At 45.6% G+C, this 72,089-nt stretch overlaps 2 long non-coding RNA genes across 3 annotated transcripts; one reads left to right on the top strand and one right to left on the bottom strand.

The window, feature by feature from the left end:
* Positions 1–44,560: 44,560 nt before the first annotated feature.
* LOC122203880 lies at positions 44,561–63,233 on the bottom strand. 2 transcript variants are annotated; one of them, XR_006195379.1, is made up of 4 exons: positions 63,146–63,233; positions 46,269–46,374; positions 45,922–46,153; positions 44,561–44,983 (listed from the first exon to the last, which is right to left on the bottom strand). It is a non-coding gene; the product is annotated as an uncharacterized LOC122203880 (long non-coding RNA). The 2 variants fall into 2 exon arrangements; XR_006195378.1 differs by lacking the exon at positions 44,561–44,983 and adding an exon at positions 45,232–45,583.
* A 119-nt stretch (positions 63,234–63,352) lies between these two features.
* Positions 63,353–67,790, top strand: LOC122203879. The gene is made up of 3 exons (XR_006195376.1): positions 63,353–63,508; positions 66,762–66,848; positions 66,926–67,790. It is a non-coding gene; the product is annotated as an uncharacterized LOC122203879 (long non-coding RNA).
* The last annotated feature ends 4,299 nt before the right edge of the window (positions 67,791–72,089 follow it).

Below are 72,089 nucleotides of genomic sequence, written 5' to 3'. Positions count from 1 at the left end.
ATTGTGTGAGCTCTCAGCAGTGGGCAGGTGGCAAAAGGGAAGATGCCCATAGGAGAGCTAAGGACATTTTGAGAACTATAGGGTCAGCCTCAAACCACTGATGAAAAGACCCAAAGAGTTGTGATAAAGTCGGCCTTAGCTCCTCTGGGCCCTGATATCCCCAGGACTACAGTTCAGAGGATGGGGAAGGCAAGCAGAATGAGCCAGATGGCAGGTGTTATCAAATTCAGGTGAGGGCAGCATCCTGGCATGAGAATGTGGTTCACATAGTGCCAGAAACTGGCTCTCACTATCTTGGGAATCAAGGAACAGGGTCAGGCTCACAGAGTCTAGGAAGAAGGTTGCCAGAGAGTCAAAGACAAACACAAGTGGGTCTGGGCTTCAGGATAGCATTGTGTTCCTTCCCAAGAACTGGACGACAAGGTAGAAAACAGCAGCAGAAAACCCATCTTGAGGATTGTATCATTAGGACTTAAAGGAATGAGTTTCAGAATCAAGTGGATATCAGCTGGGGTCCAGCCTGTTCATTTGAAGGGTGGGGACAGTGCCTCCCTACAGAAAGGCTGTGACATCTAAAAGAAGTAATGAATGGGAAATGGTGAATACAGAGCCTGGAGCATATTTCTAGTATGATGATGGCTCTGACTGGCAGAGCTGGGCCTGCTGTTATTGAAGAAAAAATTTTAACAGTGACATCTAGGGGCACAACCACACTATCAATTTCAGATTCAACTGGCTCATGGGGCCAAGTGCCTAAAAGCTAACCTGCTGAGTTGGGATTGGTCCAAAAATTGAACAGCTATAGGCTAAACACTGTACCAGCTCCTGCTGTCCATAGCTGGAACCAGCAGAAGCTACACCCAGGAAGACAAGCAGCTTATCTCTCCTCTCACAGTTACTACCTCTGGCTCCGATTATAGAGTTAAAAGACACATTGCCAATCAGCTTGCCACAAAAGGCAAGTTCACCCAGCACAAGATCACCCAGCAAGTTTTTAACAGAACAAGAACCAGAACTGAGGCCTCCTAACCCAGAGCCCAATGTTCCTTCCATTCTGCTGGAGTTCCTTCATCATTATGATGATCAGAATGTAAGAAAGCATCCATACCTAACTCCCTCCTTTCCTCACTTCCCCCACTATCAGCACACAGATCTATCCTTCTAGACTTGGGCAACTATTCCCATGGGAAACAGGCTTGTGCTAATGAAAAGGCCAGGCATGGAGAAGCTACACACAGCAGGAGTCTTTCCTCCCTGGGTATAGAAGCCACCTCCGCGTTGAGCACAGGGAATGGATGTGGGTGACACAGTGCGCACGCCATGGAGAAGAGCCAGCTTTCCCCAAGAATTCCCCAAGAATTCTGATACCAGTCCTGCCCTCTTTTCCTCCATATCTTTCTTTTTGTTATGAGACACCAACTACACTATTCCAAACACGAAGTATGAATCAGAACTAAAACTGTTTCTTAAATTCACAGCATTTATATTAGTTATTTTTGTCTAGAATACAAGGGCAGTCTATGAATAAAATACACACAGTTGGAGAGGAGGAGAATATTCATCCCACAGCTCCCTGCAAACCCAAAGGCCAACTGAACCATCTTCGTGATTTTCCAGAGTTAAGAACACAGTACCAGCCAACTAGAGTGGTTTAATCAATGTTTGGGGTATTGAATTCAGTTCTCACCTGAGATTATTTGAGTTGTTGATTTACAGTAGTTAAATTGAAATGAATTACTTTAACTGCATGAATTAATGGGTTCGATGAAGTTATTTGAAGTAAAGTAAAATGAGATGAATTTAAGTTAGTTCATTTTGAGAGCAAAGTAACCACCATTTTAAACACTGGGTTGGTGACCAATGGATATGAGTGTTGACCTTGAGTTACTGAGAGCTCTGGAAAATGGATACCAAGGCATGGTCCTATGCAAAGCTATTGCTGGACCTGCAGTTTAGGCCCATTTGGGACAAGGGACTCTAGATCTTGCACCAGGGAGTTCATTATCCATCATCCTGGAAGCCCACACACCAAGGGGAGACAGAAGACTAGTGACCCTTCATGACTTAGGCATAGCCTATAAAATGCAGGCTGTGGTGATACCTTGACCTCTTAATCTAATTCAATCTTCTTTGTTACTATAGAATTCAACTGTTGGTCTCAATATTAAGAACTGTATGTGTGTGGAACTGCTTAAAAGAAAACCCACATGGGTGAACCACACAAACCCAGAGACTATTTTAAGCATTCTCTCTGTGTTTTCCACTCTCCTTTCATGCAAAACTGAATGTGTTCTACATAGTGAATGTTCACATCTTCCCCCTTTCCCACCAAGAACATGATTTCTACTTTTATCAATTCTTTCTTCCAATTCCCATTGTTACATAAGCTGAAATAGGCATATGTCTTAAAAATAGGCCTATGTATATAATTTAGCTGTGAATGTGGTATTCAGCAGTCTCCAACTTAAGAGCAGGATCCGTTCCAAAAGTTTGAGTGTATGTCAGTTTTCTGGTACTCAAAATGCATTTTTCCATAGAAACCATGTTGTGCGTGGTGGTTAGAGTCCCAGGCAGCCCACGGAAGCCTGTTGAAGCCCTATGTAACTGGAGTGCAATCCTGTCCTAATAGGACCCTAGACCCCAACATGTTTCTGTGGGAGAGCACATCTGGAGTTCTAACTAGGGGATCCTTCTCCCCTCCAAATTCCATGGTTGTGGGGGTGGTCACAGGATCTCCCCAAGTTCTCATAGAGATGGATCCTGCATCTGAAGTTCCAGACATCCTCTCCAGAATAATTTACAAGTTTTCTCCTTTTTTTCCATATCTTGCCCATTAACAGTCAAATGATATTTTTTTCTCACAACACGTCAGTGCAATGCAGGGAACGAGACTCTCCCCCAGGTTATCCTGCCTTCAGGGAGGGAGAGCAATGGGGAAAGGGCTTCCTGGGAGGAAGGTAGGTGGCTACCCTTGTACACTCTATCAGGCTTTGGTGGCTCATGGAGAGAGCTAGAAAGGCCACAAAAAAGTAGGCAGGAGGGTGCTTAGGACTCACTTCATTGTCTTGAAGAGCACCCTCAGTGCCCAGAACTGCATCAAACACATCCACAAAACAACAAATTATACATGGGGGTTCAACGTCAACACAGAAGAAAAACTGATATATGCTTCTTTAAAATTACCATCACCCTTAGGTACATTATTAAGTGAAAAACAGAACAAAAAAGCAAAACAAGGTGGGATAAGAGAAGGCAAAGGAGTATCATGCCAGAGTGAATGGGAGTGCCCTCTCAGGGGCACCAGACAGTGCCTAGCTGCCCCACTCCCACAGCAGCTTGGACACCACACAACAGAACCAAGCATAAGCCCCCTTGGGATCTCTAGCAAGGTGATTACTCAGTTGTTCTCAGCTATGGTTCTTTTTAATTTCAGGTTTTGTTTTTTGGTTTTAGCATTTAGCCTGAAGTCACCTATTCAATGAAGAATTGATATAAATAATGTTTAGCGACATAGAGTCTATTTTTTTCATTATTCATGAACCATAAAGTAGATAACTCACCCTCGTAGCTTTCAATAAATTCTTTCTATCTCCAGCTTCCACTATAGTGCTGGAGAAAGAAAAGTAACTTCATATCCAAAATTTGGGGGCTTCCTCTAATTGTCCAGAAATGCCTCTCCCTTAGTGAGCAATCACCACAAATCCATAGGAGAAAAAACTCAATGGCTCTTACTCATCAGGATGAACACAAGGGGTGACGAGGCCCACCCGCCATCTTTGGGCATCATCTCTGAAAAAACAGAGGCTTCCACCATCAATAGATGAATGGATAAACAAAATGTGATATATGAGCACAATGGAATATCATTCAACTTTAAAAAGGAAGGAAATTATTTTTTTAAGTTTATTTATTTATTTCTTTTGAGAGGGAGAGAAGGAAAGAGAACAAGCAGAGAGAGAGAGAGAGAGAGAGAGAGAGAGAGAGAATCCCAAGCAGGCTCTGGGCTGACAGCGTGAGATCATGACCTGAACCAAAATCAAGAGTCTACTAATTAACTGACTGAGCCACCCAGGCATCCCAAAGGAGAGAAATTCTGACACATGCCACAACATGGATTAACCTTAAAAACACCATGCTAAGTGAAAGATGCCAGATGCAAAAGGACAAATATTATATGATTCCATTTACATGAGGTAGCTAGAGTAGTCAAATTCAGAGACAGAAAGTGGAACTGTGGTTTCCAGGAGCTAAGGGGAGGGAGTAAATAAAGAGCAATTGTTTCTTCCTTTGCTTTTTTTTTTAATTGAAGTAAAGTTGACACACAATATTATATTAGTTTCAGGTGTACAACATAGTGCTTTGACAGTTGTATACATTATGCAGTGCTCACTATGATTAAGTGTTGTTACCATCCATCACCATACAAAGTTACTACAATATTGGTAACAGTATTTTTATGCTATGCTTTTCATCCCCATGACTTAATCCCCTTTATGTATTTCACCCATCCTCTTACCCCTTTCCTTCTGGCAACACCAGTTTGTTCTCTATTTTTGAGTCTGTTTCTTTTCTTATTTGTGCATTTGTTTTTTTTAGATTTCACATGTAAGTGAAGTCATATGGTATTTGTCTTTCTCTGACTTATTTCACTTAGTATAATACCCTCCATGACCATCCATGTTATTGCAAATGGCAAGATCTCATTCTTTTTGATGGCTGAGTATTATTCCATTGTGTGTATATACCACATCTTCTTTATCCATTCATCTATTGATAAATACTTAGTTTGCTTCCATATCTTAGCCATTGTAAAATATTACTGCACTAAATACAGGGGTGAATATATCTTTTTAAATTAGTGTTTTGTTTTCTTTGGGTAAATACCCAACAGTATAATTACTAGAAATATATGGTATTCCTATTTTTAAGTTTTTGAGGAACCTCCATACTGTTTTCCATAGGGGCTGCACCAGTTTACATTCCTACCAACCGTGCACAAGGGTTTCCTTTTCTCCGTATGCTCACCAACACTTGTTATTTCTTATCTTTGATATTAGCCATTCCAAGTGGTGTGAAGTGACATTTCATTGTGGTTTTGATTTGCATTTCTCTGATGATTAGTGATGTTGAGCATCTTTACATGTATCTGTTGGCTATCTATATGTCTTCTTTGGAACAATGTCTATTCAGGTCCTCTGCCCATTTTTTTAATTGGATTATTTGGCTTTTTGGTGTTGAGTTGTATGAGTTCTTTATATATTTTAGGTATTAGCCTCTTATCAGATACACCATTGCAAATATCTTCAGGGAGCTATTGCTTAATGGGCCCAGAATTTCAGTTTGTGATGATAGACAAAGTTCCAGAAATGGAGCAGTGATGGTTGCATAACATTCTGAATGTACTTAATGCCACTGAACTATATATTTAAAAATTGTTTAAATGGAAAACTTTATGATATATGTAGATACAGATATAGATATTGATATAGATGATATACTTATAACCACACACACACACACACAAATATATGAGTTTCCAGCTTTTGCTCAAACACTCCACTTCATTCTAAAAACATGTACTGAGGGATGATTACACATCAAGTGTTGTTCAAGGTTGTGGGAAGAGGAGGGCTGCAATTTTAAATACTATGACAAAAGAGGGACTCATTATGAAGGTGAAATCTGAGCGAAGACTTAAAGTGGAAGAGTGAGTAGGCCATTTCTGGCACAGAGAGAAAGCATTCCTAGCAGAGAGAACAGCAGTGCAAAGGCCCTGATACACTTTATGCTTGGATGTCTGGGGACCAAAGGTTGCTGGGGAATGTGTGTGGGTTTCATGGTTGTGAATGCAGAAATACTGGAACTTCTGAGTGGAGATGTTCTGCAGGCAGTTACTGCTGAATATAGAAGAGGTCAGGGATTCAGGTAACTAGTTCAAGTCTCATCCCATGGAAGCAATGAAGCTATGATGTAGACTATGTATGTTCTTCATTTAACCACTGTTTTCCCCAAGGCACCACACCCCCACCCTCTGTTGTGGCCAGTGATGCAGTCTGGGCCTCTAGGGTTCAGTTTATACAGAGACTACCATTCCCATTTCCTGTCATGGTGTGAAGCTGGGTACTGGAGCGGATCTAGGGGACTAACAACTTCTCAAATAGACTTCCAACAAATTCTCTTTTTATCCCATACTTTCTAAAGCCCAGCACTCACTCTCCCCTACTGTTTCCTTTTTGTCAAATGAAGGAATGAATGAGTGAACAAAAAATATTTATGAAGCAAAAGAGAACCTGGGTGCTGGAATATGTGGTTCAGTTTCCAGGGGCTCTTGGAGATCAGGTGAGAGGGAGAAATCACAGAAAACACTGGAAGGATTATGAATAGTGCTAAAGACAAGGTTTGCTGCAGATAGAGCACGTCATGGGGCCAGAGCCAAGTGTCTACAAAGGTGATACTGAAGGGGTTCACAGTTGAAAGTATGTCCTAGGACTCGGGCTTAAGACACAAGTACATCATATACACACTTGAGGATTGTACCCAAGGGTCTTATCAAATTCTAAGCCTTCTGACCTACTTAAATTCATTTCTTCTGGTTGGTACACTCAGTGAGAAAGGAAGAACAGGAAATCCCTAGAGATTTCCAAGAATCCTTGCTACTTTGGTGGGCAATTTTATTCTGTGAGGTTGTATTGGGCACCTGGCGTCCTCAAATCATTTTGAGGATATTTCAGAACATTTAATATAACTGTGTTTCACTCTGTCTCCAAACTGTATATCACTTCCTCACAAGGACCATGACCTCATTGAAGGAAACAGGGATATCACATTCATTTCTGTAGCCTACATTCGCAGCACGGTATCTGACCATAATTGGTGCTCAGTAGGTATTTATGGAATAAATCAATGGCTGACTACTACTGATGCAACCAGAATGAGGTTTCACTATTGAAATGTGTCTTCAGGGGCGCCTGGGTGGCTCAGTCGGTTAAGCGTCCGACTTCAGCTCAGGTCATGATCTCGCGGTCCGTGAGTTCAAGCCCCGTGTCGGGCCCTGGGCTGATGGTTCGGAGCTTGGAGCCTGCTTCTGATTCTGTGTCTCCCTCTCTCTCTGCCCCTCCCCCATTCATGCTCTGTCTCTCTCTGTCCCAAAAATAAAATAAATGTTAAAAAAAATTTTTTTTAAAGAAAGAAATAAATAAATAAAAATGAAATGTGTCTTCAAACCTTATTCTTCCTGCTATACTTAGGTGTACTAGCAGGAAAGTTTCCATTTTACAGATCAGTGACATAAAAAGCATGTTAGTTATCTATTGGTGTGTAACAAATTACCCCAAAACTTGGTGGTTTCAAACAACACACATTTATTATTTATTATTATTTCTATTATTTTCCATTTTCTATGGATATAGAACCTGGGCCCAGCGTAGCTGGGTCAGCTTCAGGATCTCTCACGGTTTGCAGTCCGGGTGGAAGCTGAAGCCACAGTCTTCCCATGAAGCAGGACCTGTTTCCAAGCTCATACACCAGTGTTGGCAGGATTCAGTTCTTCAAGGGCCATCAGACTGAGGATCTCAGCTCCTCACTGGCTGTTAACCAGATGCTACACTCAGGTCCTTGCTATGTGGGTCTCTCCACCACGGCAGCTCGCTTCATCAAAGCCAGCAAGCCGAAAAGGCAAGAAAAGGAGTGCCAGCAAGATGAACGTCAGAGCCTTTTATAACTTAACCTCGAGAGTGACGTTTCTATCACTTTCATGGTATTCTAGTCATTAGATTCAAGTCACTAGGTCCAGCCCCACAGAAGGCATGAATGCCAGGGGGCAGGGATCATTGAGAGCCACTTGAGGAGCAGCCTATAACCAGGGGCACGAAGTGTACCTAAGTCCTTCAAGATCATGCAGTGGAGTCAATGCTTGAAGGTTTGAGCTCTCCCCTCTGAATGGAGCTGTGAGCAGGCCTTGGGGAGTGGGACAAGTGGATTGGGAGGGAGAAGAACAGAATAGTGAAGGAAGGAGGGCACCAATACACTTACCCAAATTTACAGTGGAACAGAATTTACATCTTTCAAGTTATCAAAGAGTTAGACAGCAATGAGAAGTGACTGCAGGTATGGATTTATTACCACTAATACAAAAGCTGTTCCTAATAATGTTTTAAAGCATTTCCATATAATACATCTGTTCAGTTCAAATTTATAATTGCAGTCTGGAAAGAAGTATAGTGGCAATCAGGAAGCACTGAAGAGCTGAGTTTGGCCCTTTGTGTGTAGGTCTTTCTGGTATAGAGAGGAGTGGTTTGGGCTGATTTGGTCTAGAAACCATTGCTGGTTCAGCCAGTGACACATCCCTCTCCCCACCCTCCCACCCTATGATGCTGTTCACCATCCCCCATGGAAGAAGAGAAAGTTTGGGGAACAGCAGTGCTAGGCCTGGGGAATGGCTTCTCAAATCGAAAACTGTAGATGATTAATTTAGATGATTCTAGATCCTCTTCCACCCACAGATCCCTCTGTCTGAGCCTTCCCCACTGTGTCCTTTCTTCCTGTGGGGTTAGCTTCCCTCCAATGTGAGGCAGGCTTGATGCAGAAAAGTCTGAGACATTCCATACCATATCCACATCTCTATCCAGTGTGTGTATCCATGAGTGGGCACATGCACATGCATGTCAGGGATGGGGGAAGGGGGCCTCAAACTAACACATGTCATTCCTAGGCCCTTTAGAAATAAATGAGGCATGATCAGAACAATGAGAGGTAGTGTGGATAACTGAGGTAGAAGGGGAGCAAATAGTGGAAGAAAGGAACAGAGAATACACCTGGTACTTTTTGGCTCACTCTTCAAATTAAGCCTTCCCATTTGAGGAAAAAGAAAACTAAAGCCCAAAGAGATGAAGTAACTTGCCCAAGGTGACGCAGTGGTGGATCTGCACCACGGTCCTAGAGCTGCCTAACTGTACCGGATGGTAATGGCAGCATGATCGTGTCTGAGGGAGCAGCTGGCCTTCCTTACAATAGGAACTTGGCAAAATTATCCTTCTCTTTCCAGCTTAGAAATTATATACGGACAGTCCCTGGCTTATGATGGTTTGACTTATGAGTTTTCAATGTTATGATAATGGGAAAGCAATATGCATTCAGTAGAAACCATACTTTGAATTGTGATCTTTTCTTGGCCCAGTGATATGCCCTGCAATCCTCTCTTGTGATGCCAGGCACCAGTCAGCCACGTGATCATGAGGGCAAACAACCAATACACTTACAAACATTCTGTACCATACAGTCATTCTGTTTTTCACATTCAGTATAGTATTCAATACATACATGAGATATTCAACACTATTATAAAATAGGCTTTGTGTTGGATGATTTTGCCCAAGTGTAGGCTAATATAAATATTATGGGCACATTTGAGGTAGGCTAGGCTATGATGTTCAGTTGGTTAGATGTATTAAATGCATTTGCAACTTACAATATTTTCTGTTTATGACGGGTTGTCAGGACATAACCCCATCATAAGACGAGGAAGATCTGTATACACATTTCTTGTTTCTGATTGTTCAAACTATCTTATCTGACAATTGATCATTCTTGGTCATTATTGATCATTCAAGTATAGAATACTGGAGTGTACTATTATAAAATCCCTGCAGGTGACTACAGTGGCAGCAGGACTTTTGTGGTGCTCAGGGCACATGGCCTCTTACACTCCCTCAGACCAGATGTGTGAATTGAGAGTGAAGCCTAATAGGGACAGAGGGTCTTTGAAGCCCTTAAAGAGGCTTCTGGTTGCTGGCAATGGAGTCTCCTGGAAAGCTGGCACCTGCCTACCACCGGGGCCTCATGAGAAACTAGAGTGAGTCTGTCCATCTGAGGATCCCAGGTAACAAGACAAGCTTGACCTGAGAGTGGAAGCAGTGTTTGTAGCTCATCTTATGTCAAGAATAAGGGGAGTATTTCAAGGAGAAGTTAGTTGTAGATATTTGTGATAGGGATGATGCCAACCCCCTCCCCAAAGATGTCCATGTCCTAATCCCTAGAACCTATAAATATGTTCCCTTACGTGACAAGAGAGAATTAAGGTTTCTGATGAAATAGGTTTGCTAAACAGCTGGCCTTAAGTAGGGAGACAAGGGGTGCCTGGGTGGCTCAGTCAGTTGAGCATCCAACATCGGCTCAGGTCATGATCTTGTGGTTTGTAGGTTCAAACTCCACATCAGGCTCTGTGCTGACAACTCGGAACCTGGAGCCTGGAGCCTGCTTTGGATTCTGTGTCTCCCTCTCTCTTTGCCTCTCCCCTGCTCATGCTCTTTCTCTCTCTCTCTCTCTCAAAAATTAGTAAAAACTTTTTTTAAACTATATATATATATACATATATGTATATATATATATATATACGTATATATATATACATATACATATATGTATATACACATATACGTATATATATATACACATATACATATGTATATATATATATATACACATATACATATGTATATATATATATATACACATATACATATGTATATATATATAAGAAAGAGAGAGAGAGAGAGGGGGAGAGGGAGAGGGAGAGGGAGAGGGAGAGGGAGAGGGAGAGGGAGAGGGAGACAAACTATCCAGGATTATTCAAGTGGGCCCAGTGACATCACAAGGGCCCTGAAAAGATGGAAGAGGCAGGAGTGTCAGCATCAGAGTGGGGACATGAGGACCCAGAGAGGGGACATGAGGACCCATGTGGACCCATTGTTGGCTTTGAAGATGAAAAGGGGCCATGAACCAAGGAATGTGGGTGGGCTCAAGAAATTGGAAAAGGCAAAAAAAGATGACAGATTCACCTCAAGAGGTTCCAGAATGAATGCAGTCCTGCCAGCACCATGATTTTAGCCCATTGAGACCTGACCTCTGACCTCCAGAATTGTAAGATAATACATTTTTGTCATTTGAAGCCACTAATCTTGTGGTTATTTGTGACAGAAGCCATAGGAAATGCAAAGGAAACAACAGAAACACTTCAGGGTCCAGAGAAGCAGCCCAACTCCTCACCTGACGAGGGGCTTGGAGGAGGAAGGTGGTCTCCAGCCCCTGTGGGGTGCAGCCAGCCACAGTTATAGGTGAGAGTCTGAGTAGGCTGGCTTCACTCAAGTCATCAAGGGCTGTCAGCGAGACCCTAGACATAGCTAGAGAAGCTCTCAGTCCCCTTTTGGGAAACTTTGGAGTCATTGTTTAAAACAGAATTCAGGAGCTACTAGCCAGTGACAACCACCAAGGCTCTCTTTGACCTCTTCACCATCTATGCTGTTTTGTTTATTCTCCCCACAGTGATTGACAGTAAACCACTTTAAGGAAATGGCCTTGTAATGTGTTTCATGGACAACAATGATAAAGAAAACAAAACAAAATAGCTCCCATTTCTCGGTCAGCCAGCAAGGCTGTCAGAAACCAGGGATAGAGAAACAAGTGTTGGCAGCAAAGGAGAAGCAGAATCCTGATGGAGCTGAGACAGGAAGACAGAAAGGGCTTTCAAAGGCCTTGAGAAGGCTGCCTACACAGGCATGGAGCCAGGAGCTGGTGGGTACATTCCCAGGAGGAACCACTCCAGCCTGGCATGAAGATAGCACTCAGGAAACATGACATGCTTATTATTATTGCATAGGAAGGAAAGTCCTTTTGAGGATGATTACCAGATTACCCATACATTAAAAGGAAGGCTTGGGGTGCCTGGGTGGCTCAAACAGTTGAGCGTCTCACTCTTGATTTCAGCTCAGGTCATGATCCTAGGGTCATGAGATCAAGCCTGGAGTCTGGCTCCCTGCTGGGTGTGGAGCCTGCTTGGGATTCTCTCTCTCTCTCTGCCCCTCCCATGCAGGCTTAACATTCTTGTGTTCTTTTGTATGGCTATTTTATCTGATTCTTCCACAACCACACTGACATGATAGGACAGGTGACATTCTCCCCACCATTTGATAAATTGTAAAATGTCAAAGTGAAACACATGTTTGTTTTGAGTGAACTGCAGGGGTAAGCAGTCCAATGGGCAACACTGCTAAGAGGGTCCACAGCAGAGGAAGAGGAAACGTCAGCAGGGACATAAGGGCCCTGGTCTCCAAGAACTTGGGAGACACCCTCTGTGACCTCCAGGACTAGCTGGGGAGATAAAAAGCCCAGAAATACTGACCCACTGTCTCCAGACCTAACAGCTGCCCACCAGTTGAACCCAGGCTCCGAGCTCTGTGCTCAGCCCCGCATCACACTTCTGTAACTGCCTTATCTCAAGCGGGTTGGTAGAGGGGATGTAGAAGAAGGCCAGCCCTGGCAGAGCTCCCACCCTCCTGAGGCTCAGAGCCGCACCCTGGCAGGGCTTCCAGCCATTTCTGCCTTCTTCTAGTTACCAAAGGAAAAAATACTGATTGTAAACATCACTTTAAAAGCATGCCATCCGACAGCCGGCTCAGCTGCAATACATCAGCCTGAATTGTACTCATTTATGGTGAAGCATTTTATATTAATGTTTTCATTGCTTATCACAGACACTGGCTTTAAAGTGCTTAAGCCAGCTGTACTGAGTTATTTATTAGGCTTTTTTTTCCAAGTTGCCTTTTCCTTAAATAAAGTGTTTGTTTTACTTTCATACATTTAAGAATCCCTCTCATCTCCTGTCAATCACTTCTGATGGCTGATGTGCATACATCCCCTATTTCCCCAGAATATACTCAGAACCTATGGAAGGAACATGAACTGGAGCCAGCAATGGCTGCAGAAGGACAACAGTCCAGTCAGACAGAGAGTTCAGTCTCTATAGGGCCATGTAGCTTCCCTTCCTCCATTTCCTTCAAGCTGGATTTTTTCCCACAAGCTGGATTTCACCTCCACAGCAGCAATGAAGACTTCCAATTGCTGCCTGAAGTCAACTGATTTGACATCTGGGCTACAGTCAATGCTATTTACCTACTCCCCCTTCCTTGGTTCTCTTCCTGACATGGTGACGAGTCCTATGTCCCTCTCATTGACTTCACCTTCCTCCTCTTCTCTAAATGTGGGTGTCTAAGGGTCAGGCCTCAGGCCTGTCTCCTTTATAACTAGCACCTACATAAAGTGGAGTCTAAAGACCGAATGGTAAAACACTCTCCTTCCTTAACCTGCTAAGCTCCCAGAAGACTGACAACAAGATGGAAACCTAGAGGGTTTGTCTTTAAATAATCTGACATTTGGCTAACAAAACTTCCAGGATCCAATCACCCCACACTGAAGTCCATTAGTCAACAAAGCCCACTCATAATCACAGAATTCCAGTTAGCAATATGGTTCCTCACTCTGAAGTATGAACAGATAGCCAAAGATCAGCAGACACTTATGAAAGACTCTAACAAAAATCAAAACAAAACAAAAAATTGGACATAAGGGACTCACAGGAAACAAAAGTAAAGCAGGAAACTAAAGAATTATCTTTAAAAAAATTACTGCTAATAGCTTCAGGAAAAAAAAAAAAGGTAGCCATGCAACAAGAACAGAAGGTTATTGTAAAAGAAAAGTCAGAAAATAAAAAAGAGTAAATGGATATTAAATATGGAATAACTATAATAAATTAAAGAGACTTCTAGAAAATAAATATAAGAAATCTCTTAGGAAGTAGACAAAGCACAGTGAGGTGAAATGAAAAGAAATAATAGGAAAATTAAAGCATTCATCAAAGAGGTCTAATAGTCTCATAGAAATTTCAATAAGAGAGCTCAGAGAGAACAAGGGAGATAATTACAGATAATAAACCCCAAGAGGATTTTCAGAACAAGAGTGTGAAACTCTAAGAATAATGGAATTATCAAAAGTTCAAACATAATGAATGAAAAAAAGATACACGCCTGGATGTATCATCCTGAAATTTCAAAACACTGAGATAAAGAATGGGGATAAACACTTTCAAAGAAGGGTAAAAAAAAAGGGTCACACACACAGGCAGAAATCAGTAAAACATCAGACTTCTCAATAGTGACACTAGCACCTAGAATACATTGGAGCAATGTATTTCCATCATAGAATTCTATATCCGGCTAAATGGTTAAGTCAAATGTGAAGAGAGAAAAAAGACATATTCAGATATGCAAGTGTTCTAAAATTTTAATCCATGTGGGTTTTCATGAGAAGCTTCTAGATAAGCATCTTCACCAAAGTAATAGAGTAAAACAAAGAAGACAAAAGATTAAAGAAAGAGGGGATCACCAGAGGAGACCAGTACAGAGGGAAGTGAGACAGGAAGGGTGCAGCCAGCCAGGAGGGGGAGCCAGTCCAAATCATACAGAGCTAGGGGTTGGGGACCCCAAAGGGAGAAGTTTCAAGAAAAAAGCGACACTGTTCAGTCACCCAGAGGGTTTGACTGTGTCTAGGACATCTTGGTAGCTCCATCAGAGAGTTTGGGGAAGAATCAATGGTAGGTACACAGAAAACTAGGTAAACTATTAAATTTGACAATTTTTAGCACTTGTGAAAACAAAAAGTTGTGTATAAAAGGGAATTATCCTATCTGTATCCCTTTATGAATATTTTCATAGATAAAAATATGAAAATCCTAAAAATAAACTTAACGGAAAATTGCATCATAGCTATGTTGGTAGGATGAAAGAAAGAGAAGGGCCAATGTGTTAGCTCAAAGAGAAGTCTACCCTTCTATAGACAGAAGTTAAAAAATACTGTCCTGAAGAGACAGCAGTATAAAAATATTATTTAGAAATAGGAAGGTAAAATGCCAGCAACAAGAGCTCAAAGAGTTGAAAAGGTGTTTCCAGGGAGGAAGACTTAGAAGTGAGGAAAGGTAGGACAAGGGACTACTAGGTTTTTTGTAAGTCTTGTCATAAATTTGAATTCTTTAATCATGTACATGTTCTAGTTTGACAGTAAAACTTTAATGCAGGTGTATAAACTTAACAATGTATGCATAGCTGTATATTCTAGAGAGGACAAGAGTTCACTATGAACAGATGTACAATGGGAGCAAAAGCAGATGCAGTCCCTGCCCTCCTGGAGCCTCTCTTCAAACATGGCATGCTCTCTCTTACCTCAGGACCTCAGCACATGGCTCACCTGGACCACTCGTCTGTGTGGAATATGCTGACTCAGTCATCAAGGCTTCTGTCACACCTTCCTTGACTCCCCCAGGCAGCAAGCCTGTCCTGAGTCCTACTGTCTTTGTGCAAAATGCCACTGAAGCGACTGTCTCACTGTACTAGCTGTGTGTATTTGCAGGCCAATCTCTCAGCTAGTCATGCGTTTCCCCCTAGGCATGTCCCTAGTGCCCAGCACAGTGTCTGACTCTAGGTCAAAGCCCAGTAAATGTTTATCAAATAACTGCATGCATGCACGGATTTGTGTATAGAGGGCAGAGCTGTGTTCTCTTGTCACCAACCTAAAAGAAAGAGGAGCACTTATTGGTTAAACAAAGACTGAGAGAGCAGAAAATATCCAGGAAATTGATTGTACCACCCTCCCTGGGCTAGACATACTGGTGGCATAGAGGGAGCCCCTAGCACCTGAGTGGGAGCTAAAATCCTACATTACATTATTGCTTCCACAATACTTAGGACCCAAGAAGGTCCAAAATAATATGCACACAGAAAGGAGGGAAGTGATATGAAAAAGGGAGGCAGGGACTCTGAAGACACACCTTGCTGGCAGTGGCACCTGTCTCTACTTGTGACTTCCAGCAAGAAGCTCAGATGCCTCTTGTGTGTCACTGGATGTTTCTCTGTTATCTGTGACCACTAAGGAAGAAGCCAGGCGCTTGAGTAATGACACATGGCCAATGCTAGGGGTGAGATGGACGTGCGGAACTCTTCTCGGGCCCAGTTATGCTTACACTAACAGTTTTCATTCTTTCCACAGAGATCTCCAAGCGAGTGGGCAACAAGATGCAGGGCTTATCTGCAGCCCCCATCCTGGCCCTGCCCCATCCAGCACAGCCACTTCCTAAAATCGGGGACCTGCACTTCATAATCTGAGTCTAAAGGGCAAGGGGCATTTACCAAAGACTCTGAGAAAACTTCTAAAGTCCTACTAGCGCCACTTGGTTCCCACCAAAAGGATCTTCAGCAATTGCAAGTTAAATGAATTTCTCATACATTCATCCAACCCAGGATGGTAGCTGGTCAGCTTTGTGGCATGATTTAAAGGCTCTGAAAAAACCACACTGCCCCAAAATATCTCCCTACTGGCCTGAAATTCTTCATTTCACTTTATAATCATGCCTGAAATTCCACCAATTAGAAACTCATTTACAAGCCCCTCTTGTAAAATGTGCAAGAGTGATTAGCTTTATCTGATGCTGCTCCAGAATCTAAAATTAGGACCAATGGTTGGGCCTAATAAAGAAAAATTGATGGGCTTTAGTTTGACTGAAAAAGCTTCTTCTGTCAGTTCTTGCTCTTCAGCAATGGGACTGGCAACTCCCATGAATGACAGATAAGCTATCACTTAAGACAAAATCTTCTCCTTCTGGACAGCTCTAAAGGGGTAGAAAGTTCTTCCTGGTGGTGGATTAAAATTTGCTTCTGACAGTCTCTGTGGTTTGCCCTAGTTCTGCTCTCAACGACACAAGGAGAGTCTAATCATCATCCCCTTGTCAAACAGTCTACTCCAGGCCTCCTCTCCCTTAGAGCTCCCATGGTCCTGCCACCATGTCTAACAGCTGGGCAGTGTGTATACACTGATTTGGTTAAATAAGGTATGGCTTCGGGATTCTTTGCCTGCCCACCAGAGAATGCAGGCTAGAAGTGGTAGAGTGTCAATGACATGTACTAACAGCCTTTCTTCTCTACTCCCCACTGACAAAGCCCTCTGGCACACAGACCGCCATGTGGAACTGGAAGCATCACATGGGTGTTGTAGTCAGGCACCAGGCCATGTGCAGGGAAGAGCTCAGGAAAGTATTGACGCCTGGGCTAGTTGGTTTGGGCAAAACCTGTACCAGGGTGCAAGAGGCCCTGAGGGTGTGGTCTAATGCCAAGCCACATCAGACCATGAAGCTGTTTGCTCTGTATTTCTCCATGAAAGTTCTGCTCTTAAAGGCCCGAGACATAGCCTTCTATACTGGATCAAGACTTCACTAATTTGAGGCTTTGAGCAAGTTTTTTTTGTTTTTTTGTTTTTTAACATTTATTCATTTTAGAGAGACAGAGTGCGAGTAGGGGAGGGGCAGAGAGAGAGAGAGAGAGGGAGACACAGACTATGAAGCAGGCTCCAGACTCTGGGCTGTCAGCACTGTTTGAACTTTGAACTGCTTGAGCCTGACATGGGGCTCAAACTCATGAACCACAAGATCATGACTTGAGCCGAAGTCGGACGCTTAACAGACTGAGCCACCCAGGCGCCCCTGAGCAAGTTTCTTAACTCCTCTGAGCCTCTACTTGTTTATCCACTAAATGAGAGGGCTTTTCTATCTGCCTCTCTGGTAGAGTTTTATGAGAATTCCATGAGATGATAAACTTGAGAATACTTTGAAGGCTATAAAGCAAAATACTGTGCAATGGCCAGCAGTGGAGTTCATGGTTGAGTCCAGTTGGGAACAGCCCGGGTTCTCAGCTAGGAATAATGGCCAGAAGTAGAACTGATACTCTGCAGCAAAATGCACTTCTAATTAAGACAGGGTCCAAGGGTCAAGTGTTCCAGAAGTATAACAATCAAGTTATAGCCTCTTGTACGTTTTTGCAACAAAACAATACCCGATGAAACTACACAGTTTTATCTTCTGACACGTTACACGCAGCATGGATGTTGGAGTTGGTTTCTCAGCATGGCCCACTGCATGGAGATGCCTCATTGACCACACAGGTCTACAAGGCCAGACAGCCATCCCTGAGCAGAGACATTTGTCTGGATTACTCACCAGCCAATCCTAGAGCAGACCTTACTTTTAAGTATTGGGATATGGGAGCCAGGGGTGAAGGGGGTTTGGAGCTCCTCATAAAGGAGGTACAATCAGAGCCCTGAAGACAAAATATGATTAAGCCTGTGAGTAGACTTTAAATGAAAAAGGTGGCCTTAACTGAGATGCATCTATTTGGGGATGTAATTCTGAGTACAAATCAAGACAGGGAAGTTGGGGGGCTTGGATTCCTGCTCTTCCACTAAATGTAGGTACTACTGGGAAAGTGTCCAGGTTTCATTGTTCTCATTTATAGCTAAGGGAGCAGGATCAGGTGGCCTTTTGCTGTAATTTCCATTTTATCCTTCCATTCTACTCCCCTTTGCCCCCAAACATGGCTATCTCCTGACATAATTTAAGATTCAGCCTTAACTTGATTTTCTCAAAGAGGTCTTCCTATTTCCCTAAACCACCCTAAAGGCCCTGCCAGGCACCAATAAAGCACAGGCACTTCTAGCCTGTGTTCCTCTTCCCCCTAAATATTCTGTGACCACGATTATCTTCTTGTAGTCCATTGTGCCTGGCACAGAGGGAGTAAGCAATAAATCAAAGTTTAAAAGAGAAAGAGAAACATCCTAGCAAAGGTGAAATCACATTCCTCTTATAATGCAAATGGAAACTAAGAGCCCACTGCCCTAAGCAAAGGGTTTACTTCTGTGATTAACAGCAAATAATCACAAATCCTTAGCAACAACCCATTTCCATCAAGAGGTGGATTTGACGAATGGAATGTGTCTTCCAACCCCAGGCCTCAAAAAGGTCTTGTAGTTTCTTTTCTTGCGATCTTTGGAACCCTGAGACAGCCCTGTGAATAAGCCAAAGCTAGCCTGCTGGAACCTGAGAGCCCCCATGGAGAAGAACCAAGGCACCCCAGCCAACAGTCAGCCAATACCTGGCCAACAACCTGCCAACTTCTAGACATGCGAATGAAACCATCTCATCTCATCAAGCCACCAGCCAACCTACCAGGCAACCAGAGATACCTGAGAAAGTCCAGCAGAGATAAGCTGAACCAGCCCAGAAAAGACAAACTATGAACTAAATAAATGGTTGTCATTTTAAACCATGGCATTTTTGTGGTCATTTGCTATGCAGTGAAAGCTAACTGACACAACTCCCCTTCTTCCTCTTTTTGTTGAACTCGGCAGGCCTAACTCTTGGCAAGGGTCATGGAGGCAAAGGGCATGGACTAAGTTTAATTGTTGTCTTAGGAGTCCAGGAGACTTTTGAGAGAGACACAGCCTATATCTTATTCCTACAATAAAAGCTTCAGATTAGGGAAACTGGTATCTATGAATCACTGTGACCATGATCAGTCATAACAGACAACAGCTAATAATACTTCTATAGTGCTTACTCTCGGCCAGTCATTTCTAAGAGCTTTACATCTCTTATCTCATTTAATTTTCAAAACAAGCCTATGAGATTTTATTGTCCATTTTATTTCCATTTTACATGAGAAAACTGAGGTACAGAGATGCTAGGTAATCCTTCCAAAGTCACACTGCTAGGAAGTGGTGAAGCCAGAATTTGATCTGAGGCAGGTTGACCTCCAGAGTCCTTGCTCTTATTCAGGATGCTATCTGCCAAGTCCTCTGGTAAGAAAGAATGCCTAAGATCTCCAATAAGGGAAGGGGGTATGCGAACTAGTGACCTAAGATCAGTCCTAGGGTCTGTGGGGTAATATGGGGATGGGGATTCTGGCACAGGCCACAATGGAAACAGGAACCAGTCACTCTGCAGAAACACTCTGGGAAAACTGCAGCTCAGCCTGTGGAGTGAGGACCCAAGTATGGGAAACCCCAGAAATGGATGTGGGTGCAGGTCTGGACCCACAAGGGCACCAGTAGGCTACCGGGCAGGGTCCCATAGACAACACAGGCCCTGTGGGCCAGAATGCAGTAAGATACCACCCCTCCCCTCAAGTAGCAGCGCCATGGACAGATGGAGCTTTCAACTGTCTTCTTCCCTGCTTATGGGAGAAATGTGCATGGTGGGGGATAAGAAATAAGGAACCAGACTTCCTGATAAGAGCAGTTGAGGTCTTAAGTGATTGAGTAGGAAAATAAAAAGGAAGTGACCATATTTACAGCCAAAGCAAGTGAAACGGTCTTAGCGGTTTCATAAATATTTCTTGAATAGGATTTCACAGTTTATAAAGTGTTTTCAAATATTTTATTTGCTTGTTTGCTCTCCACAAAAACCTTGCAAAATAGGTAAGACAAGTGTCACTGTCCCTGCTTTTCAGGTGATGGAACTGTGGCTCAAGGGAAGTGCCTTTCCCAATGTCACGGAACCAGTGGGAGGCAAAGCTAAGAAGACAACATAAGGCTTTGCCCTCCAGATCTAGGATTCCCTTCTACTGAGCCATGTCTCCTCTTTATACACATGGAAAGTTGTGTAACTATTAAATAGAACTCATAACTCAGGTTAGGAATCCAAGGGAATGCACATTAGTAACTCCTTATCAAGAGAGTGAGTTGAGTGGCCCAAGACCCTAAAGGGGCCAAGAGAAGGTCAAAGTACCCCCAGGTAGTCAGCAATGGCATCAAGGAAGAGGTGGGGGCCTTGAGTTTGATTTAATTCATTTAAGCAACTTTGCTTCACAAATGGTTATTCAGAAAGTTGCTGATGAATTCCACCTAGTTATTTTGTAGCAACAAGTTGCTTGGGGATGATCTACAAAATATTCCGCTACTTGATTTAATCCACTTTAACCCGAACAATTCTTTGTGATGAAAAGTCATGGCTATTTTTTTCACATTTGCTTATTTGTTAGCTTAGAAGCAGAGGCTGCTCTAGGGTAACAGCCCTGGCAGCCAGCCCCCAACACCCATTTACTCTGGGCCCAGTTCCACTGCGGGTATGCCTTCAATGGCAAACATATCCTTCCACTGCTCACTGTAGAGCAACTGGAAGGGGACATGAGCAAGAAGAGGACCCTAGCATCAGAAGTCAGCTCTCTGGATACGGGTTTTTTTTTTTTTTTTTTTTTTATCAGGAAGTAGAAGAGAGAAATCGCTGGAATGAGAAGAATTATCATTTCTAGAGTCGTCTTTGGATAACAAATTGCTGAGGCCTAAATATCCACAGATTATTCTATCGGAGTTTATCTTGTTGCGACAGATCCGCATGCTGTAATCAATCACACTGCGTATCCATAAAACAGCTTGATAGTACACATGTATTCTCCTCAAAATAAAGTTGTAACATTTACACATAATAACTTATTGGGCTGCAGGCTTTGCCTGACGTATGCTCAATATCATCTGATGTTTTATTGGATCCCACACAAACTTTCGCCTAATATGGTCGTTCTACAGAGAAAAGTTAACTGAAGCCTTGACTCTAACCAAGAAAAACACAAAGAAAGAGTGGAAACTGAGGCAATCTGCTCCAGAGGCCGAAGCGTGGCCAGGGTAGGTAGAGCCTTAGGGGAGAAGGACAAGGCGGGGTTCAGAGTCCCACTACCCCCAGTCGCTGGCCGTGCACTACAGAACAGGTCAGTTCAAGTCTTCAGACTTTGTCTGCCTCATCTGTAAAATATCTGGCATCACCAAATGTTAACGTGGAAATTATACAGAGAAAGTGAGAGAGAGGAAGAAGATGGAGGGCTCGTGGCAGGAGCTCCTGTGCAGGAACAAGACATAACTGGCTAGTGTGTCTGGAACACAGAAGGTCACTTCCACTGATTCAGTATAAGGGGTGGATGGGGTCAAAACAGTGTAAAAAAGTAGTTTGAGGCTTTCTCTATTGACTGTCAATCTTACTATGTCTACACGAATGTTATCTATTTGTTGATTTGTCTATCACCTCTATCTCTTCATCCTACCCCACTCTGGACTATCAGTTCCATGAGGCAAAGACCCGGCTGTCCCACACACTATGGTGTCTGCAGTGCCTAACACAAAATAGGCATTCAGTACGTAACCGATGAAGGAAACATACATGAGTTAATGAAAACATTAGTTCTGGTACAGTGTATCTGACACTTTCAGAGAACGGCCACACGCACCTTGTTCTGGGCAGCCCCTCTGGCCAAAGCCCTATGCTCTTCCTTTCCTGCCACCTCCATCAGAACATGCCCATACTGTACCCATGCTTTCAGTAATACAACTAACCTAAAAACAGCAAAAGCCAACGGTCATGCTGCTCTTTGTGGATGACATAAGGGCCCCACTGTTCTCTACCCTGGTCAGAGGGCATGTGGGACATGGAAACCACTCTGGGGGCACACATTAAGAAATCCCAGAAACTAAGAAGTGTCATATGAATAAGTAATGCTTTTTATGTTGCAGAAGTACTCAGTGGGTTGGGGGAAATGTGGGACTATGCTAGTTGCTCTCAGGGCATCACATCACCCACGCAGCTTTAACAACTTACACCCCTGAAGTCCTGATGGAGCCCAGACAGCTACAGTTCCTAAAGCTCCACAGATGATTCCCGTGTGTTCTGAAGACTGAGAACAGCAAGGCCAACCAAACAAGGGCTTGCTTACACCCTTTCCCAGTTCAATTCTAAATGCAGGTTTTAAAGGTCCTTTGGGGGCTGGGGGAAGGAGATGGTAATGAATAAATGTAGTTTTCTAAAAACTCAGAAAGCCTTAGACAAAACAAGTGACTCAAATAATGCGTGTTTAGCATCTGGCCCTTCTAGTTTTCGCTGTCCACTGAGTGTGGCATGCCCACTCCCTGCCTGTCCTCAGCTTATGGAATTCTTTGTCCACTTAAGTTACCCTTGCAGCCTCAACAGCCTCTCAAAATCACACCCATTTGTTTGGGGGAAGTGATGGGATATGGTCACTTGTGTGAAAATCAACTGACATTTGGGCAAAGAACCTGCCTCCACACTGTCTTGCTGGGACCTCTGAAATTTGTCTTCTGATGGTCCAGCCATATTCATACATTTATTCACTCAGTGAACAATCGCATTTGATCCCCTCCTATCAAGAACTGTGCTAGGTGCTAGGTATGGAGCACTGAAGCAGTATATATTTATTTGTAAATATGTGTTTATATGTATGGAGACACAATGCTTGTGTGACATGCTTAAGCTTCGTTGAGTAAGAACAACCCGCAGCTTCCAGCTTAGCACTTCAGGAAGTCGATGGTGTAGACAGCTCCCTCGAATTTAAGGAGATACAACTCATGAAGAATCACAAACATTATCCTGATGATTATCCATGCAATCTTCCAAGGTTTCATTCTCACACCCTTAGTGGGATGTAAGAGGCTGAGATTTCATGTGACTCTCTCCAGGGGGAGCTACTCTGCCCCTGGCAACATATTCACATAAGTAAGTTGAGTTTAAACATAAACTCAGGGAAATCTGCCTTGAAAATGGATCTGGTACCTTTGATTCTCTGTCTAACCTGGCTGGATCTTGCTGTAGCAGAGCTGCAGATCTTCACAAGTTCATGTGTTTGGCTGGAGGAGGCCAGGAACATGCTGGGCACAGGTGGAAGCCAGCCAGCCTGGTGAACCCATGTGCTTAGATAATCAAGGGTATTGGGGGTCAGAATTCTTCCTTCTTCCAGGTCAGTCTTTGTCCCTTGCACAAAGCAGCTGGAAGTGGTTTGCACTCGCCTGGGCCAGCCTGTGTAACTGAGTGGCAAACACAAACTTGGGGATTAGGGACATTTCCCATGACACTCCACACTTATTCACAGCCCTAGCTTTGACCCTCACTCTTCTCAGCACAGACCATTCTGTCTTCCTAGAATGATTTGCACAGCTCTAAAATGGCCCTGGGCTTGGGAAATAGTCCAGGTCTGGAGGGGTTAATTACCATGCAATGTTCAGCCTTTTCCTTCCTACATTCCTCTTGTCAGCCAGTCCCTCTTTCCTAGCCAGGACCTCTGCTATGCTCAGGGTACACAGGCGCCCTACCTACTACACCACACACGTCTTTCCCTTTACTTAAACTAAAGCCAGGCTAGGATTTTTGAAAAGGAACTCTTATTAGGAAACCCTGGGAGCACAAAGAAGAGAAATAGATGAGAGCAATAATGCTTCACATTTGTAAAGCACTTTGCAGTTTGCAAAGCACTTGCACATTCATTACCTCATTTACCCAGCATGAATGCCTTCCCCTGACTTAAGTAAAGCCTAGCCAGAGACTGGCACAGGCTCCACTAGGGAGTTTCCTCCAGCCCTCCCTGACCACGATTCCCCAAATCCAACCCTACCATCTGGTACCACTGGAAGCCTGCATGGCTCCTGACAGTCCCCTGAAGTCTGATTCCTGGTCCTAAGTCTGCGTCTGACTTTCTCCTGGAGGTGGCTTTCTAGAAGCATTCTCACTACCTAATTGCTAGTGGTGGTTCTACCCACTAAGGAAAGTGACGTTTCTTGTCTCCAGGACAGTACTGGGTTTAATCTCTCCCATCTTACTCAAAGAGACCAGTAATAACTAACATTCACTGAGTACTTACTGAGCGCCAGCATTGCTTTTTGTGTGAATTAACTTGTTTTTTCCTCACCAAAATCAACAAGTAGAGAGTATTATCCCCACTTTACAGATCAGTGAGGCTTAGTAAATACAAATCTTGTTTTATGTTGTGGAGCTAATCAGTGGATTGGGTGAAATGCAGGACAACGTGACTGAAGTCATTTGCTTCACTTAGTCACAACTTTATGTATGCACACATTCTAGATGCATTTGCCAGGCTCTCCTGTACAGCTGGTTGGCCACAGGGACAAACAGTGAACCAGGCGTGGCTCTGCCCCCAAGGAGCCCGCTGGCTGGCTGGCTGGCTGGTCCCAATTAGCTTCTCCTGCTGCAGATAATATAATGTAATAAGTGTTATCACAGAGGCTCGAATCTAGTCCAGGGCCCAAAGAAAAATGGCCTGGAGGACATGGCATCCATGGGGAGGAGGATTGGGTGCCCCAAGTGGACAGAGCAGCAGAAATAAAGGTTTGGAAGTCAAAGACAGCATGGTACATTCAGGAAATCCAGCATTAGTGGTCAAGTAGGGTGAAGTGAGTTGTAGACTGAGTTAAGGGTTTGAGCTTTATCCTCAAATCGCTAAAGCATTATCGATGGGTTTTCAGCAGAGAAGTGACATAAGAAGAACTTTCCCCCTAAAGTTTTGGGTTTTTTTTTAATTGAGTCTTTGATTATCATCTTGTTGTCCTATAGTTGCCTCTCTCCAATAAAAGTGAGTTCACATTGGGTGTGGAGTTAAGGGGGGTACTCATCAAACAAGGCTCTCTAGCCACCAGCTGCTAATTAGCAAAAGTCTTGCCACGCAAGTCTGGCCACATTTCCCATCCTCCTCCACCCAGGCTCTCTTTCCCCCACTATCAGACACTTCAGGGAGCTGAAGCTGTTTTGCTCCAACAGTTAACAGCAAATTCTAGGCCCATGTCTCTGAGTACTGGTAGCTTCCATCTCTTCTGGATTTACCATTATTTTTGGTGTCCATCTATGGTAGTTGCCTACTGTCCACATATACCGTCAGAGTTCACAGATCACCCGCCGCTGACTAATGCCCCTTTGTCAGGTGTTAAAGAGCCTGTGCAGGCTTCTAGCTGGTTGGCTCTGTGCTCTTCTCACTGTGATAAGCAACTCCTGGAGGCCAGGCCAGAGCCAGGTTTGGAGGAACCCAGATGCAGGCACCTCAATACCTTCGGGGAGCACTCCTCATTTGGCTTAGCGTGTGATTTCAGCAGGCACGGACATAGAGAAGTGAGGGAGGAAGGGGCCATGGCTTCCCAAGTAGGCCCACCAAACCAATTGTGGTGACTGATGGGGCTAAAGGAGCGTGGCCAGCTCCTCTTCATGGCTGGGGCTGTGTTTTATGCCAGTCTTCAATGCCCACAGTTCCCAGCTCTGAGCACATACATGAGCTCGTCTTTGGCAATCTCTCTCTTCAGAACCGAAGTCCTGTTTTGTTTCCACAGTTGAGAAAGGCCTCAGAAATTGAGCTTTGACCAATCTGTGCTGTGATCTGGCATGAGACAGAAAGACAAGGGACGCTGCCTTCTTTAAGGCAGGGAGCCTTCACACCTGGACCACGGCAGGCTAAAAACGCAGAGTCTGCTGAGATCCATACAAAAGGGTATGAGGTAGGCATGCTTTTATGAGACCCCAAAAGGGGTCCACAGTCCCCACAAAAGGTTAACAAGCCCTGATTTTGAGGGTGCTTGGTGGTATGCACATGCTGACCTTTCAGCCCAAGGCCCTCGGAGCCCTTGGAGCCCTCGGAGCCCAAAGGCCAGCCCTCCCCACTGCAGGTCTTCCCAAATACATCCAGTTGACCCAACTAATGCAAACATGGCAATAATTTATTTCAGTTCAAAGAAATGCAAATTGGGTTAATATCCCTTTCTCTGAACCATCACATATTCAATATAAACTAATTCGTTTCCACAGCAGTGAATTTTTCTAGAAACAAATGATACTCTGTTCTGCACAATTCAAACTAGCACATTTTTTAATGCAACAAACATTTATAAACCACTCATCCCTCCCCCCCTTCCCTCCTTCCTAAAAATACCCATTGCAGCACCATCTTCGAGCCTACAGCCTGTCATCCCGAACTGCTGCATTGTATTTTTATAATGGGACTGTTTCAATCCTAGTCATCAAATTGCCCTGTTTATTATTATCCCCATTTTACAGATAAAGGAATGAGGTCACAGGGAGGTCACCTGACCGGCCGCAAGCCCCACAGCAGGGCTATAATGGAGAAGACGTGCTTCCCGGTACTGCAGCCTTGAAAGAGCAGAGGCAGACAGGCTGGCTTGCTTATGCTTCTAGAGAGAGCAAGCACTCAGTGAGAGATAACCCCGTTGTCCCTCAGCTCAGGGCAGGGCCAACCGCAGGGAAGACCATGACCAGCCTCGTGGCAAGAGGTGTCCTGGCCCGACGGACATGTGACTACCTGAGAGAGGAGTTCAGAGAGGGACTTCACGCAGACATGGCAGCTTAGGGCTGGCCTGCAGGTCTGGAGCCACGACGGAAGGGGCATTTGACTAGAAACCCGGGCCCTGACACTGCAGGCAAGTCCATCCTCTCAGTGCACCTCCGTTTCACAGCACGAATGATGCCTGGATTCCACGAGTTCCAACAGCCTTTCAGGAGCGGCAAAGGAGTCCCATCAGGGGGGTGGGGCGCTTTGCTGAAGGACTCCTGCAAGTGCTGCCTGAGCCCCCTCCCCGCAACCCACACCAGGGCTCCACCCTCACAAAGCACACGGGGCCTCTGGCTGTCACTGCTGAGGCCTGCTGTGGGACAGCCAGCTCAGCTGATCATCACAGCAGACAGACTAGGGGCTGACGTCACCCTTTATATATACAAAATTTCATGCACGTGCGCACACACAAACACACACTTTTTTTTTTTTTTCTTGACACATAGTTCTTGATTTAAAGAACTAAAGCCCGGGGATGAGATTATTTCTGGCCCCCTCCAGGACCATGAAGGGGGAATCTTAGGACCTCATCCAATGTGAAAGTGCCACATCCAAACATCATCTATTCAAGAGCTGTCTGTGGTGCAGACCATCAAGCTGCAGGTTCCCAGGGCTAAAGTAACTGCTCCGTTTGCCTCTGTTGTCCTCAAACCCGCACCAAGTGCACCTCTGAGGAGGCCCCAGCCCTGGGTCCTCTAACAGGCTGGGCCGCAGTACGCATGCCGGTCAGTGACCAGGTCGCAACCACAGTATCAGTGCTCTCCTACAGCAGGGTTCGTTATTAATAAACACGCTGCTTCGAGCATTTGCTCACGATTGTTTGATATTTCAGTTTTCAGTAATTTTCTCAGTTAATAATTTATTAAATGGATTATTTGTCATTTCAATTTATTAAAAATTGATAAAGGGCTCATTTCTTTTTTCCCCAGCTAGGACACAGGAGATATACAGGCCAGAGTACAAATTAAAGGCGCCCTGATTTCTTCTCTGCCCTGATCTCCATCCAATCACCTGCACCCAGTGAACACTCTCAGGTCCCTTCGTTGGTGTCTCTGCACCCAGAGCCTACTTCCTGGTCAAGCAATGATGCTGGGAAGGCATGCTCCCACCACTCCTGAGCCAACTCTACCTCCCATCCCTTGGCTTCTTAGCTCAGCTTTTCCCCCCGACCATGCTGAAAGCTCCAGGCCTCCTGCTGCCCTGCTCAGCAAGGAGAATGCCTTACCAGTTCCTTCAGTATGCTGAATTTTGCACAGTGCCCTCTCTGAGGTGAGGCTGCATTTCCTAGAAGGAGCCTGGGATGGTGGTGGGGCCTAGGACTCTGCCTGGAGTAGCAGGGAGGTATTGGGGTGGGGGGTGCAAGGAGCACTCAAAATGGCCACCTGCTCTCCTGCAACCCACACCCACCCTGGAAGGCAGCTGTCTTGTCTTTGGTGCTATTAATTACTTCAAGGTTTCTGTATTCTGATCATGGCATTGCCTGTGTTTACAGAACAAGCATATAAAGGCACCTGAGAAGAAAAATATCACCAGAACAGCCTCCTGACCCTTTTCCTCTTCTTTCTCCTCCCTGTCCTCCATGTCACTCTCCACCACATGCTTCTCTTACTTACTCCTCCTCTCCACTCTCTTACCATCTCCACAACGCACTCTGCCTTTCTCCCTTCTCCCTCTTTCTTTATCCCTCTTTCCCTGAGCTCTCTCCATCCTTTCTCCCTACAATTTTCTTCTTTCTGGTCCTTCATCCCCAAGGTTTCCTCAGCAGGGTGGTTAATTGCCAGAATTCCCTTTTCTGTGGGTGTGGTCCCAGGACCATGCAGAGGGAGCCACCACGGACCTTTATCACCAGTGCCCCGAGGTCACAATGGCTCTTTGGCTATTACTGGGCTCAGAGCTAAGTCTCGCGCATCCAGGTCGGTCCCCACCTCAAGTCCCAGAGTGCCCACCCAACCACAGCAAGGAAAAAGGACAGTGCTCTCTTGGTTCAAGATGGTCCAGATGAAGGCCTGCATAGCCATCAGCAGACTCAAGGCAGAGAAAGAGGAAGAAATCATGGGTGGGCAGAAAGGTGGCAGAAACAGCAGCCACCTCAAAGTCACTTTAGCCAAGAGAGTTTGGTCATCATTTTGCAATTTCCGTCTGCCTTCACGGGCTCCTTGAGATCCCATGTATCACTGTTTTCCAGAGCGCCTTTTTCTGAGATGAGTTTAATGGCCTTATAAAAGTCACATTGTGCACAAATTGGGAAGTTTCTGAAGCTCTGCGCTGGCTCTCATGCATATACACTCGCAAACTTCCCACAGCTGAGCAGGGAAGGCAATTCAAGGCACAAAAACATCCTTGGGTAAATTACTTCCTATTAGTATGTCACATATTTCTTAGATACGACTGTAGTTCCAGGAGGTGACAGCAGCAGTTGACAATAAAACTTTGCACTCCTTCTTATTTATATTTTCCCTGCCTTTCTATTTTGTTTGTTTTTTCTTTCCCCTCAAAGTTACATAACACCACATCCAACTCATCTCCTTGCTCCTGGGGAAACAATGCCCCCAAGGCTTTTCCTCACTCCCTCACTATGGGGTTGTCCCAGCAGACATCCAACCTCAAGTTGGATGGAGGAAACTCAAAAGGGCACGGCACCATCTGGAGACAGGAAGCACACAAGGCTGGGGCTCCTTCAACCCCACTGCTTCTCCCCAAGTCCACTGCTAGCCACAGCTTCCCACTTCTCTTCAAATCCACAATGTTCCACTGAGCTACCTACCATATGCCTAAACCTTAGCCGAATAACCGGGAAAAGACAAGAGAAAATAGGAGTTCGTTATTTGCTTACTGAATAAGACCCATCCAGTAAGACAGCCTAATCACAAGAAAAGAAAATATATAAGTGACAGAGTGAGCACTTCCTCCCAACCAGACCCCATGACTTGGGCTGGAGAGGACTGAGGTCAGGGCAAAGGAGGCTGTGACCTAAAGCAGGGTTCTGACAGACAGGTGGAAGACACAGCCCTTGAAATAGGGGGACCCCCTATGCTGTTCTTTGCAAACTCAGTGGCACCTCAGCGTTTAAGCACATCCAGATGGAGAATGAGGATGTTAACTCTCTGGCAAGAGTCCCCAGCATGGAACTGGTGCTTCTGAACAAGAATTGTCTCTTCATTGTCCCAAGACCTTAAGAAGTCCCTCAAGCACAGAGAAAACTCCGTTTGCCAGGCTATGGGCTGGAGTGGAATACATGAGAGTCTCCAGCCCATGCTAAAATCCTACGTCTCCAGCCTGGACCCCTCCCTACTTCCAGAACACAGATGTCTCAAACATACAGGGGATGGCCTCTGAGGAATGTCTCTGTCCTTCCGGGGTGCTCTAACCTTTCCTGGCCTTTACACCTCATAGTCCATTCCTTCCTCCCACACCCTGGAGAATTCAGAATCCAGAGCCCTCCTTGGGAGGAAAAAGTTTCATCTCACTTTCCACTCTCTGGCTCCCTGGTCCCCTTTTGGCTCCAACTCTCCCACCTGCAGGAGCCTGATTCTGGTGGCCCTTATCCCAAGCTCAGAACTAACTGTGGCACTAATGGCAGCTCCTTCCCAAGAGCACCCAGCTCATTCTCCTCAGGATCTCAAGTTTATGACTAAAGAAGAGGTTCTGTTGTTCTGCCTACAGTGTATCAACATTGTCTCCATGAAAAGATGAAAATGCAGATTCTTAAAAAGACATCTGAACCATAAAATGTGAACAGGGCCCATACTCACCGGTAAGGATGACTGATAGAGGGCCACCTAGGGAGGACAGGATTAGATAGGCTTTTCAAAAGGGCCAGCTGTGACTCTGGTAGAAAATAAGGTAGTTTTTTCTGTAATTGGACAAAGGAACAGAGGGACAGATTAAGGAGCAAGGATTAGGGGAGGAGGGATGTTATCAGATTTCATTCTGTATAAATGCCATAGAATGGCCAATTTAATTATTTTTAACTTTTCAGCCAAAAGTTTTGATGTTGCATTCACAGCCATCAAAACAATGGGAAAAGACTATTACTAATAGAAAAAAATTAAAACACTTTCAGATCAGTCCCCTGATTGTGACCTGTCCAATGCTATTTTTTTTGGTCAGTGTAGGTACATCCTGAATATTTTAAGGCTTTCTGGACTTCAATTCTCTACCACTTATAATTCTAAATTGCATCTCCCCCCACCTTCTCTCAGGACTCTTAATTTCTCTTCTCTTTCCACCATTATTTATTTAAGCCTCCTAACTGTATTATTTATTTTAACACCATATCTGTATTATTTATTTTACTGTAGCTCCATAACGATATTATTTAAGTCTATAAAATAAAGCTTTTTCCCTTGAACTCTCTGTGCAAAGTAAAATTGTGTTGTACTGAAACATTCTTTGAAATGCCCTTCTTTTCTACCACTGGATAATAATAATAATACTTTGCATTTATATGGTACCTTTCATCCTGGGATTATTTAAGCCTGCAAAAACAGTCTGTCTGAATTCTCCATGCAAAAATCAAGTTGTATGATAATATTCTTTGAAATGCCCTTTATTTTTCACCACTTGCTGGTACAGAAACGCTCTGTCTTTGTGCACTACTTTTCCACCTACGAATTCCCAAGTGGCTCTCTCATTAAAACTCACCTACTTAGAAATGGCCAGGTAAATACTGTCCCCACTGCCTGAGTGGTAAAGGAAAGCAATAAGAAGACCTCTCTGAAGAGGAAATATGTGTAAATCAGACGACACCTCCACACACAGATCCTCCCTGCTATTGGAAGAGCTCCTTACAATCTCCCTCCTCCCATCCATCATCCAGATTTATCAAAGAAACGTGCACTGAGCCAGACTGCCTGGGTTTGAATCCACGCATTCCTAAGCAGCAGATCCTGGGCAAGTTCCTTCCCCTCTTGAACCCTCAGTGGCTCATCCATACTCAGCATCGTCCCCACACCCTCAGGCCTCTCTCATATCCCAAAGTATCCTTCCTACACCTAGCCATCTGCCTGTCCTTCAACACCCAACTCCAAATCCACCTCCAGGAAGAGCAAATGGCAGCCCCTTACCTTTTCCAGGAACAGCAGCTGGTATCCATCATTTTCTTTTTGGATGGTCCTTGGATTCTAAGTTTCAGGCAACATATTCTGGAGCTGGATTACCTGTTATTTTGCACAGATTTTAACTGTCGCTTGTGTCTGAACTTTTTGTTGGTTGATTCATACAACAAATATTTACTGAGCACCTAGTATGTACGTGGCACTCTTTTTGGCTCTAGGGATACCAGCTGAGAAGGAAACAAAACCCCCAGCAATCTCAAAGCTTAAAACCTTGTGGGAAAAATATGTCCACCATGAGGTCTGTAAAGCTAAACCACAGCAAGGCTCTACCTTCTTCCCTTCTGGCTCTCAAAGTGCTGAACCGAGCATGGCTACATGGCAGGGGATATTTTTTACCTGATTTTTAAAATATTAATGATAAGGAGAAAGAAGTATTTGGAATTATAATTTTAATAGTTTTATCCAATTTCAAAAAAACATTTTTTAAAAAACTGCCTCCAGCACCAAACTGGTTATTAAGTCCCTAAGTATCCTTATAATGTTTTATATGGTCAACAGGACCTTCCCAAGGAGTAACTCTCCCTCTGGAGTGGGTCCAGTCTACAGCCTCCAACCCTTCAGTTGTGCATCTCTCGGGTGGGGCTGGCATCTTCCAGTTACTGGGAAGAAACGATGAGATAGCCATTCCAAGGGCCAGCTCCATGTTTCACACACACACCAGAAGCTTAACAGACCACAGTACATCCTTTCCCCTCTTGAGGCTCTGGTCCTAACTCCATACTGATGACTCTGGTCCATGTCATGACTGAGACACTGAAAGTCTGGGCCAGTGAAAATGGCAGTCCATTCTCCCCAGTAAGTTCCCCTGTCTCTTGCGATTTGTACCCAAGCCCCATGAACTCTACAGCTCTCACCAGAGGCATTACACACCACAACACTGGGTTCTGGTCTTGCCCTCTGCACTGTGAAACTATGCCCACCTTCACTTGTTCTTTTTCTCTCCTCTCCTTCCTATGTATTGCATGCTTTGTAGACTGTATGCTGTATATACTTGCAGCACTTTGCATCCTTCCCCGGGGAAGTTTTACCCTAATCAACTTGCAGGTGAATGTTGCTTCTCACTTCACTCCACTTCCATTTTGGTGTGCCCTCAGGAAGAGGAATGCAGCATCTGCACAATAAACATTCTTTTCACAGACTTTGTTTTGATTGTGTGGATTATATAAAGCACTTATAATTACCCCCATTTTGGTAGAGCAGAAAGGGAGAGCTGCCCTTCTCAAACTCCCTTGACTTCCTCCTTTCCCTCAGGGGATGGAACACTTCCTCTCCAAAGCTGTGCATCATGTCTCCCTCCAGAGTACCTTCTCTGCCCCTATAATTATGCTGGGCACTGAGGATATATTAAGGACCAAGCCATGGTCCCTTGCATGCACACACCACAGTCTAGTAGGGGAGGCATACAAAAACCGACAACCAAAATACTATGTGGATACAAGATGGGATAAAGCACAGGGTCTCAGGGGGCAATATACCATGGTCTCCTAACCAGCTATATCAGGTCAAAAAGGTTTTTTAACACATGAAGTGAGCCAGACATAGGGTTAAGGAGATGGCAGGCATTCAGGCAGAAGGAACAGGGTCTTTGCAGGCAAGAACATGTTCAAATAACTAGAATAGCTCAGGGTCTCTAGAACCAGGGCCGGATCCTGAAGTCCTTCTAAGCCCCTCTAAGGAAGTGGGGTATTGCCCAGATGTTACTAGGAAGACATCAGAGTCACTTTAACTGATTAATCAGAGAAGGAGCATGACTAAATACAAAGAAGGCTCCAATGAGGGCAGAAGCAGACACCAGAAAGAAAGTCAAGGGGGTGAGAGGTAAGAAAATCACTTGAAGAATTACAGAGAATTCATTTAGGAAATATTTGTTAAAATGTTTCTAATGACCATATCTGTAGTAAGCCCTAAACACCCCCCTACACACACACACACACACACACACACACACACACACACACACACCTGTTAGAACTAATAAAAAAACTGGGTAATGTTGCAGGATATAAAATTGACGTACAAAAAAAACAATTTCACTTCTATATGCTACCAATGAACGTTTCAAAAATGAAAATAAGAAAACAATTCATTTTATGAAAACATCAAAAAGCATAAAATATTTAGGAATAAACTTAACCAGGGAGGCAAAAGACTTTACACTGAAAACTATAACATGTTTATGAAAAAAATTAAGAAGGCACAAATAAATGGAAAGACATCCTGTGTTCATGGATTGGAAGACAATGTTAAGATGTCCATACTATCCAAAGCAATCTACAGGTTTAATGCAATTCCTATCAAAATTACAATGATTTTTTTTTTTGCAGAAATAGTCAAATCCATCCTAAAATTTTCTCACGATCTCAAGGGACCCCGAACAGTCAATACAATCTTTAAAATGAACAGCTTTCATTTTAAGCTTTCAAACTTACTACAAAGCTACAGTAATCAAAACAGTGCAGTACTGGCATAAAGACACACACATAGGCCAGTGAAACAGAACACAGAGCTCAGAAATAAACTACGTATATATGGTTAAATGATTTTTGACAAGGGTGCCAAGAACATGGAATGGGGAGAGTCTTTCAACAAACAGTCTTTTCAACAAACAGTGCTGAGAAAACTGGATATCCATGTGCAAAAGAAGGAAACTGGACCCTTATCTTACACAATACACAAAACTTAACTCAAAATGGATCAAAGACCTAAACATAAAAGCCTAACCTAAAGCTATTAGAAGAAAATATATACAGGAAAAAACCACAAGATGTTGGATTTGGCAATGATTTCTTGGATATGATGCCAAAAGCAGAAGCAACAGAGCAGAAATAAATTTCACTTTATCAAAATGCACCAAAGGACACAATCAACAACATATAAAGGCAACTCATAGGATGGGAAAAAATATTTGCAAATCACGTATCTGATGAGGGGTTAACATCCACAGTATGTAAAGAATTCATACAACTCCAACAAAAAAATTTAAAACCGAGAGAAGGGTCTGAATAGATTTCTCCAAAGAAGATACAGTAATGAGCAACCTGCACATGAAACTATGGGAAATGCAAATCAAAACCACAATAAGATATCACCTTACAAACGGTCACTATCAAAATAAAAAATAAAAAGCAAGTGTTAGCAAGGATATGAAGAAATTGGTACCTTTGTAACCTGCTGTTGAGAATGCAAAATGGTCAGCTGCTATGGAAAAGATATAGCTATTCCTCAAAAGATTCAACACAGAATTGCCGTATGATCCATCAATTCCACTTCTGGATATATACCCAAAAGAACTGAAAGCAAGATCTTGAAGAAATATTTGTGCATTCATGTTAATAGCATTATCCAGGGGCACCTGGGTGGCTCAGTCAGTTGAGCCTCTGACTTCGGCTCAGGTCATGATCTCACGGCTTGTGAGTTTGAGCCCTGCGTCAGGCTCTGTACTGACAGCTCAGAGCCTAGAACCTCCTTCATATTCTGGGTCTCCCTCTCTCTCTCTGCCCCTCTCCTGCTCATGCTGTCTTTCTCTGTCTCTCAAAAATAAATAAACATTAAAAAAAATTTTTTAAATAGCAATATCCATAAGAGCCAAAAGACAGAGGCAACCCAAGTGTCCTTTGAAAGATGAATAAACAAAAGGATGCACAATGGGATATTATTTAGCCTGAAAAAGGAAAGGAATGCTGACACACAAAACAACACGGATGAACCTTGAGAATGTTAGGCTAAGCAAAATAAGCTAGGCACAAAATGACAAATACTGTACAATCCACTTATATGAGGTACCTAGAGGAGTCACATTCATAGAGATAGAAGTTGAAGGGTAGTTATCAGAGGATGGAGGGAGGGGAAATGGGAGTTGTTTGGTTGGGCACAGAGTTTCAGTTTTACAAAATGAAGAGTTCTGGAGATTGGTCACACAACAGTGTGAACGCACCTAACACTACTAAACTTGACACTTAAAAATGGCTAAGATAGTAAGTTTTATGTTATGAGCGCTGTACCACAGTTTAAAAAAAATAATGCAATTGAGAAAACAACATGTTTTTAAAAGAATTATGCTGCTATTGAGCTTTGCTTCCAAAATTCATCTTTTCTATCACAATGTTAGGCACATCAGTAACAGCCTTTACTTCCTGTCCCCTGAGAGCCAACTGAGGGACAGACATGAGAGTCCCACAAAAGGAGAACAAAAGATCAGCTCTGCTGCAGCTAAGAGCTGATTGAAGAGCATAGCTTCAGCTCTGTAACCAAAGGGGGCTGGCCCGCCCTTCACCCCTAAATCAGAGCCCCACTGCCGAACAACCTCTGGCTTGCCCTGCTCTGTACTCCATGGGCGAGAGCAAGGGAGGTGGAATCCTGCAGACAGGTTGCCTCTGATCAGAGGGCGGGCAAGGCCTGAGCTCAGCATCTTCCACCACCGCCCCCCAGCTTCCCATCTCCATCCCTCAACCCGGAGAAGGGAGACAGGGGACATTTCAGGAGTGTAAATGTCCTTCCGCTTGGGCAGTGGGGAGCATGTCTTCTCCCCCGAAGAGCTACTAGGCAAACTAAAATCTGCCCCCACCCAATGTTTTCAAAGTTTTATACTGAATTACCCAAAAAGGGCTCCTCATCACCCCACCCTGACTACACCCATTTCCCTCCACAGGATCAGGAAAGGAGTCTTGGCACATAGCATGCAGTACATTTCTTAGAGGTCTCATTTGAAAACAGTTTCTCCAAGGGCGCCTGGGTGGCTCAGTTAGTTAAGTGTCTGACTTCAGCTCAAGTCATGATCTCACACTTTGTGGGTTTAAGCCCCGCACTGGGCTCTGTGCTGACAGCTCAGAGCCTAAAGCCTGCTTTGGATTCTGTGTCTCCCTCTCTCTCTGCCCCTCCCCCTCTTGTGCTCTGTGTCTCTGTCTCTCAAAAATAAACATTAAAAAACATTTTTTTAAAAACAGTTTCTCCAAAATATCAACATAACCTTGCTGTCAGTGGGGAGAGGGGTTTGTCGGTGGTGAGGTTTTCCTAATCCTCATGGATCATCTGTCAAGAAGGGACTTCGTTACCGTTGAAGCAGAAGGGCTCTACGCTGATAGAGAGCACAACCCAAGTGCCCCACATATTTGCTCCAGTGGGGGAAGGGACATGTGAAGGAAACTTTTGACCTGTTGGGACCTCCAGTGAAGGGTCAGGAATGAGGCCAGGGGTGCTGGACCTCCTTCCAGCCCTCCCCCTTCTATACCTGGAGGCTGAGGGTAAGGGTCTGGGCCCATCTGCCTAAGCACACCAGAGCTTTGGGAGAAAAGCAACAAAAAACTCCCAACCCCTTCTCTTTGAAGCATGAAGTTAGTGAAACACACCAGATGGAGCAGAGTTGGCCTGAACAGGCCAACGGGCAGAAAAGGGGAACAAGATCCCTGAGAAAAAAGGTGGGGGGAGTCTAATAAAATGAGGCCCAGACTCTATTCCAGAGCTCTGAAGGGGAAAGCGGTTCTGGAAGCATCACTTGCCTAATGCTAGTTCCTCCTGCTAGCTCTCTCTGATGCAGACATGGGAGATGAAAGACAGGGTGATGCCAGAGCCCCAGCTTTCTTGCTGTGAGGTGCCCCTGAGTCTGCCTGATGAAGCATCCTCTCGCATCTGGGCAGCCCACAGTTTGGACAATTTCAAGAGGCCCACTGCAGTGAACTTGAAAACAGGGAAACAGCCAGGTGGACTGATTCTTCAAACCAAAGCTCCAGGAAAAGGCCAAACATCTTACAATAAGCATAACTAAAAATTACTGCTGAAATCAATAGTTTTCCCACAGCCCTTCAGATGCTTCAGAAAGATGTGCTGTCTTTTCCCGAGGCTTGGAGGTGCCCACACTCCCCTAAGAACGAGTGGGCCTGAGTCCTCGCAGTGGGGGCTCACACATGGGTCTCTAGATCAGAAATGCCAAGGGATTCTTCCTGTGGCACGGCCTCCACCCCACCCTCTGCCATGGGGGCGGGGGGGGGGGGGGGAACAGTTTGTGGACCTCCGCAAAGCAGAATGAGCAATCTCGTCGATAGGCCAGCCCATCAGTCTCTTCCCGCTCTGGCTTCAGAGTCCATGCTAATTCCTCCCATAGCAAATGGAGCATCCCCTCCGGAGTTGTGTGAGTGCAATCAGGAAGTAGGGCCTGCAGCAAACAGGGAGTAAAGACACTGGGCTCCTTGGCATGTTTGTGGGGCTTTAGGACCAGGAAGACTGGAGCCAGTTTCTGAAACTCAGCAAACACAGGGCTGGCTGCCAGCATGGGTCACAGGGCCGAGGAGTGGCTTTCTGAAGAGCTGAGTTCAGAATCGATTAAGCAGCAGGGCTATTTATTGACCACTTTAGATTCCATAGAAAGGGCAAAAAAAAAAAAAAAAATCCACCACGAAAATGAAATCCTGTCAGTAGCCCCAATAGGCTTGCCCACCAACTAACGAGAACAAGGTAAATTTGAGCTCAATTTACTCAGATGGATAATAAAACTTTCAATTATGGTTGCATTATTTGTTGCTATATGGTTGAAAGATTAGGTGACAATATGCAAAAAATAGTTTCTTCATATTATAATATTTAGTAATGTCATTTTATTTTTTATATGTTTCATTAAATTGTTTTGTGGCTTTATTATCTACCCAGATGCACAGCCCAGAAATACAATTATTCAGATTTAGAAGCAATAAAATTTGGCATGCATTTTCTCGTATTCAGAATTCCTGCATGTTAAAAAGAAATTATAGCGTTCTTCCCACATTGCACTGCTCTGAGGCCCTCACAGACCCATTCATTAACCGAAGACATTACAGAAAGCACACCATTTAGGTTAAAGGGCCCTTCGGATAACAGATATGCATGCACGAAGCAAATATTTCAATGTAGCCCCGCCTTTTGATTATGACAATAATAGAGGCAAACGGATATGCGTTTGCTGTAATGTGCTGCTCGGTGATGGATCCATTGAGTGGTGAAAACTCTGATTGCAAAGCAGCACACAGAGAAAGCATTATGACAACAAAACCTATCTTTGTAACTATCAGGAAGTGGGAGTTTTACTACTTGGAGAAAAATGAAAGCTTCCTGGGGAATTGTATTTCAGAAGAGTTCTATAAGATGTGAATCCTGAACATATTTCAGCTGCCCATGGAGGAGTGGGTGTAGACAGGTTTGAGTTGAGGGATGGTGGCCCCTCTACCCAGAAACATTTCTTCCAAGTCACAATCCTAAGCCTCAGAACCCCCCCATTAAAGTGCAGAGAGATACTTTGGAATATTTGTCTACCACTGGGACCCTAACACATGTTTTAACAGATAGTTAGTGGAAATCATGGAAACCTAATGTAACCATTATAGAATATATCAAATGACTATGTCAAGCCTTTTTTGGGGGGAACAGTTGATAGTGCTAAATGAAGATGCCAAAGTGTGATCTTATACATGCAATATAGGAAAAGATAAAGTAAAAATTGGAAAAACACACTTGCCACACAGACCATCAAAAAGGATTCATGTGGAGAATATATAAAGAACTACTATAAATCTGTAAGAAAGGAGCAAAAAAAAAAAATGATAGAAAAGGACAGAAGACACGAACGACCATCTCACAGAAGAGTAAATACATATGGCCAATAAACATTTGAGGAAATATCAAGGAAATGCATAATTAGATGCCTCTGATACCCATTTGATTGGCAGAATTTAAAAAAAAGATGCCATTATCAAGTGTTAGAAATTATATAGATACACAGGATTGTCAGGGGGAGAGTAAACTGGTAAAACCTTATTGGAAAAAAATTTGGCATTATCTCATCAAGTTAAGTAGTCACATGTCATATATCCTGCAACCCCCTAATTCCACTTCTAGGTATATACTCAAGAAACACTTGTACATATGTGCACCAGGAAGAATGTACAAAACTATTCATAGTAGTACTATTCTTGGAAGCAAAAATCTGGAAACATTCCAACTGGATAAGTAAATTCTAGAGTACTCTACAATGAAATATCGTGAGGCACTCAAAACTAATGAACTGTAGCTACACATAACAATATGGTTGACTCTTGGCAATATGATATTTTGGGGGGGAAAAAAAGAGGTGGTTCCAGAAGACTACAGGCAATATGATTTCTTGTCTAAAAAATTAAAAATAACCAACCAAGCAACATAATCTTAGAAATGTACATATATAATAAAACTGTTTTAAAGGAGATGACAAGCACAAGATTCAGAAAAGTGACTAGCTCACATTGGGGGAAGCAAGCAATGAGCTAGCAAAGACACACAGTTATGCCAGGATCTAGTTCCTATGGCACACATGTGCTCTTGGGCCAGAGACTGACCCAATTCTAAGCACTGAATATGCTATGTGATTACTTAGTGTTCAGGACCCTCTGATAAGTATTTGTGTATTTGTGTGTGTGTGTGTGTGTGTGTGTGTGTATACATATATTTCATCTACACACTTACCAAGGAAACTAGTGTGTTGATTTTAAATGAGAAATTAAAAGTAAACTGTTATTGTTATGATGATGATCATGAAGCAACAAAACAGACATCCTATGCTAAAAGTTTTAATCATCAAAAACAAAGGGGAGGGAGGAGGATACTATAAAATAGGGTAAGATGGAGAGAACAATAATGACCTGGCTCGTGTCACTTACTTATAGGGTGAAGGCTGCCATTGGAAAAAAAAAACACAGAGCGTAAAGGAAGGCTTAAGTAAACGAGAAAGGACATTACTCAGTGGTGGGTTCCTCAATCTCACTGTGCCTCGGAAAGCACCTGGCAAGCTTAGAAAAAATACAGAAGTCTGGACCCCAACCTGTAAAATTCTCAACCTCTAAAATTCTCAATCCATTCAGGATATCAGGATGTTTAAATGATCCCCATTGTTACTATGTGTCACCAAAGCTGAGAACCTCTAATCTTGTAGGGGAGACGTCAAGTTTGATATCAGCCTACCCAGGTGTTCTAGTTCCATGTCTCCCATTACCTAGAGAAGCTTTGCTCCAATAATTTTAGCTCCCTGAACTTCTATTTCCTCATCTCTAGAGTGGAGAGTGTCAAGGGCAAGGAGGAGGGGCAAGTGGACTCAAGACATCGAAAGAGCGTCAAATACTGATTTCATGACCCCTTCTATTTATGTGCTAGGCTAGAATAAGGGTAATCTCAGCAAAAGGAACTTCACTTGCTTCAATCCAGGGAGCATGAAACTGTGCACAAGTTAGCAATTTCCTGGATGGATGACTGGATATTGCTAAAGGAGTGATTAATTAAAGAGGCACTATAGTCTAAAGGTTAAAAGCAGGTGCTGGGAAACCTCCATTCAATACAACTCAATGGCTTTCATCTTTAACAACTCTCTCTGCTACAAAAAGTTAAAATTTTTAAAGAAAAAAAACAATAAAACCAAAACCAATTGCTGTGGACCTGAAAAAGAACAGAAAATCAAGAGACTGAACAGACCCATGGATCTGCTGCAGCCTGAGCTGGAAGCAGGAGTGGTAATCTTAGAGCTTGGCTTCCGCCGGTTAACGAAGAGAGATTATAGGAGACTGAAGTTAGATGGAAAAGCTAGGATCACTGCATGAAGCCAGGGCTAGGCAGAGCTCCCACATAAGCAAAAGGAGGCCCAGGAAAAATGGTACCCTGCAGCCAGGGGCAACAGGCTTGGAAGACATTAGACAGTGAAATCAGAGGGAGAAAAAAGTCATAGACTTTTGTGGCCAGAAAGTGAAGCTAGACAACCACAGATTGTGTGACTGGATGTGAGATCCCTCAATATCAACACAGAACAAGAACCTTAATGCATGCATCTAGCTGGAGGCAACCATAAAATGCATACGAAAGAGAAGTTTTCTAGAAAAATATAAATGACCAAAATTGACTCAAGAAGAAATAGAAAGCTTGAATAAACTAATGCTAGAAAAAGTAGAATCAGTTATCAAAATCTCCTTCCCCCCAAAACACCAGATGCAAACAATTTTAAAGGTAACTTAGCAAATCTATAAGGAGCAGACAATTCATATCTTTTATAAAATATTTCAGAGAAAGGAAAAATAAGAGAAAGTTACCCATCTAATCTTCTAATACCAAAATGTGACAAAGGCAGCACAAGTAATCAAATTATAAACATTTTTGTGAACACAGATATAAAAATCCTAAATAAAATATAAACGAATAAATTTCATAAAAAATATAAAAATATTTCAAAAATACTTTTATCAAAGGAAGGTAAGGATGCTCTAATATAAAGGAGATATATCGTATGACTTTCTCAATAGGCAGATAAAAAGCTTTTATACTAGATGTCCTAGCCAACTAATAATATCAAGATTAAAGAATGAGATATAAAAAATGGAAAGGAAGATAAAAACCAACCTTATTTATGATAACATATTTTTACATACAGAAAATACGAAGGTATTGATCAAGTATTAGAACAAATAAGAAAATTAAGCAATGATCATGTACAAAAAGCAATCTTTAAAGAGCTAACAACGTTCCTATACGCTAATGTGAAGAAATAATAGGAAAAATATCTCATTTACAACAGCAAGAAAAATGATGAACTCCTCAAGAATAAAAGTGAAAAAAATCTTCGTAAGAACTTTATAGAGAAATTTTCTAAAATGTTACTGGGAATCATGAAAGAAACTCCCCCAAATGGAAAGCTATACTGTGTGCGTGCCTGGGAAGGCTCGATTGTATAAAGGCTCAATTCCACCCCCAAATTAATATATTAATTCAATGCAATTACAATCCAAATTCTGACGGGGCTTTTTATGGAGCTACACAAGCTGATCCTAACATGCATGAGTAAGAAGTCCAAATTACCTAAGGACAAGCAGAAGAATGACATGAAGAGATGTGCCCTGCCCATATCGAGTTTTCTAACAAAGCAATAGTTTGGTGCTGGCACAGCCCCAGACCACAGAACAATGAGACAGAACACAGAGCAGAGAAGCCACTTTCATACGGCACAGAGGAGAACGAGGGTGAATGAAGTGTCCTGGGGTAAGTCCTGCTCCATCTTGGAAGGATGAAAGTAGATCTCCACTTCACTGTATTCACAAACATTAAATTCCAGATAGGTGTGGGAAGAAACGCTCTAAAAAACTGAAAAAGGAGGCTATCTTGGTAATAACAAAGAAAAACATTTCAAAAATAAGACCCACCAATCACTAACCAGAAAAAATCCTAACAAGACTAAAAAGCTCAACCGTAAACAGTTGACTACATTTAAATAAATGTAAACTTTCTGCTTGTTATCATAAATAAATTGCAATTCATATAATTAACATCCAGACTCTACAAAGAATTTCTACACACAAATTTTAAAAAGACAAATTTCCTACCTTTAAAAAATACCCTGAAATATAAAGCAAGTATGACAGAATATTAAGATCTAATAACACTGGGTGATAGGAACATGAGTGTCTATTGTGTTGTTCTCTAAAGTTTTCTGTGTGATTGAAATAGTTCAAAATAAATTTAAGTAAAAATAAAGGCAGTGCTTTAACACCAGACAGGCCTGCTATATTCAGGTTTACTTCCAACACTTAGCAGCAACCATAGATGAGACAGTTCAACCTTTTAGTTAAGGATCTCAGCTTCCTTATCTGGAAAACTGGAATAGTAATTCTACTACTAGATTATTGGATAAATAATATCGGATAAGGGGCTTCATATAGGGCTTGGCAATTGCCAGTACTTAATAAGGCCAGTTATTTTCATGTTAATAATAATATACTTAATTATTATATGTTAATATACTATATGTTATATGTATATTATATGCTAATATATCTTCCATGTTAATAATAATATACTTAATCCAATCATTTTTTTCTCTCCTACACATAATATCCTTAAATCTACCACATGAAAACAAAAAGAAGAAGAAAGATCAGTCATATTGAGCCTCTGACCTAACTGATGTAGCACATGCTTTTGAGCAGTATGTGACATGTATTTATTTGCAAGAAAGCTGGGCAGGTCCAGGCCTGGATACAACCTAAAGTATGAAGTGTAATAAGCCCTGGTGTCCACATGTGCATCAGAGTTCCCTAGTATCTCCAAAGCATCCACCCCCGCCTTGTCTGCTAATTTCCACTTAGGAGTTAACCAAGAACAAAGGAGTTTGAGTATTCCTCTGTGTTAAGACAGGATTCTTAGAAAAAAAAAAAATGTCCTTCAGACCCAAAGGACTGGTATTAATAGCAGATTAGGTTCTACCCTAAGCTCCCTCAGGTCACACCGAGTAGAAATTTCTTGTAAGGCAGGACTGGAGCTGGGGTGCCTGGCTGGCTCAGTTAGAAGAGCGTGCGACTCTTGATCTTGGGATTGTGAATTTAAGCTCCATGTTGGGTTTACTGATCACTTAAATGAATAAATAAATAAAAACTATTTAAAAATTTGTTTAAAAAGATAGGACTGGAGCTGGAACTGTAAAAGTCATGTGCCCTGACTTCTGAGCCAACATTCTTGCATTTACACACACACACACACACACACACACACACACACACACACACAGAATTTTCTCACACAACCTCTGCTTTTACATGTGAGTAGAGCCATCTCGATTAGGCCAATCATTATAATTACATCCGGATACCCTGTTGTGGTCTGCAGGGTAAAAGTCTTGTCCCTGGAAGTGCACGTGGTCTCCCTTGAGAGGGACAAGCATCCCTAGAGTCAATTATCCAAAGAGGTGGCAGGTTCCCGAAAGGCAGGCCTCAGGCAGCGAAGAGAATCTTGTTTCTCTCAGAGCCGCATTTCATAGGCACTGTTCTTCAAGGAGTCAAGACGCCCGGGGTGCGCTCCTGGGTAACAGGTGCGGAAGTGATGCCCACCCCATGAAGACGAGCTGGAAGCGGGGATGAGGGGAATCCTTTCGCTGCTGAGGAGCAAGTCACAGTGCAGCATCCTCAGCATCCTCCCTGGGCTGGTTTCTTCTTGGCTTTCTATCCAAGGCCTCAGTAAAGTATCACTGGAGAACGCCAGCACTGCCCACACTTGACTTGTTAATGTGCATTTCTGTGCGAGAATTAATAGTAGGTCCTCCAATAAGAGCTAATTTTTATGTTTTTAAACTCATAAAAGAAGAACAGGAGTATAAAGAATGTTTAAGCAGAATTACATGTCTTCTTGTGATTCATGCCTACAAGTTCTCACCAAACACCTCTTCCCCCAATGGAGAGGCTTTTCCCTCTCTTACCAACTAGATCAGGTAGTTATGTCTTTCTGTGTAACAAACCATTCCAAAACTTAGTGATGGGAAACAACAACCATTTAGTATTAACTCGTGATTATGCGGGTGGGCAATCTGGACTGGGCTGGGCTCAGCAGGCCAGTTCTCCTGCCAGCCTCCCGTGCTCACTCCTATGGCTGCAGAGAGCTCACAACTGGGATGGGGGCCACTTGGCATAGGACGGCTCCATTCGTGTGACTGGCAGTTGGTGGTGGCTATCATCTGGGGTGGCAGGTGTCACTGGGCCACATGTCTCTAGAAGGCTTGCCCCGGTTCATTGACCTTGTGTTGGTTAAGGGCTTCCAAGAGCAGCAGGAGAAGACAACTTCAATGTACATGTGCCTTTAAGATCTCTGTTTGTGTCACATTTGGTAATATTCCATTAACTAAAACAAAAGCACATGGCCAAGTCCAGAGTCAGTTTAATAGGGCCCTACCCAAGGGTATAAAGGGAATTATCGTGACCATGTTGTCAATCAGCCTTAAACAGCCTGGATCTTAATCCATAAGACAGGAAAGAATTTTCCTTAGACACATAACATACCCACACACATTCACACACTCACAGCCACACATGCATCTTGCATATTCTCACAGTAATATACACATACATACATATCACAGCCACACATGTCCCAGACATGTGGAAACATCCCCATAAGAGAGAGTAACATGGACATACACATAAAACTACTCATGTGAATAGGTATGAAAGTCAACTTACAAGGCAAGGTTTTTGCTGTACATACTCTGCTTCATTTTAACTCCCAGCTTTTCCTTGAGAAAATCTGCCACGGCAAATTCTTGAGGAAGAATCTGCTGCTACAACCCATCCTTTGATATGAAGGGTTAAGCGATTAAAGATGACCTAGCCTGCCAGCTGCAGGCCCGACTCTGTGGTCTGATTTCTCAAGATGATACAGCTCACTTCCCAGCGGTGATTGCAAGATTTAAATCTAAGTCAGGAGAGAGAAAAATGCAATTCTTAGTACGATGTTAGTTAGAGCACAGCTAGAGACAGCATAACCAATGTACAGACAAGAGTTTTACAGAACTGTTTAACCATCTTACTAGATAGGAAACAAGGAGATGAATTTTCATAGAGTTTCAGAGCTGCAGGGCTTTAGGAGGTCCCCTGACCTGGCTCCCAGAGTATCCAAAATGGATGTGTGATGTTCTAGAAAAGATACAACTTTTTAAGTAAAGATCTCCTCATTTTCTACTGAAAGCATATGACTCTCTTCTATGTTTTCACATCTCTATGCATATATTATCAACAATTTATAATTAATAAGTGTTTACACTCATAAATTTTTAAGTGACAATATTATTGAAAAAATACGTTAAAAATAGGATTCCATATATTTTCATTTCTCCCAAGTTTCTTATGCCAGAGCGGGGTGGGGGGATTATTTTTCCCTATACAGGCAAAATTTCTAGAGAATTTATATCTGAAGAGCCAAACAGGGTTTCAAATATAGAACACTCTTGTAAGCTCTCCATATCTCCCTATAGATTCCCAGCCCAGGACTGAATCTGTATATCCAGCCCCCAACTCCACTATCTGAACTTCCTTTTTTTTTTTTTTTTAAAGCTTACCCCCTGCTTACTGCTTCCATGATCCAGCCAAGCACAGCCCTGCCCTCTCCCCTGCTCAAGCCCACTGGCTGCTGGATCATACCCAGTGTGTGTGGGTGTGTTCGGGCTGCTATAACAAAAATACCATAAACTGGGTGCGTAAACAACAAACATTCATTTCCCACAGTTCTGGAGACTGGAAGTCCAAGATCAAAGTGCCAGCAGATTCCGAGTCTGGTGCGGCCCTACCTCCTGGCTCATGGGTAGCCATCTTCTCACTGACATGGTAGAAAGGGCAAGGGATCTCTCTTAATCACCTTCATGAGGGCTCCACCTTCAGAACCTACTCCCTTCCCAAAGGCCCGCTTCCTAACACTATCACATTGGGAGTCAGGATTTCAATATATGAATTTGGGGGGAGGTGGGAGGACATAAAATTCAGTCCATAACCCCCATACTTAGAAACACAGTGAAGAAACTGCAGAAGCTTGCAATGGCGGAGGGGGGGGGGGGGGGGGTAGTAAAAGCAGCTGCTTCAGGTTCAGAAAGCTGGTTATGATAAACTAAAACAATAGTTTTGAGGTACACTACCTATAACCAGTCAACGTAGGAGAGACCCACCGATGCTGTTCCCCTCAGGCCTGCAAACCCAATCGCCTAGAGACCCAGGCAGGTGGGCAGTGAGGTGTACCTGCAGGGTGATGTCCTGTCTGCTCGGCCCTAGGAACAAGGGCCCAATGTGCCCAGACCTTCTGAAGTCTCTTTTTAAATCTTAGCAACTAATTAAAATTATAAGTCTGTCTGCAAGCAAGAACACTAATTAGTTAATTAATTAATTAAGCAAGCAAGCAAAAACAGTCAATTTTTCAAAGTCCATACCCTGAACTTAACAATCCCAGTAAAACAGTGGCACCTGGGTGGCTGAGTCGGTTAAGCGTCAGACTTCAGCTCATGATCTCACAGTTCCGAGGTTCGAGCCCGAGCCCGGCGTCTGGCTGTGCTGACAGCTCACAGCCTGGAGCCTGCTTAGATTCTGTGGTCTCCCTCTCTCTCTGCCCTTCCCCCACTCGCACACATACACACTCTCTAAAAATAAACATATAAAAAAAAAAATCCCAGTAAAACAGGAAAGGACAGGACTGCTCCTCAAATCCCATTATCCAAAGATATCCTTGATCTGATTCAAAACGGAAGTCCTTTCTCGGGGTCCTCATCCTGCCCTCCAGGGCTGAGGACAGCCTTTCGCTCCGCAGCTGGGGTAAGCAGCTCTACCCGAGCACAGTGCGACGTTTAGGAACAAACGCGTACTTCCCAAATTAAACCCAAGTTAAACCTTGCCCTGGTTTAGACTTCCAGGTCCTCTGCGGCACCTCTAAGTTCAGGTTCATTCATAGCTGATTTTAAAAGTGATGGACCAAAAGCCACCAACCTCCTGACTGCAGTATCTCAACCATCCCCACCATCCACGATCCTCTTGGGCCTGGAGAAGCCCCTGCGACGTAACTTTCCCCAAGGCGCGCGCACGCGCACGCACGCACTGACACACGTGCGCTCACGCACACATGCGCTCGGGGAAAGGGCTACGCTATGAGGAAAAGGTACGTTCCGCTTTAACAATATTCTAACCATAGAACTACCCCAGGATTTTTTTCAGAAGCTTTTAAAAACGAGCACAACCCACTCATCAAACGATCGATGAAAACGGGAATAGTAAAGCGGTGATAAGTGAAGTTTAAATTTGACGAGGCGGCACTGCTCACTCAAATGGTGAGTGGGGAGCCTACCCCCACTCAGCCGCGGCTCTCCTATCCAGGAGCGCAGGTGGCGTCACATTGCCTCAAGTCACTGGCCTGCAGTCCTGTGCACCAGTGAGCAGTTGGTCATGCCCATTTGACAGAGGAGAGAACAGAGGTCCAGAGAGATCATAAAGGATTTGTGCTAGAGGCAAAAAGAAACAGACTCCTCTCCCACATCTGGAATGGCATTCCCCGCCTCCCTGCCTGTCCAAACCTCCTATCCCCCCCAGCACTGTTATGGGGCTGGAAGCTGTATCCCAAGCATCCAAATGCAGGATCCAAGTCTTCTATTCTCCCATCTGCACCCGGAACCTAGCACGGGACAGACTGCACAGTAGGCGCTCTGGGATAGAGGTTGTGGTCACACATACAGAAAAGAGTTCTGCCAAATACAATATCAGAGTCAGGGCAGCCAAGAGAGGCTGCCAGGAAGGGGACGGTGGGGTTCTGGAGGTCAGAATGCAGCAAATGCCTGCCCAGCACTCCTTGAGCTCAAAGGCTGGGATTTCATATCTGATTCTCTGTATCAGAATGATTGTTTTAAAGGGCCAAAAACATCAACAGAACACAGAACAAAAAAGATCAGCCCACTGCTAAGCCATGCTAGCTGACTACCACTCCTGCAGCCTGTCCTATGAGGGAGGCAAGGCTGTCTCCAAGAAGGCAAAAAATACGAAGTCCCCACCATTGGGAAGCTGATGATGAGTGTGGGAAGCCAGTGTGTTCCTAGACATGAATTAACCGTGAGGTTCCCATCGGAGTTCTCAGCCCCTTAAGTGCTCTTGGGGCACCCACTTCAGATCTCTGAAAAGATGTGAGGGCACAAAAAGTCAAGAGGACTTTCACAGGAGGTTTGAACCTGGGCCTTGGACCAAAAAATGAGCAGATTGTGATGGAATACATGGTGAGGTAAAGGGGGCCATCTCAGGCAGACTCAAGAACCACAGGCTCAAAGGAGTGCAGTTGGAAATGAGACATTGGACACGCCTGACCAGGAAACGGGGTCTGAATTGGGAAAAGGAGAAATGATACTAGAGGGTCAGCAGTTCACATCCATGGCCCTTCGAAACTGTGAGGAAGAAGCTGAACTCTTTATTCACTTGGCAGGGAAAACAATATCCGTGATTCCCAGCCTTTGGCGTTTAGCAGAAGTGGAAACAAACATATGCAAGATGGGGAACCAAACAAACAAACAAACCAAGAACTATCCCTAGACCCAGATGGTACCAAGGCCTAGTGTTGGACCCGAGGCACTTGCAAATGGTCTCAGGACGGGCCAGTCTGTCCCACAGTCACCAGGGCAGTTCCGGAAGCCAGCAGGGTGTTCATGCCAGCATTTGCCTCCCACACACATACTCTTCAAGCACTTCTCAGATGGCCTTGCTGGGGCCACCTCCCACCATCACCCTGCAGTACTGCTGGGAGCACTTATTAGGAGCACCTGGACCCTCAGAGACTCTCAGCCTGAGGACAGGCTGCCCAGGTGCACTCGGGACAGCTGTTTAATAACCCATCTGTTAAACCTCTGCCAAGGGTAGGAGATACGGCTGTAGGTGATGAAGCCAGAAACAGTTTGACACTAAATACCCCTCTCCAGAGTATAAAAGGGATAAAAGAAAATTAAGACATTGAATATAAATCTGGCAAAATAAGCTGTTCATTTTTCATTTTAGCTTCATAACAGGAAATATAATACATAGCTTGATATTAAAGACTCATTGTAGGAGAAAGTGGTGATGCTCTGGGAGTGATTGGAGAAGCACCTGGATAGCCCATTAAAAGGCTTCCCAGTTTACCTGCCCCAGTGCCTTTTTTTCCATTTTTCCACTATTAGACCCTTACTGATACACAAATGCCCCATTAGGAACTCCACAATCTTTTTTTTTTAAGGATTAGTATAGTTTCTTCTATTTTTTATTGAAATATATTTGACATATAACATTGTATAAATTTAGGGTGTACAACCTATTGATTCGATACATTTACATACCATAATATGATTGCCATTGAATGATAGCACCTCTTTCACACCACAAAATTACTTCTTTTTTGTGGTAGGAATAATTAATATCTAGTCTTTTAGCAAGTTGATTATAATACAATATTGCTGTTTATACTCACATACTGTGCATTAGATCTCCAAGACTTATCTGTCTTCTAGCTGCAAATTTACACCCTTAAACATCTCTCCTATTCTCCCACTCCCTACTCCTTAACAAACACAATTTTCCTCTCTGTTTTTCACCAGTCTGGCTTCTTTAGACTCCACAAGTAAGTAATATCCTATAGTATTCGCCTCTCTGACTTATCTCACTTAGTATAATGTCTTCAAGGTCTATACACATTGTCACAAATGGCAGGATTTCCTTCTTTCTCATGACTGAATAATATTCCATTGTATATTGTATGCCACACCTTTTTTTTAATGTTTATTTATTTATTTTGAGAGAGCGTGCACTCACTTGCACAGGGGAGGGGAAGAGAGAGGGAGAAAGAATCCCAAGCAGGTTCCACACCATCAGTGCAGACCCCTATGTGAGGCTCGATCTCACAAACCATGGATCATGACCTGAGCCAAAATCAAAAGCTGGATGCTTAACCAACTGAGCCACCCAGGTGCCCCACCACACCCTTATCCATTCATCTGTTAATGGACACTTAGGTTATTTCTGTATCTTGGCTATTGTGAACAATGCTGTAGTAAAAATGGGAGTGCAGATATCTCTTTGAAATCCTGTTTTTACTTCCTTTGGGTAGTAGAAGTGGAACTAGAAGTGGATCTGCCAGATCACGTGGTAGTTCTATTTCTAAGTTTTTGAGGAACTTCCATATTGGTTTTCCATAATGGCTGCACCAATCTACATTCCCAGCCAATAGTGTACAAGGGCTCACTTTTTTCCACATCCTCACCAATACTTGTTATCTCCTGTCCACTTGATGAGGAACTCCACAGTCTGGTTTTACCAGGCTACTTGGGTTTTCCCCAACATGGCACACTCCTCAGATCACCAATCCTCCCTGCTGGCCAGAACACCTCCCTACCTTGTCTGCCATGTGGACTTCTGCACCTTGACTCAGCTCAAACATAGCCTGAGCTATTCCCACAGCACTGCATCCACCCTTCTTTATCACCAGCTTCATTGTTCTGTGATTTTCTATGTAGATGTCTGTGCCTCCCTTCCCCCCACACGAAGTCTCTGAGGACAGAGGTGAAGTCTTATTTTGTATTCCAGGTCTTTACCGGGTGCACCTAATAAATGAGTCCTAAAGGGAAATGCTAGCACCTTTATCACTTTCTGGTATTTCTACTATGCCAGTTTGTCAAAAAAAAAAAAAAAAAAAAAAAGGCAGGATTTGATGCAGGGAAATATCAGGAACCAGACAGAAAGTCACGCCTTGGGGGAACATATGTGGTTCTTTATCTCATCAGTGAGATAGGTGGCCAGATAGAGGATAAACTGGTAAGGACTTAGGAAATGTAGAATACCCACGTAGAAAGACCCTCCCAACCTGACCAGTGATGCCCAAAAGAGTAATAAGAGTTACAGTGAGGTAAAATCTTCTCATATTGACTGTCTGTCTGAGGCTTTCTGTGGCCTGGTGCCCACACTAATCATCTTACACATCTGATCTCACTTAATCCATACAACAAAACTGTTCACTTAATCCATACAACAAAACTGGGAGGTAGGTTATGCTCATCCTGACCCTGCAGGTAGGGACCCTGAGACTCAGAGCAGACAAGTAACTTGCTGACAGTCATGCAGCTGGCCACTGGAAGAGTCAGGATTCAAACCCGCTTGTCTACCTACCCCAACGCTCTTACTCTCAACTGTGCTGTCAAACAAGAAATCATGCTGGATTTGCAGGTCCCATTTGGTTGGTAAACTTGTTTATATATATTCACACTATCTTCCTCAAATCCTTTTGGACCATAGGAAAGCATTAAATAACTAATTATAAATCAATTGGGGTCTTAATAAATGAACATCCACATGTACATGCCTAAAGTCAACTCTCCCCTCAAGCGAGAGCCTCTCTGTGGGGTGAGAGGTGCAGGTGTCAGACTCCTGAAGGAGGTGGTGCTATGGGACAGGAGAGAGGGTAACAGGAGAGGGAGAGGAAAGGAGAGGAGGAGAGGCAGCATGGATGAGTTGCCCATGAAGGCAGAATCTGCAGATTTTTTCCTCACAAAGCCCCTTTGCCACAGCCACTATTGCTCACAACCCTGCTTACTCACACCCAATCATCTGAAATTGCCTCATAAGGATTCCCCTGCTCCCAGTCTCTTCTACCCCAACACAGCCCTCTCATGAATGCAGCCTAAGCTCAATGAAGCCCAGCTCAGACCTGCTCTGATGCATCTGGGGACTCCTATTGCCTTCTGACTGAAGTGTAAAATCCTCAGCTCAACTCAAGGACTTCTGTACTCAGCCTCCAACCAGAGCCATCCCAGTTACTGGCTCAGATACCCCAGGCTTCAGCTTCAGGCCCAGAACATGACTCACTGCATCCCAAATGAGCCTTGCTCTCCTTGTTCTACTGTTTCTCACTCTTTCCCTCCTCCTGGAACACCACAGTCTTCTCTCAGGCTGCCAACACACATTTGCGGAGCACCTACTAGAAATTAGGCATAGTCCTGGCATGTAAGAATAGATTTCTCCTTCAAAACTTGGTGTAAATGCTGACTTCAGCATGAATGTTCATCATTCTGATGAAAAGTAACCCCATCCTTCTCTATGTACTCAAATATTTACAACATTTGGTCTTGAGCCACAGGCATGTACCTGCCTCCCCAGCCCTGTAAGCTCCTTGGGGCAGAGAGTATAGCACTGATGGCAGGAAGCTCCGTTGTTGACCATGGTGAGCCTCAATCCAAGCTGTATTGGACTGATGGACAGTTCCAGAGTTTCTGGATCATCATTTCCCATCGGCATGGAAGTCACACAAATATTGTATGTTATTGAAACCATCATTAAAATACCAAGAAATGACTTCTCTAAAGGATCTACATATTTCAAAGATAATGGAAATCACACAGTGGCCTGGATAGTTTTGATTTATCAGACATTTCTCTTATTATGTACCCACACAACTAAACAAACTATGTGAATCCATAACACTTCATGCTATCAGACAGAGATGCTATGCAAGTCATGATACCGTGGACTGAAAATATACGTGCATTCCCTCTTGGGCTTAACTTCTAACCTCTAATGTTAAAAATAAAAGTGGATGTCAGCCTTGGGACCCATTCATTCCATCACCCAGTTGGAAACCATTTATTAAACACCCACTGTATCAAGTCCTGTAGTTGGGCTATGAAGTAAATGGACATAGTTTCTCCCTCCAAGTGTTTCTGTTCTGGTAAGGAATACAAGCCTTACTCAGATGAAGGAACCAAACTAAGCAATGCCCAGGCAAGAGCCAGGTAATGTAAAATTTTAATATGAAGGCTAAGGAAAAATCAAAGTGAAAGAAAAATCTGAACAAATTGAGGGTAATCATGAAAGATGCATTTGAACCATATTACTTCTCAGTAGAGACTTACAATGAACCTCAGTAAACCCCGTATTAGCCATCTTAGAGTGTCAGGTCCAGATGGTTTTAGGGGACGGAGGAGCTCCAGTGTGTAAAGGAATCTAATCCTTTAGGTCTCTCTTTTATTCATTAATTCCCCTATTTATTATTCAACAAATATTTGTTGAGTGTTTACCATGTGTCAGGTAATATAGTGGTGAATGAGGGGTACACGGTTCTTATAAACTCACAGAGTTTGAAAGGCACTACAGGAGAGTGTCTTTTTTATATTGGAACTCCATGCCTTCAAATGTAGGTTGATATTCAAGTGAGTTGAATTCCTAGGCATGGAACGAATGATGATCAGGATGGCGGGGTGGTGTTTCCAGAGGCAGGATGCACATCAGGAGGAAACCTTGCTGAGAATAAATACCAGTCACAATTTATAGCATTTCAAGGTTTAAAGGTTTAAGATGGAGGTTTGGGGGGGGGGGGGGGGGCAGCCATGGAGAAGAAGAAAAAAAAGGAGCTTCTGCCCAAGAAAGGGAGGCCACAGAGGGTACTGCACCAGGGTCAGGCCCCACCCACAAGCTGAGACTTGGCATTGCTGACATGGATGGAAGAGCCAAGAAGTGAAAAAACAATGAAATGGGGCTGCCATCAATGAGGAAGCATCGTGCAATGCCAGCACTTGATTTGGAAAGTATTCATAGGCTTTCTTGGCTAGGATATTTAAGACAAAAATAGAAATATTCTCATCAATGATTTATAAGATTGCTTTAGAAAGATGGGGCAGAACCCAGTATCACAAAGAGTAGCAAAGCAGCCTCCTAACTTGTCACTGGGCTGGAGAGCATGGGCCAGGGGAGAGAGCTGTGAAGGTTGCTCCTTGCTCCTATCACAGAAATTAGAGCCGGAAAAAGCTGTCAATTTAGCTGGTCTGAAACTCAGAAATCCAACCACTTTTTGGACACTTTCAGCTGCAATTTTATTCTTCTCTGGGGTAGAAGCCTCCAGATGTGATATCTGAAAATTGCATATGCATTGTAGAGAATAACAATAATATTAACAAGTCAGCAGCCAATCAGGTAGGAATGTTATTCTAAACAGAGAGCATTCTCTTCTAGATTCCACCCTTGGAAGAGGAAGAGATGGGGGCCAGGGAATGAAATAGGAACATGTTTAGAGAGAGCAGAGAGTGAGAGAAAACCTTCCCACGATAAGGTAAGGTCATTTCACAGTTATGTGCTGAGCTTATTATAAGCCCATTCCTGGATTTTGTTCATTTTCAATTATGCACGAATTGACTCCATCTCTTGGACTCTCCATCAGAAACATGGGATGGGAGAGGGAAAGTCACTCATTTTAGACCTGAGCCTCATGGCTACACTGTCGCCAGCCCCCCGGTCCCTGATACCACCTTCCTACATGAAGCTTCCCAGCTAATCTTCCTAAAACACAAAACTTCATTAATCACCATCATAGTGGGGACAACCTTCTGCCCCTATTGCCCACTTACAGGACCAAGATCCTACTCAGATGGACATATCTGAAGCCCTCCAGTCACCCAGTCAGACTATTGTATGCACAGGGTGCCAGGCTTTGGGGTGAGGAACTGGACAAGAAAGGACAGTCATACCCTCAAAGAGTATGTAGTCTACTGGGACTGGGGGAGTGAGGAGGAATCAACCAGTAATTAATTGGTGACAACAGTGCAGATGGCTGCAAAATATAGAGTGTGGTGGGAGTGCACGATGGGTTACCTATTGTGGACTCTGGGGTCAGGTAATAAGGCCTCCTTAAAGCAGTGGTGTTTGAGGAAAGATGGGAAAACTGAGCCTCAGTTAGCTAGAAAAAGAAAGGGGCCGATGCTTCCAGGACAGGGACCATTGTGACACTGAGAGAGACCTTGGGCATCTGGAGAACATGATAGGAGTATGACGAGTGAGGATGAGACTGGTACCAGCTGGGGCTGGAGACCCAGGACAGGAGGAAGGGAGAAGTGAGAGAAGACAGGCCTAGAAGGGAGGGGCCAGGGTGAGTTATGAGGCTCCTGGAATACCAAGCCAACGAGATTGGGCTTTATCCTGGAGACAGTGGGGAGCCATCGAAGGTTGTTAAGAAGGGAACTGGTGTGACCATGTCTATGTTATAGAAAGCTCATTCTGGGTGCAGAGTGAAGTACATGTGGGTCAGAGCAGGCAAGGCCAATGCACAGAGACCAGTTGGAAGACTGTGGCAGTGGTGTAAGTAGGACAAAATGAGGATCTGGTAGGAAGGAGGCAAAAGATGCAGAAGAGCTGCCAGGACTTGGTGACCAAAGGCTTCTGCAGGATGAGAGAGAGGATATGGTCAGGAACGCATCACATCCTGGCTGAGATGACTAAGTGATGGAGCACTGACCAAAATAGGGACTTCGGGTGGAAGAGATCTTTTTCCTCATGAGAAGGGAAAATCCCTGAGTATGAGAGTCTCCTGACAGAAACCTCTAGCAGTTGTAAATAAGAGGCTGAGGCTCCGTAAGACAAAGGGGACTGGACATGTTCATGGGAACATCAGTGCATGACAGGGGATTGCCATCCTAAATGTGATGTCCCTAGGAGACTGCACAGCATACAAAGAAGGCGAATTAAAGGACACAACCAGGGTAACCCCAACATTTAAGGACTGGGCTGTCAAGGAGACCAGCTGGAAGTAGAAGGTAATCAAAGAGACACAAGGTGTTTCTTGGAAGAGAAAGAAGATACTGTAAACAAGTGGTTAATAGCATAAGATGAAGACTAAAGAGATAGCTACCTTGGTTCGGCCAAGGGAGCTACCAATGACTTTCCTAAGAGTAATTTTAGTAAAGTGGGAGAGGCAACGGCAGATCTAAACGCATTATGGAACAAATGGGAAACAAAGAAGCAGAGAAAGCCAGGGGAACCACCTATTTCAAGACCTCTGGCAAGAACGGAAGGAGGGGAAGCGGCATCCTGAGAGCCAGGAGCAAGGGCAGGCCTTTGGAAAGGAACTGGCCTGTCACACTGGGGAGCTATCAGAGATGCCTGCAGTGGGTGTAAATAGGGAGTGAGGGAGTGGCCCCTAAGCTCCGTTCCAAACTGGAGATCTGTACCCCTCTGGAGAATGAGACATATCAAAACAGTCATTTCCACGGAGCCTGCTTAGGATTGGGAGCCGGACAGTGGCATTAGGATGTCAGGAATAGAAAGGAGCTTGTGCCTGTGCCTCTTGGAGACTAAGAGTGTGACTGTTCTCCCAAATGGGGTATCTGAACTGGAGGCCACACGGCTCAGGCTACAGTAAAGGACTCAAGAGGGAAGAAAGGCCAGGAAGTGACCAGTTCCGTCCCCGTGATAATGTCAGCCCCCCTCATCTCCACACCGGAAGGGAGTCAGGGAAAGAGGACCAGGCTGAAAACAGATTGCGTAACAGCGGTGCCAACCCACCCTCCTTCCTCTGGGCCTTCCCTGAGGACTGAGGCATTGCTCCCCTAGGATCCTGGCTGATAGGGAAGCAGGTAACACTCTGAGCCTCCACCTCCCCAAGTACGCGGTGGGCCCTGGGCTGGCCAGCTGCTGAGGCAGCCTTTCTGGGAGCCAGCCTCTCCACTTCCTGTGCCAGCCTCAGCTTCCAGCCCAGGAGCACTGGAGCAGGATGGGGAGGAGGAAAGACAGACTGTTGGTCAAAGGTGGGGGGAGGAGTCAAAGAACAAGGAGGAAATAGCCATCTCTTACTGCAGAAGGAGTGTGTGTGTGCCTGTGAGAGACAGATAGAAACCTGGTTTCTATATCTCACCCTGGAGCGAGTCACTTTGCCTCCTCGGAAATTAATTGTGTAAAATGAGAAAAGTGGATTAGGAGATGCTTAAGGTTCCTTTCAGGTTGAAAATCCTGTGTTTCACAAATTTTGCATCTGTATATATATAGCACCCCCAGAGGCCAAAAGCATTATCAGCACAAAGCGAATATAACAAACCCCAATGAGGAAGACACGCTCACACATGTGTCCCTGACAAACACGTGCACGCACACTCTGACACACACTTGTGTGCACACACAGGAGGGTGAGCGCTATGCTGTGCCTATAAGTGAGGAGAGTGGCTACAGCACGTTGGGACATTCCACACAAAAGTTGCCGGACCGGCCTGCAGCCACACCTCTCGTACATACTAGTGAATACTAAATCTCAACTAACCTTAGCATTGGACAAATGAATCATTTTAGATTGTCAAGCTTTCTAAGTAGCTAAAGATTTACTCTTCAAATGACCAAAAGTAGTTTTAAAAGCAACCCCAGAGGGAAATATTTGGGGTATTTTTTTTTAATGTGTATTTATTTTAGAGAGAGAGAGAGAGACAGAGTGCGAGCAGGAGAGGGGCAGAAAGAGAGGATGACACAGAATCCAAAACAGGCCCCAGGCTCTGAGCTGTCAACACAGAGCCCAATGCGGTGCTCCAACCCATGAACTGTGAAATCATGACCAGAGCCCAAATCTAACGCTTAACTGACAAAGCCACCTAGGCACCCCAGGTTTTTTTGTATTATAAATGTTCTAAGCCAATTCTGCCGAACCTGACCTCACTGTAGGTTCTTGATGGCACTGGTTGTCTTGCTGCCCTTTCAATACACAGAGGTGTGCTGTGCCTGGGCTGGGCTCACAAAGTGGCTGACGAGGCTGTAGGATCATCCTCCAGTGTCCCTCGACCTTGTGTGTGATGAAGGTGGGGGGTGGGGATAGACAGACCATGGAAGCCTTCCCAGTTTAGAGAGAAGAGCCAGAAATAAAGACAAGGAAGAGTAGGCGGGCAGGTATCTGCCCAGAGTTGGACTTGAAGCAGGGAAAGGGGAGGGGGGCGAAAAAGGCACATTTTCAAAGGAAGCTGAAAGCTGGGGACTGGGCCCATCTCCTGCTTGGGTGGATCTGGGCAACCTGGGGCTACCACCCAGAGGGATAAAAGGAGAGTGGGCTTAGGCAGAAAAATGAGTTAATGTGAATTTCATCAGTTCTTTCCCTAACATGTGGCAGAACTCCAGAAGCTTTCTGATTGCCATCTAGGGCAAGAAATGGAGTAAGAGGAGTGCCTGGATGGCTCAATCAGTTAAGCATCAGACTTCAGCTTGGGTCATGATCTCATGGCTCATGAGTTCGAGCCCTGTGTCAGGCTCTGAGCATCGGGCTCGGTACTGACAGCTCAGAGCCCGGAGCCTGCTTCAGATTCTGTGTCTCCCTCTCTCTCTGCCCCTCCCCAACTCATGTTCTGTCTCTCTCTCTCTCTCTCTCAAAAATAAATAAACATTAAAAAAAAAAATTTAAGAAACCCAGGAAGAGAATGAGGCAGGTGAGTGTAGGAGGAGCTGAGACTCAGGCTCCCAGTGATCCTGATGATGGCTGGAGCCTCATGGGCAAAGGAGCCTGCCAACTCCCACTCTGGGGTGCCCAGGATGGAGACCATGGCTACCAGACCCTAGGGAGCCCATTGAGGTCCCCAATGACAGCACAAGGGCAACCCAAGGCCCCCTTCCCACCACAGGGTATGTAAGCTCCCCTCACCTCAGCTGCCATTTTGGTTGGAGAGGAGATGGGGAGGAGATCCTCCAAAGATGGATGGTTTGCCCACATAAGACAGGATTACCCTGAAAAGAGAGTGAATGGCCCTTTACAAGCACTTTTGAAGGCTTTCTGTCCCCTTGACACAGAAGAGATGGGGCCCTGGGGCAGGAGAATAAAATGGCAGTTAGAGAAAATGAAGACCATGGCACGTTTGCCCCATCAATGTAGAGTCTCCAAATGCTACTGCAGGTGGCAGGTGGCATGGCTGGTTCTGGCCCCTGTGCTCACCTGTGCTGCCCCTGCCTGAGGATCCCTTCCTAGCCCTTCAGGAGAGTCTCACCCCTGGGCTGATGGCCAGATGACAGGGGCATTTCCAGCCTGAGAGTCGGGGCAGGGCTGGGAGATGACAGGGTCCGCACCAGGGTGGCTGGCCAGAAGCCAGGGCAGAAGGCCCACTGCCTCCCTCTGAACCGATGACTCTATGGTGGCATCCAAGAGGGAAGCCTGGCTCGTTCCTGAGGCACAAGACGATCCTCATGGCAGTTCACCTTCAGGCCAGCCTCAGACTTAGCCCGTAAGATTTGAGGGACCAGAGAGGGCCTTGGGCTCCCCAAAACCTATATCCCAACAGTCTTCTTGCTGAGAATCTGTATCCAAGACAAAGAACTGAAAAATGCAAGCAGGCATGAGGAACATTCAGGCAAAGGGTGAGTGAGCCTGGAAGGGGAAAGGAAGTGTCCCTGGGGCAAAGCTGGAGAGGAACATTCAGCCTGGGGCCTAGGTAGGTAGGTGGACTAGGCCACAGGCCTCCTGGTCCTCCGCCACTGACAGCCCAGAGCTCAGTGCAACCGCTGGTACGACAGCAGCCAGGAAGACCCTCTGCACACAGCAGCCTTCAAAGCCTTTCAGCTCTCAGGCCCTAGGTCCCTCTAGCCTACAGTCGGGTGAGTCCTGACTCCATTCACCTTAGGCCCCAACAGGCCACACAGCCCATTGTCACCACCGCACTCGATCCTGCACACACACACGCACATACATATGCGCTCACTGACAGACACACAGACACATGCCAAGATAGCCAGCACTCAGGATAAAGGCCCTCGCTTAGGGTCTGGACACTTTCTTTTGTCCCTCTGGTCACTTAATTAATAGATTCTGAATGGTGTGATAATACCAACACCCTCAGACTCTGCCCTCTCCCAACGGTGGCACAGGACCTACATGTCCTTTCACGGCCTAGGGTCGACTTATGTCATCAGCATCAGCATCAGCATCACCACTATCATGGCCAGGTAGAGCCATAGACATAATGCAAATGTCTACCATACAGGTAGGGGAGGAACTTGTCAGGAGCAGAAGGATCAGGCTCTGGGAGAGAGGCTTAAGAGAATATGAGGCAAAGTTCGGGGAAGGGGAGACTCGAACACTGGCCGGAGCTCAGCTGTATCCAGTCTGTGCACAGAGATGCTTTGTGAATCAACACGGCAGAGGAGGGGCAAGCAGGGGGACTCATGATCTGCCTTCATGGGATCCAGGGCACCTGGTTCCAACTCGAGGGTCACAAGCGTTCAGAGTAGTGGAGACCAGTGCTACTGCAGTGATGAAGCCGGCTTTCCAAAGGAGGGAACACTGAGCAGCACCACTAAGGCGGGGCAGGACTTGTGATGAAGACAGCTGACAGCACCGCATCAGGATTAAACAAGCTAACAGTGGAGTCAGCCAACCTGATTTTGAATTTTTGATCTGTCACTTCCTGGCTGTGTGGTCCTAGGAAAGACACCCAACCTCTCTGGTCTTCAGTAGCCTGGTATGTAACATGCCAATGCCTCCCTTATAAGGATGCAGAGAGAATGAACTAAGCCTGTAAAGGGGCGGGGCTATAATAAGCAGTCAGGAGCATCAGGTGTGGGTAGACAAAGGCACAGAGGCTGAAATGAGACAATGCGTGGATAGGGGCAGAGGAAGAGGATGGCCGTGGATGGCCCAGAGAAGTGGGGCACCCAGGCTGGATGAGGCTGTGGCTGGAGCAGGCTGCCTCTGAGGCCCCATCTCTGAAGAAGATGCAGCTGCGGAGGGGGACAGCCCTGCGGAACAGGTTGTCAGTCCAGCCCTTCAGGGGCTTTCTTCCCATTGGCCACGACTCTGACAGGGAAATCAGCAGGCTGGCGGTGCGGGCCTGGGCAGCGCAACAGACAAGGCCCTGGGGACAGCTTAAGTGGACAATAATTGCAGGTTATTATATACCGGGCTGCAGCCAAAAGCCAGGCGGCTATTAAGTGTGATTGGGAGAAATAATCAGGAGGAGGAGGATGGATGTGAGAACTAGGCTGTTCTTTCTGTTCTCAAGGCCGCTGTGAGTCCAGGACTGTGCAGAGGCAAGGACAGGGTGGGTGGGGAAAGGAGCAGATCTACAATATAAATACCCTGCATTCTGAGAAGCCATCCCACCCTTGCCTCTGGCCCTCCCCACTCCCCAGGAGGTACGGAGCAAGGATTACCATCCCCATCTCATAAATCAGAGAATGAGGTCCAGAGAGGGGAACCAGGTGACCCAAGGGCACACAAGTTTTCCCTGAATCCCATCAGAGCCTGGATTAAGCCCCCTCTGTTGCTCGATGGCCACAGAAGTGACTCCTGACATGAAACCCCATCAAGCCCTGACTCTGCTCTCAGAGGTTGAGCAGGAATCACCTCTGAACTGGGACTGAGAACTGTCACTAAGACCCAAAAGGGGCACAGATCCCACCGTGTGGCTGCCAGCTCATAGGTCAGGACAAGGGCAGGCAACAGGGAAATGAGGAGGGGGCAAGTTTATAACAATATCATTGGCTATTTCTTAGGGCTTTATACATTCATTAGATGCCTCTCTGGGATAAAAAGAGAATTTTATGCCAAGTGTATAACTGAGGATACCAAGAGGGATTACATGACCTGTCCAAGGTGGGACAGTGATGCTGTCAATAACAAGGCCCATGTGACAATTGCTGGATAGGGGCCTATAAACCACACCCCAGATCTGTCTATCGGAGAAGACCTTGCAGAGGTGACCCTAAATCTGCCTTCTGCCACCAGGCCAGTACTTGTGATTTTATCCCTGCCAGCCAGAATTTCCCATTGCATCAGGATGAGAGGTCGTCCTTTTCTTTCTGAGCCAAGGGTGGCATGAGGTTGTGGCCCAAGGGGTGACACTGCCCTCATATGATGTGTGGATCACACATCCCCACCCTTCTACCTCCCACTCCTCAGCTTCCCCAAGCCCACAACTCATTTTAGAAATAAAGATGACCAGCCTCGTCCCAGAAGCACAAACACCATGGGCATCTTCAAAGAGGTGCCCAGAGACCTTCATTATTTCCTATTGGCGTTATTTTATACAGACAGCCCTACCCTGGTGGAAACACCAATGGAGGCCAATGAGAGAATATGTATATGTTGGTAGGCAGTAGACCAACCCCTCTTACAAACACAACACCTCAGCAAATATCCAGGAAAGTCACGCACAAGGCTCAGTGCCATCCTCGGTTCTGGTGGTCTGCCCCTCCTTCCCGGGATTGCCTCTCCCCAGCCAGGCCTCCCCAACCCTGGTCTGGAAATGACCCTGCTTTGGGTCACATGAGAGTAGAAACCTGGCGCAGGGAGGGATCAATTACATTGTGACTCAGCGAGGGGGCACAGAGCCAGGGAGTGAGTCACAGAGCTTGCCCACCCTTCCCCTTCCCAGGAAGGGGCGGCGGGGAGGGGGGGGGCAGTCACGCAGGCCTGTGTGGGAGCCTCCCATGTGTCCGGGTACAGGCTCTCCGACAGTGTGGGGGAAGTACCAGGTCTGTGCTACAGTGTGGGGCCCCTTCCTAAAGCTGAATGTAGGTGAGCGTCACTGAGCAGCCACGTTGAGAGAAACTCATGGGGCCCCTCCCCCAAACCGTTTCCTACAACATGGTACCCACAACCAGAGACAGGTTCCTCTCCTCTCCTCCACACAGTGCGAGGACCACTGAGGGGAAACCGAAACTGCCCTCTCCCTTAGAAAAGGTCCGTGTCCTCTTACACATTTTTTAAATGCTATTTTTGGCCAGCTTATATTTATACCTGGAAAGAGACTTAGTTTACTTTTGAATAAATACAATAAAAGTAATAGCTAATATTGATTGGGCACCTGCTATGTGGCAGGCACTAAGTTACCTCTTTGAATCGTTCATTATCTCTTCATGATAGCTGTACGCAGTGTTATTATGCCCATGTTTCCGATGTGGAAACGGAGACTCAGAGAACATGACTTATATTGCTGGTAAGCTAAAGATATATCTTGTCCTAGGGGTACCTGGGTGGCTCCGTTGGTTAAGCATCCAACTCTTGGTTTCGGCTCAGGTCATGATCTCAACGGTTTCATGAGTCTGAGCCCCGAGTCCGGAGAGTGTGGAGCCTGCTTGGGATTTTCTCTCTCTCTCTCTCTCTCTCTCTCTCTCTCTCTCTCTCTCTCTCTCTGTGCCTTCACCACTTGAGCTGCCTCTGTCTCTCTCAAATAAATTAATTAATTTAAAAGAAAAACTGACAGGTAGGGTTCTGAAGCCCAAACTCTTTCTATACACAATGCAGGCACCTTTGCATATGTGTATATATAGTATAGAAACTTGAGTCTTATATACATATTTTAAAGGATTAAATGCCCAGTGGTATTTATAGACTGTATTTTTTTAAATTTTACCCTTTGAGCAAAATTTATATTAGTGTGTCTGTTCAGTAATAGACCAGAATTTATATATGTGTATATAATATATATATATATGTATATACTATAACACTTTGGAAGACTTTAAGCTTACTAAAAGAAGGCTGCCATCTGGAAATTATTTGGGGGAGGGAGTGGTTCTTGAAAACCTGTGGCATCTCCTTTAAATGTGACTAGTGGTAACAAACCTTCATCCTTTGGATATAGAAATGATCTTTAGAAAATGGGCCCAAAATAGTGCCCCTGCAGTTCAGCACATGTGTGTTGGGGGTGATTTCTCCCTTCTCAGCCATCCTTCATAAATACCCAGGTGCCTTTTTTGTTCCAGTCTTATACCACTGATCACATTCTTCCCTGTCATCAGCAACCGGTCAGCCTGTGGTCAGTGAGTCCCCACCCTGAGTCTTTCTTGTGAGCCAGCCCTGCTGTAAACCTCTCCTCCCAAGGCTACAGACCATCCCTGGAACAACAGCCTACATTCCTTCCATGACCTTCAGGGCCCAACTTGACTGCCCACGTGCCCTCTCCATCCTCACCACCAGCCTCTCCTTCCCTCTCCCCAGGTGATGTAGCTGAGGCCTCCTTGCTAAGCTCTTGTTTGTACCCAGCTGCTGGGTGAGGGAGCTGGGGGCGGGGGGCACCTAGGCAGGTGAGCCTGAGGCCCCCACATAACAACCCTTGGAAGATCTGGCCTGGTGTAATTGTCCTGCAGGCTCACCTTCCTGAGCCCCTACCCAGTTGGGGGTCTCCCTATACCACCAAGCCATGTCACTCCTTCATACCATCTGCACCGTCCCTGGAGGCTGAATGTCTTAACCAGGGCACTGGCTGAAGGACTGCGGGCTGGACTTGGGGGGCCTGGCTGCAGTGGGAGAATTAACATTAAAAAGCCTGTGTAGAAGCTGTGTTTTCAGCAACATTATCAGAGAAATCGTGGCCATGAGAAAGTGACATTTATCCACAGCATTGTGCGTGTAATAAATACAACTTACTATTCCAGTTTCTAAAGTGAGCCCAGTGTCTGAAAACCTCAGGGCTCATGTACAATAAATTAACATAATTAAAAACTAATTAGTAAAACATCACAATTAAAAGGACTTGCTGCGGCAACACCTCTCAGGTAAGAAGAGGCTGCGTAGTGCCGGCAGCCAGTACCTAGGGCAGGCCCCAAGAAGAGGCCGTGATGCAGGCCTGGCCCTCCGGGAAGGCTTCCCGCACCCCCCCCCCCCCCAGGAGCACCTAGAGAAACAGCCTTGCAGCAAGTGAGGACACCCACTTTGGGTCCAATGCCGCCACCACCAGAGGGGCCGCCCTGCCTCCCGAGTATGCTGGGGGAGGGGCCTCCGCCAGCCCTCAGACTGGGGCCTCTCTGTTAGCGGGGCTCCCATAATACCCGCTGGCAGGACATGATCTAAGCCCTTTACGTGCATTTACTCATTTAATCCCCACAACAATTTTAATAGGTTCTATTCCTCTTCCTATTTTGCAAATGAGGAAACTGAGCCACGGAAAGGTTAAATAACCTGCCCAAGGTCATAGAGCTAGTAAGTGGGAGACTTTGAAGCCAAGGAGTCTGGTTCTGCCAGCTTTACCTAAGTGCAGCGGTAAAGGCACCTGCTTCTGTCCAACTCAGTGCTGCCTGGCCAGGGCTCCCTTTGAAAACATGTGAATTATTTGGGGAAGATAAGGAGTAAATTCCTAACCCTTCCATGAAACAAGTTAATTTCATCTACACCTTTCTGTGGCCCATTTTGACCCTCAGTCCCTGCTCTCCTCTTATTTTTTTACATGAGAACTGTGAGTCAGCCTCACAGACATGGCACTGTCTCACCTTCTTGGATGTGATGTGAGGAAGGAAAGGAGGGTGGAAGAAAGGACAGCGGTCTCCATTTTCTGGAGGAGAAAGCTGAGGCCAGGAAAGCCGTAACTCAGGTTCCTCCTGCACTTCCCGGCCCCCGCCCATGCAGGGTGCCTGGGCTGCAGGACTCCAGATCCCTTTACCCCACTTATTGGGCTGCCTTTCCATTTCCTACCTGTCCTCCGCAAAAGTGAGGAAAAGCCCCAGTTGGCAAAGAAGCGGACAACAGGAGCATGTTCCCATGCCAGGAACAAGGAATATCCATGCTGACCACCCAAAGGCCTAGAGACTCCCCAAAGCAACCCCCCACCATTGCCCAGAGCCCAGGAATCCCCACAAGACCATAGCCATATGTCCCTGGGGCTCAACCAGCAAGGAAGGAAGCCCGAAGGCCCCTCTCTTGCCAGCCCTGGCACTTGTCTGAGCTATAAGAGGCAGCCCAGTCCCTTCTGGGGAGCTCCTGGGTTTCCTAAAACACATAGCATCCTAACTCAGTTCTCTTCCTCCCTCCATGCATTTGCTCACCTGGCCAGGTCTGCTGTTGGCTCAGGACAGGACAAGGGGATCCTTCAATTGTCTCCTCTCACTGGCCGGAGGCTGCTGAAGTTAACTGAGAGAAGGTAGGGACCCTTTTCTTCTTCCTTTCCACCTCAATTAGTGCTTCTTGTATCACTGAACCTTCCCAAATTATTCACAGAGAAGTCCTAAGCTTGTGGAGAAGACCAGAAACAGACTTCTGAGGCTGCCTTCAAAGCCACATCTTGCCCACCCCACCTACTTCCACATATGAGCCCCCTCTAGAAGCATCTACCTTCTATCATGTGAGAACCCACTACACTCACCAGACCTGGCAATTCCATCCACTGCCTCAACCTCCCTCCTCTCTTCCTAAGCTGACACCTCCACCTTCCTATAGGGCCAGAGTTCTCTCCACCAGAGAGCCTTCCGGGGGTGCCAATGCCTACACAAGCTGCAGCTTCTCCAGGTTCCCAGGGCACACATCACCAGCACCTTTCACTCTACGCCTTGGTGGCCTCACACCCTAGTGTGGTGGCTCTTGTCTGAGTCAACCTCTTTGCCTAAATCCATGAGCTCTCTGCAGAGGGCAAGTGACTCTTCAGGTCTCCAGCCTCCCCCCACTGACCTCTGCAGGTCTGGGCTGAGCAGTCACTCCACAGAGACACTTAGTGGTCTGGTCTCTGGAGAGACTTGAGCAGACCACAGCTCTCTTTTTAGCTTGTTCTCAACATAGCCTTGGAGAACCAGCTGCTTCTTGCCCTCCTAGGCCTTAGGCCAGGCCATCACCCAGCTCTCTGGCCATCTACCACCTTCTGCCTCTTGCCTTCACAAGCCCCGCTCTCCCCCAACAAGGCTGCTGCCCACACAATCCCATCACAGATTCTCCCACACAATTTGGATTGTTTTCTATTTTCTTGCATGTGGAACTCCTCAGGCCTGGAAGACATTTAACCATCTGTTGCCATTTGGTGTTCTGGGGCTTTTCACTTGGTACAGCTTTGGTGTCTCTAACTAGACAGTGGGTTCTTCCCAGTCCTGTCCTTTCTCTGCTGCGTCCAGGGGGAGACTGGAAGCATTCTGTGAATGCAAGAATGACTGTGTGGTGATGTCTCCAAGCCAAGCCCTGCAGCCCAGGGAGGCTAAACTGCTATGTGGATTCTAGATGGATTGTTCTCATCCCTGGCTTTGAACTTCTTCTGGAAGAGAGTCTGCCTGGGCCCCTGCAGCTCCCCATCCTTAGGACCTAGACGAATGAATACAGCATCACCCCCTCCTCCAAGTCAGATTAGCCATAGGTATCTAGAAATTCCATTCTGAGCACCTACTGTGTGCTCATGCCTGTCAAGAGGGGTTGCAGAGGGTGAAGAGGGGCCAGATTACTGGGCTCCTGCCTTCCACCAGTTCCCAATCTAGATGGAGAGAGAAGACTCATAGGCAGGAGAGCCAAAGCAGGTCTCAGGGCGTGTAGCCACGGCCAGGGCTGCAGAATGTGGTTCAGTGGGTGCCAGAGAGAGGAGAGTGATGGTGGCTCCACTGAAGGGAAGCTGAACACAAAGAGGGTTTCCTCCTCCCTTGAGGGGGAGGAGCAAAGGGAAGTGAGGAGCGGGAGGCAATGGTAAGGCCTGCAAAACTACACCATCTGAGCCAAGATCCCCACCACACAGGGCTTCCTGACATCCCTAAAGATGAATCAGCAACAAAATGTAAACCCCAAACACAGAGAGAAAATGAGAAGCAATTGTTCCCAACTCCCTTTTCCATTTGCCGGCCTTCTCTCTCTCTCTCAGTGGATGGAATAATTGTGGCCATGAAGTGGCACTTGAAGAAAAAGTTTTAAATCTGTTTAAATGTCACAGTGAGTAATACTTTGCCCCCATCTTTCCCTAGTTACATTTCTCTTTGATGTTCTAAGGTTAAAAAAAAAATTAGCTCAAGTCTTTCTAGAATATCAAGGGCAAGGATACCAGAGAGCCAACCTAGCCACATTCCTTACTATTTTCTTTGGGGTCCTGCTCCTTTATTACATTAGTTTGAGACACCTGTCCGTGTTGTTTTATCCCCAGTACTCTGCTGTGCCAAAACAGTGGGAGCCTAAGAGATCCAGCTCTGTGCCTTTAAGAGATGTATGCCTTGGCAGAAGCTGTTTCTGCCGCTGTTAATACAAGGTAGCTCAGTTATATGGGCCTGGTGTCCTGGTGGCTTCTGTCCCAGCAGTGTGGGGAGAGGTAGGGCATTTTACCACATAGGTGCCAGAGAGCTGAGAGGTGAGGAATGTGTTACCCCCTAAGGGGAGACAGTCCAAATCCAAAATAAGCCATCCTCAGGTGGGGAGACAGGGGAGCGTGAGGTACCTTCCCTAGGGAAGAAGGAGCTCTCCACAGCTTTGGGTCCACATGTGGAGAGAGACAGGGAGAGGGGGCTGTGGTGCAGGGGGCACAGATGCAGTCCTGGAGGGAGTTGATGCTATACCTTATGGCAGTATTTTTGCAGGTATCTGAAATAACCAGATGCCCCCTTCCATTAACAACTCCACTCTCCCACTCACTCCTGCCCAGGGACTGCTTTTATTTATGTATTGGCTATTATTATTAATAATAAGATGAATAATGAAACACGTGTGAATAATTTACTTGGACCTGGGCAGGGCTGGGGTGGGGGCAGGAAGAAGTGGAAGATAAACCACAGCTGCCCTCCCCTGTGCTGGCGCCTTCTTTCCCAGCCCCCACCCCCACCCCAGCTCACTTCCTTCTCTTCCCCCAGACCTAGCTTTGCTTTAAGGAGGTGGCAGGCAGGGAGAGAGAGAGAGAGAGAGAGAGAGAGAGAGAGACCTCAAGCAGGAATTACTCTCCTAAACTCCCGTTATGGCATAAAATACATCCCACTCCATTGTGATATCCTGGGAGGTAAGCACCACAAGATGATGTTAGAGGAGATATTTCGGACAAAGATACTGGCCTCTGCTGATGTGTCCTGAGGGGAAGGGGAGGAGGGGGGTCTCAGACTGGTGCACGCGTGCGTGCGCACGCACACACACACACACACACACACAGCCAGAGTGTGGATACAAACGGTCTATGTGCACAGCCACACTGCACCCACACAAGCACTCACACACAGTCCTGATAAGACACAGGCACACACCTCCAAGCCACCAGCTCAAACCCTCTGTGTGCCTACTGGGAACATGCCACCTTATGACAGCACTTCATAGGCACACCACGCACACAGCTACCTTGCAGAGAGGCCCTATGTGTGAGTTTCTGTTCGATTCCATCAACTCGGGCGATTCTTAGGCCGTCATATAACACTGGATAATGTAAGCCCAGAACCGAGTTATGAATCAACTATACTTACACACGATTCCATCAAGAAAAGACAGAAGAATCTTAAAATGAAAGGATGAAGTTCCACAGCTCTCAGAATTGTACTTGCTGTTTGGTCACTCGCCCTGGATCCTCAGGGAGAGGTGTCCCAGGTGGGCTTGGGGCCTGGGGCTGCGAACCTCGGGGCCTCCTCAGGCCTCCTCCTGGCGCTGGAGAGCTCGGCGTTGTGGTTGTACCAAACGGGCTTGGTCTCGGTATTCAGGCAGCTGGGGTCTCATTTCTTTAAATAAAATTGTAAACATATTGTCTAATAACATCATGTAATCCGAGGGTAAGAAAAGAGAAACCCAGGACACCCGAAGGGGGCCGGTGGGGGTCCGGCCAGAGTCAGGCCGGCAGCTTTGCCCCTGCAACTCGCAGGGGAGCGGGCGCGTTATTTTAATTTGCCCGGCTTCTGAAGCCATGGAGAAGAGGCTGCCCTGGAAAAGCAAATGTGGGAGAGGATGCGGGGCAGGTAAATATCATTAAAATGAAAATCTGCTCTCCCAACCCAAGTTCACCACCAGCATTCGCCCCCAGAGGCGGGGCTGCTTGGACCCGGCTCCCGCGCCGGCCACTCCCTCTCCTGCGCGGCCGAGGCTCTGGCCCCCGCGGGCCTGGTGGGGAACCCGGCAAAGTCCGGCTGGGCGGCCGGACCCTTGGCTCCAGCCCGCAGACGCGACTCCGAGCCTCGCACTTCTGGAGAGGGAGGCGCCGCCAACGAAGCCCGCGGGGCAGCGCACGCCGCGCGAGTCTGGGTCCGGCCGCAGTCCGGATAGCGATTCGGGGGCTTTATTTCTTTGATGGTGAATTAAGGAAAAAATTTCAATTTGAACCGGTAACGCAGACGAGGGCCAAATCAAGCCGGTCCCTCGCGCTGGCTCAGCGACCCGGCACGGCACCCAGATCCCTGCCTCCTTCCACGGCGGGCGAGCCGGCCGAGACGCCCGGCTCCTACCTTCCTCCCGCCAGCCGCTTGCCGGACCAGCCGCCGCGCTTCCGGGCGGGGGAGGCCGTCCGGGACCGAAACACCCACCTCCAGCCTTCGCAGGCGGGCTGGGACGAGGATCGGGCCCCGGATCTCTACGCCCCGTCCCCCCCCCAGCGAGGCCCAACTGCTCCCCCAGTTCCGACCTCCCAGGTGGCTCGGGTGGCGGCAGATGCCGTGCGGGAGGGCGAAGATTTGGGGCTGCTCTGGCAGGTTGGGGATTCGAGGAGGAAAAAAGCAGGGAGACACGGAGAGAAAGAGAGCGCGCGCGAGAGAGCTCTTGTCTACAGATTTATCCACATAATATATATTTATGTAGCTTTTTTTCTCTCGACACTGATCAATGCGCACTCGGATCGCTGGGCGGACTCCCTCCAAGCCGACTCGCTTTTTCTAGTCTAAATAAATAAATAAATAAATAAATAAATAAATAAATAAAGGGAACCAGATGGGAGAAAAAAGCGCCCATTCCACCTCCGCCGCCGCCTTCGCCGCCGCCCCGCCCGCCATCCCTGCCTTTGCTTCGCCCGCCTGGCGCCCTAATAGAGCGCAGCTCGGTGGATAACGCCCCCCTACATACCCACACGAAAATGAAAATCAATGTTTTAAAAATACAAAAAGTTGCACCTGCTGCTATTACAAAAAGAACCCCCAAAAGGCAAAGAGGAGGCCAGCAGCCCCGTTCCTAACGGGCACCCGCTCCCCGCGGCCGCCGGGCCCGGAATCTCAGCGCCTCCCGAAGAGCCATGCGCCTGGCGCTATTTATAGCCGGGGGCTGTCTCGGACTGTACCACCGCCGCTCGCCGGGGCCGCCGACGGGGGAGGCGCGGCGGGGCCGGCGCCGCCCCACGCCGTCCTGCTCCCGGCCGCCGCCCGCCGCCGCGCGGGAGCCCCCCCGCGTCTCGCCCTCTCCGGGCCCCGCGCCCCCCCTCCTCCGCGCGCGCTCACTCGCCGCCCCCACCCCTGGTCTGACTCGGAACTTGAACCGGTCC

The sequence above is a fragment of the Panthera leo genome, chromosome D3 (assembly GCF_018350215.1).
Source record: "Panthera leo isolate Ple1 chromosome D3, P.leo_Ple1_pat1.1, whole genome shotgun sequence".
NCBI classification, from domain to species: domain Eukaryota; kingdom Metazoa; phylum Chordata; class Mammalia; order Carnivora; family Felidae; genus Panthera; species Panthera leo.
This window is presented reverse-complemented; position numbering and strand designations above follow the sequence as displayed.